General features: G+C 43.0%; 2 protein-coding genes across 3 annotated transcripts; both read left to right on the forward strand.

The window, feature by feature from the left end:
• Window positions 1-667: 667 nt before the first annotated feature.
• PRDM15 (PR/SET domain 15) lies at window positions 668-48963 on the forward strand. Its single transcript, XM_038760603.1, has 24 exons — window positions 668-709; window positions 1812-1905; window positions 3112-3265; window positions 8146-8398; window positions 14821-14943; window positions 15249-15347; window positions 17270-17494; window positions 18106-18235; window positions 19271-19452; window positions 19754-19848; window positions 20972-21059; window positions 23973-24140; window positions 27078-27172; window positions 29700-29831; window positions 31151-31285; window positions 33768-33931; window positions 34679-34758; window positions 35223-35342; window positions 38388-38519; window positions 39390-39473; window positions 39951-40126; window positions 42551-42631; window positions 44825-45034; window positions 46616-48963. Exons 1-24 carry the CDS (start codon window positions 673-675, stop codon window positions 47117-47119), a joined length of 3561 nt encoding a protein of 1186 aa, XP_038616531.1. The 5' UTR covers window positions 668-672; the 3' UTR covers window positions 47120-48963.
• Window positions 48964-54694: 5731 nt separating this feature from the next.
• Window positions 54695-71418, forward strand: LOC119940348 (histone H4 transcription factor-like). 2 transcript variants are annotated; one of them, XM_038760574.1, is made up of 9 exons: window positions 54695-54708; window positions 62567-62790; window positions 63615-63726; window positions 65688-65840; window positions 66820-66897; window positions 67215-67335; window positions 68409-68547; window positions 69291-69406; window positions 70023-71418. In XM_038760574.1, the coding sequence occupies exons 2-9, from the start codon at window positions 62626-62628 to the stop codon at window positions 70426-70428; spliced, it is 1290 nt and encodes a 429-aa protein (XP_038616502.1). In that variant the 5' UTR covers window positions 54695-54708; window positions 62567-62625; the 3' UTR covers window positions 70429-71418. The 2 variants fall into 2 exon arrangements, with proteins under 2 accessions (XP_038616502.1, XP_038616501.1); XM_038760573.1 differs by lacking the exon at window positions 54695-54708 and adding an exon at window positions 56592-56793.
• The last annotated feature ends 122 nt before the right edge of the window (window positions 71419-71540 follow it).

Consider the following 71540-nt stretch of genomic DNA (forward strand, 5'->3'; position numbering starts at 1 on the left):
TAGATACAAGGTAATCAGGTTTGACACAGTCCATGATCATACATAGGGCTCACAGTCTAAATTCCCATTTTATGTATGAGGGAACTGAGGCACAGAGAAGCTGAGTGACTTACCCATGGTTGAGGTAAACTTAGTACCATATAGTCCCTTTTCATGGATCTCATTTAATCCTCCATTGAAGATTCACAGCTAAAGGATAAATGATCCCTTCCCCACATCGTGGATTTTTAAATTTCTCTGTTCTTTTCTAATTTCAGTTGGAACCTGTGCCCTATTTATTTGTGATCGTATGGGCCTTCTTGGTTGTTCTTCTGAGCTGCCTGTATTTTGAAAGATGACTGTAAAATTTAGAACTGTCAGTTGATATGCAGAGATGAAGCATAATAAAGACTTTAGTCATTCTTTGGACTATTTTGGACAGCGATATATACAGTGTTGATACGTTAAAATGGATGGTAAGAGTCACATGAATCATAAGGCTACCCAGGCACCCCCTCCCGCCCCCTTTGAAACTCACAATCAGGAAATTTCATGCACATTGCTTTGAATTACTGCCTTTGTTCAAAGGGTCCAAGAATCCTTTAGGATCAGAGGTCGATCTTGCTTTAGTGTCTCCTCTGGCAGTACCGCTTACTCATCCTTCCCCTCTCATGTTTTTGATAGGCTCCGGAGATGGCTGAAGATGGGAATGACGAGACTATGTTTATTTGTAAGTATGTCTCTCGTGGGTTAGGTTAAGATGCAACTTTCCTTCCCAGTGTGCAAAATGGGCTCTGTGTGCTTCCTAAAGATACTTAAAGTAATTTTTAAAAACAAGTCACATCTAAAAACCTAGGTGGTTGAGGTTTTTTTTGGTTTGTTTTTTAAAAAACAAGGAAATTTCACAAGCTCTAATATCCTCATTTACTGGATGAGAAACACTTTGGCTCTTGTCTGGATTAGAATGAATAACACAGCCTTCTCTCAGCTATCTACCCTGAGAGGCTGGGATACTAGATGTATTGACTTTTACAACCTATTTATGATTCAGGAAAGTGACAGTGGCTAGAAGTGAGGAAAACGTTTTTGTAAGATTTATGAGTGATGTGTTGATGGGGCTACATTTCCATGTGCTTTCATTCCTTGTGGAGGGTTTTTTCCTCTCCCAAAGAAGAAATTGCAAATGATTCTTGAATGTCTCCAATGAATCTGTTACTGGAGATTTAAAAAAGAAATCTTTTTATTATTATTATTTTTAATGGAATGCTGTACTTACATACACATTTTTGTGCATAGGCATAGGTGTAGGGAAACATCTTGAGGGTGGTTTATGGAAAACAATGTCCATTTAAATGATATACAGCATGGCCTAGTGGAAGGAGCCTGAGCTTGGGAGTCAGAGGTCATGGGTTTGAATCCCAACTCCGCCACTTGTCAGCTGTGTGACTTTGGGCAAGTCACTTCACTTCTCTGTGCCTCAGTTCCCCTATCTGTAAAATGGGGATTAAGACTGTGAACCCCCTGTGGGACAACCTGATCACGTTGTGACCTCCCCAGCGCTTAGAACAGTGCTTTGCACATAGTAAGCACTTAATAAATGCCATCATTATCATTATTAATAGAGAGCATCTGTGTTTATTCTGATTTGTTTATAGAGTGGTGGGATCCCTTAGTTTGGCTGGTGCCTTATGAGAGGTCTTTTCTTTTCCATTTTGTTTCAACATAGTGCTGTAATTTTCTGGAAATTTAGCTTAATAACTGCTAGTCCAAGAACTGTGCATTATGTGCCTTTGAAGCTTTGCTTATTGTCTCTGTGTGTCTTCTGCTTGAAGGGTGTGAAGATTGTGGTCAGTACCACGATTCAGAATGTCCTGAGCTGGGCCCCGTGGTTATGGTTAAAGATTCCTTCGTGTTGAGCAGGGCTCGGTAAGTGACTTTTACCAAGCTGCATCTGTCTGTTTCTCCTTCCCCCACTTCTCTCATTCCCTCCTTCCCTCCCTCTCTCTCTCTTGCTCTCTCCCCCGCCCCAGAAACAACTGACTGAATGATCACTGTCTGAAATATTAAAAAGTCAGAACTAGTTAAATCAGTCTTTATTGAGCAATTACTCTGTGCAGAGCACTGTACTAAGCCCCTGAGAGAGTATAATACAATAAAGTTAGTAGACACAATCCCTGCCCTTAAGGAGCTTACAGTCTAGCAGGAGAGGTGGCATTAAATTAATTCCAGCTTTAAAAAAAGAGTTAGAATGGAGGTGTGGCTCATGTTTTCTGGAAAATATCTTTCCTCCTCATTCCTGGAAGGGGTTATCTGTGTTAACATAATTTTGTGCCCCTCTGGGTCTGGTCCATGGGTCCCGGGATGAGTTTCTTCTACTATGAATGGGTTTCTCAGAAAAGAGGGAGGTCCCCGCCCACCTCCAAGGCAGGAAGTGACTTGACTTTAGGTATAACTGTATATTGAAATACTCGGTTCTTCCCTACTTTGGGTTTTCACTATGCGTTCTGGCTGGTGGGCGGTCAGGGAATTAAGAAGCATCCGTCCAACAACTTGAAACTGCCTGGCCTCTTCACGGCACATTATCCAAGAAATTGTTGGCAAACAGGCACAAAACGGTCTGGAAACTCCAGGTCTTAGCCATCCCTTCCTTGCCCAAGCATCTGTATGTGGCCAGCTCCCTCTCCCCAAAGAGAGCCTCCTGAGGTGAGGCTCCGGCAGAAGCACTGAGTTTTTAGCCCTTGCAGGGCTAAATTCTGTAAACCATTTGTTGATTCACATTGTCCAGTGGGCTCCAGGAGCATGCTCTATGACCTTGGATAAGTCACTTAACTTCTCTGTACATCAGGTGCCTCATATCTAAAAGTGGGGATTCGAGACCTGTTCTCCCTCCTCTGAGACTGTACACCTCATATGACTATCTTGTATGTACCCCGGCACTTAGGACAGTGCCTGACAAATAGTATGCACTTAACAAATGCCACAATTATTGTTATATTTTTATTGTCATCAAGTAGCCATGCATATAATGAATTGGATGCCCGCTCTCAACCAAGAGGTGCTGACTTCTTCAGTGTAATGGGGCAATGGTCGGGTGTCCTACTCTTTGAATCACAGCTTTGTTTCGATTCCCAGGTCATCCCTTCCTTCCAATTTAGAGATTAAACAGCTGGAAGATGGCACCGAAGGTGTATTTGCAGTCACTCAGCTGGTCAAACGAACCCAGTTTGGCCCTTTCGAATCCAAGAGAGTTGCCAAGTGGGAGAAGGAGGCTGCTTTCCCACTGAAGGTACGGTGTGGCAGTAGCCCCTGGGGCAATGAGATTTGGCTGAGTCTGTAGGCGACACCCGGGGCCAGGGGGGTGAAGTTTGTACCCTGTAATGAGACCAGGCATGTGGGCTGGAGAGCCGATTGGGAATGCCTCGTCGAGGAGGGGCTTCCATGGTTCTTCTCGGGAACGGGGGGAGGTAGTCTATACTCTCTTCCTCACAATCTATAGTCTCTCCCTCTTGCTGAAGGCAGCAGGCCCCAGCACCAGTGTTAATGGTGCCTGTCAGCGCTTGGGAATGAAATGCTGGCAATATCCGGCAGCAACTGCCCTTTGGGAGGTGAATGGAAGCTGCATTTTTTCCGGTGGTAAGCCTGGTTCAGGAGGAGAAGGTGGAGAGAAAATACCACCTTCTTCCCTCTCTTCCTGAGCATAGGTTCCAAGGCCAAGTCATTTTACCCAGTGGAGTTTGGTGGGGAAGACTAAGAACCCGTCGTTGGTGAGGCCCAGGGCCTCGAAATGTTCCTGGAACAATAGTAATAATAATAATAATGGTTGAATTTGTGAAGCATTTACCTGGTGCCAAGCATTGGGGGTAGATAAAATATAAGCAGAATCAGACACAGTCCCTGTCCTACATGGGGCTCTCAGTCAAAGGGGGAAAGAAACCGGGTATCTTATCCCCATTTTTACAGATGAGGAAACTGAGGCAAAGAGAAGTTAAATGACTTGCCCAAGGTCACGCAGCAGACAACTGGCGGAGCCGAGATTAGAACCCAGGTCTCGACTCTCAGGCCCGTGCTCTTTCCACTAGGTCGTGCTGCGTCTCAAAAGCCTGATGGTCGTACTCTGCGGTAGCAATATGTAAGCTAACATCCTTTACATTATCGAGACTCGTACCCACCCAGGTCAAAGAAACGATTCGTGCAAAGCAAGTGGAAAATGCTAGTGGTGTTGCTCATTTTGCAACCTGGGTGTCCATTTTAAACAAAGGAGAGGTGACTGGTAAATATTTTTTGCAGGTGTTCACGATGTGAAGAGCAGTTATTATTATTAATAATAATAACTGTGGTATTCGTTAAGCACTTACTATGTGCCAGGAGCACTGGGTATTCATTAAGCACTGGGGTAGATACAAGATAATCGGGCTGGACACAGTCCCTGTCCCATAGCGGGCTCACGGTCTTAATCCCCTTTTTACGGATGAGGGAACTGAAGCACAGAGAAGTGAACTGACTTCCTCAAAGTCTTTGTCCAAGTTACACACTGTCGGACAGCCAGTTAAGGGGGGAGAATCTGATTCTTGGCCCATGGGGCATATTTTGCAGTCCCTCCCCTGTGTGGGAACATTTGCTAGCTCCAGAGATACAGCCTGCCTTGAGATCTAGCTGTGGAGTATATATGTACAAGAGAGGTGTGGCTTATGCGATCCAGCATCACAGCCATTTTAAATAAGGCTAGCATTATTTTGCACCCAGCTAAATAATAATAGTAATAATTGCAGGTATTTGTTGAATGCTTACTATTTGCCAAGCACTGTACTAGACATTGAAGGAGATACAATATAATCAGGTCAAGCACAGTCCCTGTCCTACGTGGGGTTGACAGTCTAATTGGGAAGGAGATCAAGTATTAAATCCCCGTGGTACAGATGAGGAAACTGAGGCACAGAGAAGCTAAGTGACTTATTTGAGGTCACACAGCAGGCAAGTGACAGAGCCAGGATTAGAACCCAAGTCTTCTGATTCCCAAACCCATATTCTTCCCACTAGGCCAAGTTAATTCTCAAACAGACAATCCTTGCTGCTTTCCCTGGGTCAGACCAAATCCTGCTCCCACTGCTGCCAGGTGCTGGGGTAGTAGGTATGGGACTTGTTTCCTTGCCCAAGATTCCCTCTCTTCCTCTAGACTATAGAAGATTAAAGTAGACTAGACCAGGACTAGAGGATTCCCTCTCTTCCTCTAGCTCATTGTGGGCAGGGAACGTGTCTGCTAACTCTGTTGTATTATAATAATAATGGTATTTGTTAAGCGCTTACTATGTGCCAAGCACTGTTCTAAGCACTGGGGTAGATACAAGGTAATCAAGTTGTCCCAGATGGGGCTCACAGTCTTAATCCCCATTTTACAGATGAGGTAACTGAGGACAGTTAAGTGGTTTGCCCAAGGTTACACAGCAGACAAGTGGCAGAGCCGGGTTTAGAACCCACGTCCTCTGACTCCCAAGCCCGGGCTCTTTCCACTAAGCCACACTGCTTCTCAACTGTACTCTCCCAAGCACTTAGTACAGACCTCTGGACATAGTAAGCGCTCAATAAATACCACTGATTGAGTCCTCTCTTCCTCCTTTCCCCTCCTTTTCTTCCCATCTGACCTACCACATCCAGGGGCACTATTTTCCCAGGTTGGCACAAACCTGATCTTTCCTGCTCAGATTCACCAGAGCGGGGCATCTCAGTGTGGTGTTGATTTCATCATCATCAATCGTATTTATTGAGCGCTCACTATGTGCAGAGCACTGTACTAAGCACTTGGGAAGTACAAATTGGCAACATATAGAGACAGTCCCTACCCAACATTGGGCTCACAGTCTAAAAATTTCAGAGGCTCAAAGCTCCATTTTGTCCCTTGCCATAAGCCAGGGCAGCTGTGGCCCTTGCGCATGTTATGGGGATTCGTAATGCAGTGAATCACAGGCTGGAGAGCCATCTAGTAGTCTGTCAGTCAATCTGAAATCTCCGAAGTGGCTACACTTTCAATTTTCTCCATATGTATATTTATCACACCATACTAAACATTTGTTGTCTTGCAAAGCTAATTGAAAAATGACCATATTTTCTTCCAGGCCTCTGTGAAACACCACACAGTAGCTCCAACACATGAAGGTTTGGAGACTCTGAAAAGGAAACTAGTGGAAGAAAAATAGCTTTCCTCCATCTTTACTAAACACAGAACAAGCTAAACTGGATTTTCAGTAGGAAGAATTTTGGTTAGATTATTATTTCTATCTCCATCCCTGGAGATTGAGGGCAAGTGAGATGTGTACATTTTCTGGACTGGTCACAGGGGGATGAATTAGATAGCTTCTTCCTATCCCTTCCAACCTTGTACTTCTTTCTGTTTTAAGAAATGGACTTGAATGTCTAGCAAAGTGGGGAGAGGAAAGGACAGATACAAAGAGGAAGGGAGCGAGTGATATGGAGAAGGCACAAGACCAGAATTTCAGAAAGGGGGTCGACTGCTTGGCTCTCTTTGAGGACACACTTGGCCAATGGTGTCCACAGTGACTGTAGGCACAGCTTAACGAGCAGGTAGCCAGCCAGCTTTTAGCTGAGGCCCTTTCAAGCTTTGTCCGCCTATTCATTTTTATGTTTCCTCATAATTCATTTACTCGAGACTTTAATGGTCTTAAAAATAGACCTTATAAGTGACCTTAGACCTTAAGACCTTAAAAATGGTCTTAAAAATGGACCTTAAAAAAAAAGGTCCAGCGCTTAGAACAGTGCTTTGCACATAGTCAGCATTTAATAAATGCTATCATTGTTATTAAAAATACACAATCCAGGATACTGGATTCCTTTCTTCTCTGGGTCAGCTGGGAACCCCTCCCGCATCATGGGAGAGAACTGACTCTGAAATACTGGGTGCTCCAGCCCAACTTAATAACATTTATGGAGTGCTTACTTTGGGCAGGGCACTGCATTAAGCATTTGGGAGAGTACGGACAGCAGAGTTGGTAGGCATGTTTTTTGCCCACAACCCAGGTTCCTCTAGGCTAGTGTTCTCCAAACCATGATTTGATTATTGGTCATTTTCTTAGTCTTGGTTCCTGTCACTATGTCTATCTCTCCACTCTGTCCCTTTTCCTGGCTCTGTCAAGTCTTCCCTCCCAACAGCTCACTTCTGATGTGGAGATTTTTTTTCTTGAGTTCTCTGCACTTGGACCTGTGACCGCTGGGCTTTGGAATCCTCCCCCCCCCCCACCCCCCAGCCTCACAGCACTTATGTACAAATTGTATATTACAGATTATTTTTATGGTATTTTTAAGTGCTTACTATGTGTCAAACACTGTTCTAAGCTCTGGGGTAGATCCAAGTTAATTAGGCTGGACACAGTCCCGATCTTGCATGGGGCTCACAATCTAAGTAATAATAATAATGATAGCATGTATTAAGCGCTTACTATGTGCAAAGCACTGTTCTAAGCGCTGGGGAGGTTACAGGGTGATCAGGTTGTCCCACGGGGGGCTCACAGTCTTCATCTCCGTTTTACAGATGAGGTAACTGCGGCACAGAGAAGTGAAGTGACTTGCCCAAAGTCACACAGCTGGCAATTGGCGGAGCCGGGATTTGAACCCATGACCTCTGGCTCCAAAGCTCATGCTCTTTCCACTGAGCCATACTGCTTCTCTGTTTGGGAGAAGAGGAAGACTGAGGTACAGAGAAGTTAAGTGATTTGCCCAAGGTCACCCAGCAAGCATTTGACAGAGCCAGGATTAGAAGCCAGGTCCTCTGACTCCTAGATCTGTGCTCTTTCCACTAGGCCATGCTGCTTCCCAAATATTTTATGTATATCATGTTTACAGTTTAACCCCAGCTCCAGCAAATGCCTGCTGTGTTACCTTGGGAAAGCCACTTAACTTCTTTATGCCTCAGTTTGCTCATCTTTAAAATGGGGATTCAGTACCCATTCTCCCTTCTTCTTAGACTCTGAGCCCCATGTGAGATAGGGATTGGGCTTGATCCGACTGTACTCTGTCTAGTGCCAGCGGTTGGCACTTAGGAAGGGCTTAAGCCATATTGTGACTATTGCCACTATTGCTTTTTGTACCCATGGCGACCAGTCGGTGTCTTTGGCATTCTGTATGGCTGATGGGTGGTGGGTGTGGTTTAACCCACAGGTTTTCCAGAAAAATGGGCCTCCGGTTTGCTTGGACACCGCCAACGAGGACGACTGCAACTGGATGATGATGGTGAGGCCGGCGGCGGCATACGAGCACCAGAACCTGACGGCCTTTCAGCACAACAGTGACATTTACTTCACCACTTCCCGTGATATCCCTCCGGGCACCGAGCTGCGAGTGTGGTATGCGGCCTTCTATGCCAAGAAGATGGAGAAGCCAGTGCTGAAACAGGCCTCCGCCGTGGGCAGCGGTAGGTTGGGGAAGCAGTCTTCGATCTTTCTTTGGCCATATGACGTATGCCAGGTGTCTTGTTACTCAGGAGCAACCTGGTGGCTGGAAGAAGTGATGAGCTAATTTTTTTTTAAGTGCTTTTTTTTAAGCACTTACTATGTGCCAGGCACTTTACTAAGTGCTGGAGTTAGATACAAGCTAATCAGGTTGGACACAGTCCATAGCCCACATGGGGCTCACGGTCTTAATCCCCATTTTACAGACGGGGTAACTGAGGCACAAAGAAGTGACGTGACTTGCCCAGGGTCTCACAGCAGACAACAGAGAAGCAGCATGGCCTTGCAGATAGAGCAGAGGATTGGGAGTCAGAAGGATATGGGTTTTAAGCCTGGCTTCACCACCTGTCTGCTATGTGACTATGGGCAGGTTTACTTATCTTCTCTGGGCCTGTTTCCTCATCCGTAAAATGGGGATCAAAACTGTGCATCTCATATGGGACATGGACTGTGTCCAGCCTGGTTAGCTTGCATCTATCCCAGTGTTTAGCACAGTGCCTGGCACATAGTAAGCACTTAACAAATGCCATTTAAAAAACTGGTGATGCTTTGATTAGACTCCCGGGCCCCTTGCTCTTTCCAGGAAGCCAAGATAGCTTTGGGTGCAACGGTGGACGGAGCCAACCGTTCTGTGTGCAGTTTTGTGGGGAGGAGGCTGATGTGCTTTTTGGACCTATCTGCCCGACTTGTTTCAATTATTGACTTTAAAGTTAGAGTCTTTCCTCTTATATTTGAAGCCGGGTCAGTTTGGGGTATTGTCCAGCTGACATCTCCTCTGGTAAAATAGATCTCTAGACTGTAAGCTCCCTGTGGGCAGGGAACGTGTCTATCAAGTCTGTTATATTGTACTCTCCCAGGCCCTTGGTCTGGTGCCGAGCATGCAGTAAGTGCTCAGTAAATACCATTGATTGCTTAAAATGGGCCACCCATCAGTAGGCAAAACAAGACACCAGCCTCTGCCTCTCAGATTGCTAAAACTCCTCAAGCTTTTGCTTAAGTCCCACTGGTTTCCTTTTCATTATTAGCCCCCTGGCATACATGCAGAAGAGCAATCTTACAATTCCTATCTACTCCATTTGATGGACGCATAATTGCCATTGATGATATGCAGTACATCTTGGATTTCAATATGTTGTGTCTGGGTGTCTGGCAATCTGGGTTGGGTGAAGGCGCCCAATGCATTAAGGGGGGAAATGAAACGATGCCAGCCCAGGGCTATTGGCTAAGTCCTTTGAGTTAGATGCGGTCTCATTGCTGTGATGGCGTTTTGTTCTCCCACAAGTTGTTATTCCAGAAGCAGTGGTTATTGCTGCCAGGGAACACGGGCAGTAGATGGATGAGCAGGCCTGTATGTATTCGGGGCTTCCTCAGCAGGCCAAGAGTTTTTATCCCTCTCCGGAATGAAAACTCTTTCCCTCTCCTGCTGTCATCTGTGGACTGAATGGGAAACAAACTCAGTATTGATATGTCTGGTGCCCTGCTCACCTCTTATACCAAAGCCAATGACCTTCTGGCCCAAACACAGACAGGGGAGGACCCAGAGTTTAGGGAGTGGCAGCAGGGTTGCCCTGTTCTGTCCTTAAGCTACTCTCTATCCAAAGAACTGGATGGAAACTGGATCAATTCCTTGTTGACTGGTGATAGGAAGGTGGGGAGGGAGCAGTTCTACGGTTTTAGGGAGCAATTTTACAGTTCTGAAACCCTAGTCTTCCTAAAGCCAACTGGAAGCCCCAGATAAGCCCTGGCAACCAGCCCGCTGTCTCCAAATCTTTCATCTTCCCAGGACCTCCACAGTCATCCAATCAATCGGTCAGTCATATTTTCGAGTGCTTTGTGCAGAGCACTGTACTAAGCCCTTGGGAGAGTATAATACAACAGAATTAGCAGACTCGTTCCCTGCCCATAATGAGCCTAGAGGGAGAGGTAGACATTAGTATGAATAAAGTGACTGAACTCTGTTGTGGGACTGTGCAACAGTCAAGAAGCCACTCACCTACTTCTCTTTCCTGTTTGCTACCACACTGGTCTGACCAGTGTAATGACCTTGTGGTTCTTTGTTCCACTTTTCAAGGTTTAGGCCAAAGAAAAGGAGCTTGAGCTTGTGCTTGATTTGTTGTTCATTTTACCAGAGAACATTTCACTGTTCAGTCTGGGGGCCAGGTTTGGAATAATTAACAAAGTCTGGATAAATTTAACCTTGGTTTCTTGGTGAGGTGCCAGCCCCGCCAGCAGAGTCTGTGACTTTGTAGAAGCAGTGCTGAAATCACTGTTCAGAAACACACCAAGGTTGAATTAGTTCTCGACAGACAGCCAGTCAATCCATCAGTGGTATTTATTGAGTGTCCCTGTGTGCAGAGCACTGTACTAAGCGCTTAGGAGAGTACAGTGCAAGAGACTGTTAGGCACATTCCCTGCCCACAGGAGCTTACAGTCTAAAGGACTGACCACTTAAGTATTTTCTAGGTGTTTTTTCCCTTCCTTTCTGGACATATGAGTAAATTACTTCTTGGAAATGGTGTGGAAGGTTCAGCTGCCAATTTGCGTCCCGGGTTTACTCATTTAGTTCCTCATTTATCTCATATTTTAGAATGTGTGTATAAGTTGTTATTTGTATAATTTATGCATTTGTTATATCATAAATTATTTATATTCTTATCTATCCCTTTAGACTATAAGACTGTGGTGGGCAAAGAACATGTCTGCCAATTCAGTTGTATTCTCCTAAGCGCTTAGTACGGTGCTCTGCACATCGTAAGCACTCAATAAGTACCATTGATGATGATGAAATTATGTAGTTATGCTAGCAATATCTTATGTGTATTGGCCACCTCTAGTTGGAAGTTTTAGGAGAAATATTTTAATTTGGAGGGTACTCACTTGCGTAACTGTTTGGAACTAAATAGTAATAGAAGACAAGGAAATATTAGCAGTTCCTTTTTTTTTCTCTTTTTTTGTAGGAAGCAGCATGGCCTAGTGGGTAGAGCTGTGTCCTAGGAGTCAGAAGGATCTGGGTTCTAATCCCAGCTCTACCACTTGTCTGCTTTGTGACCTTGGGCAAATTACTTTGCTTCTCTGTGCCTCAGTTACCTCATCTGTAAAATGGGGATTAAGACCGTGATGTGGGATATGGCTTTGGCCGACTGGATTAGCTTGAATCTACTCCAACACTTAGTACAGTGCCTGGTACATAGTAAGCACTTAGCAAAATGCCATACTACTAATTACTAGCCTGCCAAGCAAAATGCATTCAGTGCAGTTAGAGCATTGCATCCTCATCAGCCTCGCCATTTATTGGGATAGCTGGTTAGGATGCTGTCTGTTCCAGCAGAATGCAGTCCAGCAAACCAAGGCCTGGTGAAAAGGTGGTGCAGGACAGCTTTAGTGGGAATTGGCGCTCTCAGGGAGATCGAGGGTCAGAACTGGCTTCGGGACATCTATGGTGATCCAGCTGAGCAGTCTGGGGGAACATTCAATCAATCAATCAATCAATCATATTTATTGAGCGCTTACTGTGTGCAGAGCACTGTACTAAGCGCTTGGGAAGTACAAGTTGGCAACATATAGAGACAGTCCCTACCCAACAGTGGGCTCACAGTCTAAAAGGGGGAGACAGAGAACAAAACCAAACATACTAACAAAATAAAATAAATAGAATAGATATGTACAAGTAAAATAAATAAATAGAGTAATAAATATGTACAAACATATATACATATATACAGGTGCTGTGGGGAAGGGAAGGAGGTAAGATGGGGGGGACGGAGAGGGGGACGAAGGTGAGAGGAAGGAAGGGGCTCAGTCTGGGAAGGCCTGTGAGATGAAAAAAATTGAAGGAAAAATGTACTCGCTGGCTCTAGCTGCCCAAGTGCCTCCAATGGTTGCCCGTCCATCTCTGTATCAAGCAGAATTCCTCACCGTGTGATTCAAAGGTCTCTCCCCCTTATCCTTGCTCTCTCCTATTGCAATCCAGCCTACCCACTTTGCTCCTCCAATACCAGCCTATTTACTGTACCTCACCTTTGCCATTGACCCCAGGCTCACATCCAGCACTTAGAACGGTGCTTTGCATATAGTAAGCACTTAATAAATGCCATCATTATTATTATCCTCCCTTCTGCCTGAAACTCACTCCGACTCATATCCGACAGACCCAGCACTCTCCCCAACTTCAAAGCCCTACTGAAATCATAGTTGTTCCAGGAAACTTCCCAGGACTAAGCTTTCATTCCCCAACCTATCTTTCTTCCCTACTGCCTCTCCCGTGCATTTAGCCCCACCCGCCTCCATCCCACCCCCACAGCGTTTATGTACATATCCGTATACTCGATTGCTTCCCTTATCTGTAATTTATTTTACTATCTGACTGTAAGCTCCTTGAGAAGAGGGATCATACTTCACAATACTATTGAATTAATCTCTCCCGAGGGCTTTGTACGGATTCTGCACAAACCAAGTGCTAATAAATACCATTGATTTCAGGCCCTAGAAGATGTTTTGGTTGGGGGACGTAATCCTTAAAATGTGTTTTCGGTATCAGTTGTAAAATGGAACTTGATTATCCTGCCCTAGGCTAAATGACATCTTTCATTTGGGGATTCAGTTCTGTGGCTTAACACCAGTTTTTGGAAGCCAGGTTCTAATTGGATGTGTATGGTCTTAAACGAGGCTCTAGTCTTTTTATGCTTCTCTAGCACTTTTCAAATGGAAAGCAGAAAGATGGGACCAGGGCAATGAATGCATACAGCTGCCCTCTAGGTACTGCAACCTAAGAAAACAATTCTGACAAAAAAAATTTTCTTTAATGGTATTGTTGAGACTCCCAGAAAATACATGTGAATTCATTGTAGAATCAATCTAGGCCTCACCAAGTAATATGTATCTTTCCCCCGACACAACTCCAGCATGCCCCAGATGGTGAATATGATTGAAGAATCCAGTTAATGTCACCCAGCCTGGGGTCTGTTTCTGACAAAGGATGCTTGGAGGAGCAGCGTGATGGTGTCATCCTCATGGTTAGGGAACATGCCTTCTAACATTTCTAAATTTACCCGCTAAATAACCTATTATGGACTCATCAGACATGGACATAGCATGCAAACAGTAGCATACAAAATAATAGCCACCAGTTCTATCCAATCAGCAAGTATCAACAGAGTTTAGAAGTTTTTATATTATCTGGAGCTGTCCTGAGCCTATTGATAATCAATAAATTGTATTTATTGAGCGCTGACTGTGTAGAGCACTGTACTAAGTGCTTGAGTAAGTACAGTATGACAGAGTAGGTAGACACATTTCCTGCCCACAATGAACTTACAGTCTAGAGGGGGAGATAGTCCTGCCAGAAGATGTTTTTGCTTTTGTTGGGTTTTTTTTTCACTATGCATTTTTACCAGAGTACCAGTAGAATTAGGGAACGTTCTTCTACAGCCTGAGCCTGTCTAGATAGAGCCAAAAGCACGGTCGGAAGAAAAGGTCATGTGCTTGTACATGAAGCCAGACATGGTGAGCACTGCAATGGGAATTTTTCTTAACCCAGGGTTCTGCAAGAGCACCCGTCTACACATTAGAGGAGAACTAGGTGTATGTTGTATTGTGAGAATTATTGTTGTTTTTATTAAGCATTTCCTATGTGCCAGAGCATTGCACTGAACACTGGGTACAGACAATCAGATCGGACCCAGTTCCTGCACACTATGTGACACTCACAATCTTAGAGGAGGGACGAGCCAGTATCATCATCATCATCATCGTCAATCGTATTTATTGAGTGCTTACTGTGTGCAGAGCACTGTACTAAGCGCTTGGGAAGTACAAGTTGGCAACATATAGAGACAATCCCTACCCAACAGTGGGCTCACAGTCTAAAAGGGGGAGACAGAGAACAAAACCAAACATACTAACAAAATAAAATAAATAGAATAGATATGTACAAGTAAAATAAATAAATAGAGTAACAAATATGTACAAACATATATACATATATACAGGTGCTGTGGGGAAGGGAAGGAGGTAAGATGGGGGGGATGGAGAGGGGAACGAGGGGGAGAGGAAGGAAGGGGCTCAGTCTGGGAAGGCCTCCTGGAGTAGGTGAGCTCTCAGTAGGGCCTTGAAGGGAGGAAGTATCTTATCTCCATTTTACAGGTGAGGTCAGAGAGGCTCAGAGAGGTTAAGTGACTTGCCCAAAGTCACAGAGCAGGCAGATAGAGGAGCCAGGATTGGAATCTGGGCCTCTTGGTTCCCAGTCCTGTGCTCTTGCCACTAGACTGTTTTGCTTCTCTCAAGGTAAACCAAGGCAAGGACCCTAAAAGTCAGGGTCAGGCCAAAGCTGGTGATGGGTCATTTCTAACTTCTTTAGAAAGATTGAAAACCTTTTGCTTTTCTTCAGATGCCTGTCTGGCGGGGATGGAGTGTGACAAGGAAGGAAACAAAATCACATCTAAGCCACCACATGCAGCCTCCTCCAATAAGAAGAGCAAAAAGTGCATTGTGCCCACTGCTGAATATGAAGGTGAGTCAGTGCTGGGCTCTCTGATGCGCTTGGGAAAGTCCATCAAAAGGGAAACATCCATTCCCTACCTGCAAGGAGCTTTGCTTGCCTTGGGATTTGTGGTTTGTCTGAGACATTGCCCAGTGTAACTCCTGCGTAGAGGAGAGACAGGGACTTTTATTCATCGATTCCCAGAATTTTGCCAGGTTTAAAGCCCTGTATCCTTCACTTGTGTTAGCTTGTGATCTGCTCTGCATGGGGTTTTGTGTTGTGAAGGTGTTTGCTTGCTCTTCTCACCTTGCTTCTTCCTATGTCTTCCCAATTAGCAAGCACTCCCGAAAACACTGTGCCTACTGAAGCAGAGCCCAGCCAGTGGACATGTAAAGTGTGTTCAGCCACATTTCAAGAACCTCAACTACTGACAGGTAAAAAAAAAAAAGAGGAATGGCTCTAAAGGAGATTTTAAACTGTGCATGGGGAAGCTCTGCTTTGTGCAATCCATCAATCATATTTATTGAGTGCTTACTGTGTGCAGAGCACTGTACTAAGCGCTGTACTAAGCGCTTGTGCAGTCTGTCACTACTCCAATCCATCAGTTCCTCTCCCTCTTTTCCCAATGCCTCTACCTCTTGTCTTGGTAGTGATCTTTTGTGAACAGATCGTTTTTGCTGTGTTTTTTTTTAAGTTCAGTAAGGAATGCGGTTTTTAAAAGTTGCTACATTTAAGCCTGGCCTTATAGATTTTTGACCAGTGTACAATATGTAATGCCAAAATTGAGCTTTGGCTAGAGTTTCAGGCAGTGATTAAGTGAATGTATTTAAGGGGCTCTGTTTGACTTGGGATCATTAGTAATAAGATGCTCGAGTTTTTCATCTTCAGATCACTGATTAGACTCTTCCTGGGAGCTGAGAGGGATTTTTCTTTCAGACAAGTTTTAGTGGAAGAAATAATAAGGTCGAGTTTTTGGACATAGATTGTTTTGAGATGCCCTAGCAGATTTCCTGATATGTGATTGCTAATCAGGGATAATTCGGAGGGGATTTGGAGTCACTCTTGTGTGTTTCTTGTTGTTTATCTTTGTAGATGTGTTCTTTTATGTTGCTGGAAGCATTTTCACCTATCACTTCAGTATAAATAACAAAGCAGCTGCTAGAATTTTTTTAAGGCTGCAAGTTTTCTGCAGGAAAGGATAAGGCTCAGTAATTTTACTGCACTGAGATGGAACTATTTCCATGTTGTTTAGGGATGCAGTGGTGATTATTCTAAGGAGCTCCAAAAAATGCAGCCGTATTAGGACAGTTGTTCAAAAGGTGATTCTCTTGATGCAAAATCAAGGAGACTTTTAAGAGCTAAGGAGTCAGAAAGACCTGATTCTTGGATCAGCCCCAGTTGCACATTTTCAACCCTTTTCAGTCCCACTCAGAAACCCTCAGGTTTCATGGGAGACCTGGGTTTGAGGCTAGGAAAGGTGGCCGAAAAAGCTGAGGGAACAAAATGGGGGCACTAACCCCCAGTGCCCCAGAGGATTGGCATCTATGGTTGAATAACTAGCAAACAGGAGTTTTATTGCCTTTTCTGATAAAGGTATTGGTTAGCCGGTTCCTTAAGTAACTCACACTGTACCATCTTCGGCCTCCTGAAAAATGCACTGTTGGTGTATTTCCTGAACTCTGCACCATATTGTCCTCATTCTCTCTTGAAGTATAATTCCCTCTTTTTCCAGGGATTGACTCTTTTAATCTAATAGGCCCAAGATGAGAGTTCTCTGGGTAGGCCTCTGTTCTATAACCTTTTTCCTTTTTACTTAGAGGTGGTTTACAGAAGTTGCACCCACAGACTTGTTTAATATGAAGTGGAATGTGCTGGGATATCAATCAATCAATAGTATATATTGGGTGCCTACTGTGTGCAAAGCACTGTATTAAGTACAGAGCACTGTACTAAGTGCTTGAAAGACTACAACAGAGTCGGTGGACACATTCCCTGACCACAAGGAGTTAACAGTCTACAGTCTTACATTTCTTTGCTGTGAGCCTCACATGGGACAGGTACTGTGTCCAACCGAATTTGTGTGTATCCACCCTAGCACTTAGTACACTGTCTGGCACATAGTAAGTGCTTAACAAACACCACAATTATTATGATGATGGAACTGCAGTAGTGGGGTTTGAGAGGTGAACGTATCTTCATTCCCTCTTTTCTGCAGTGACGTTTTCTGTTCTGAAATGGAAGTTGCCTAATCCCAGTGCACAGGACATTCGAGAGCAGCAAAACAAAGAAACGTGGAGCTAGGTCCCATAAGCCTCAAATCTTCCCCACTCATTTCATGACTCTTCTTCCTCTACAGAGCACCTGTTGAGCCACCTGGAGCAAGCCAAAGGCACCCCCACAAACAACCAGAATGATGTGAGTCCCGAGAAGGAGCCAGAACTGCCTCCTGAAGATACACCTGTTGTCCCCGAAGGCATCAGTACCAACAGAGAACCAAAGAAAAAGCCTCGTAGGGGCAGAAAGCCCAAAGCGTCCAAACCAGAACCTCCCCTCATCATCATTGATGACAAAGAGCCAACAGGTGAGGTGGGAAACCTACCAAGCCCCACTTTCTGGACGGGAGATTGCTTTTAAATTAACAGTTCCTGAGCATCTGTCTATCTACAAAGTACCCAAATCAGGGCAGAAAGCTTGCATCCTCCCGCACAGGAATTTGCAGACACTTGTAGATTGGCAGCCCGCAAAAATGAGGCTTCACAAACAGTCACCCCCACATCTGCACACTGGTGCTTCTCTCATGCCAGGCAGAGCCCATGAAGCTCACATTCGAAGCGTCAATATTTAGATTAAATTCTATTTATTATTTTTTAACTGATTTATTACTTTGACTTTACTGGGGCAGAAAGAGGTTTTAAGTGTCCTGCTCAAGATCATCTAATGGATAGTGGCTGACTTGTGATGAGGACTAGGATTCCAGGTGTGATTCTGACAGCTAGCCAGTATTCCCTGCTGACCTCTCTTCCAGCCATGCTCCAAATTTGGGACATATTTTTTATTTTGGCTTCCTGAATGATTGGAAGACTGTCCAGATCCAGGTCCAAATCCATTATTTTAATGCTTATTTATTTTCCTCTCTTCACACCTAACCTAACCCAAGCATTAAACAGTGTTTTGGTAATATGGTCTCAGCAGATCGAGTAGCAGAAATTATCACGGCGATCCCACCTGATGAAGCCCTGACCTCAACTACAGAGGAGCGTATTATGGAGCTGGTTTTGGGAAAACTGCCCAGCACCACCAACAGCATAAGTTCTGTTCCACCGTAAGTCGCAGATTAACCGTTTTATTCCCTGATTACTACCTGGAGGAGGCCACTAAGTAGCCTCTTGAGTCCGGGAAGACTAACTTCCTCCAGGAGGCCTTCCCAGACTGAGCCCCCTCCTTCCTCTCCCCCCATCCCCTGCCTTACCTCCTTCCCCTCCCCACAGCACCTGTATATGTTTGTACATATTTATTACTCTATTTTATTTGTACATATTTATTCTATTTATTTTATTTTGTTAATATGTTTTGTTGTCTGTCTCCCCCTTCTAGACTGTGAGCCCGCTGTTGAGTAGGGACCGTCTCTATATGTTGCCAACTTGTACTTCCCAAACGCTTAGTACAGTGCTCTGCGCACAGTAAGCGCTCAATAAATACGATTGAATGAATGAATGAATGTAGGCTGAGGGGAAGTTCCTGGAGGCCTTCCACCATGTTTGGAACATGGTGGGTGGGGTGGTAAATATCAAAAGGCTAACATTGGCTTCCCCATTCATTGTGGGTCAAACGGTGTTCCATGGGAAAATCGCCAAGTTACAACTTTTCATTATACCAAAATAGTCCTGCAGAAAGTAGCACCCCACCACCCCTCCTGGGGTTCACTACCAGAGAATAATACACAGATCTCTGAGTATCACATTGTCGGGGACCTCTGAGAGGAGGGAATTAGTGGCCATCATTTGTTCCAGGTGTCCTCTTGCCTTCAACTCCTGCTCGCCTTTCGACCCAGTACTTGAGAGGGAGGGGAGTGGAATCATCTATGTGGACCCCCACTGCCATTTTAGCCCTCTTTCTGCCCCTGGCCCCCCCCCTATTTAAGCTCAGCTCTGATTCCTACTTCTGTAAGAAGAGCTGCCATGATGGCTGTTTTGCTGCTGCCTGCCTGGCTGGTTGGTTAAGAGTTTTGGGGAGGGGGTGTTCTAAGGCTGCTCAAACCCGGAATTGATTTCCAATTTTTGCCCGTTTACCAAATCATTTAACCTTTCAACTCTAGCTTCCTAACCCCAGTGTGAGTTTGGGTTTTTTCGCTCTCCAGAAGGTTCACTCATCACCAGAGCTCCATGTCCCTGAAGAGGAGTTTAATTCTTTCGAGCAGACATGGAATGCGGCGGAAACTGATCAAGCAATTTGGCGAACACAAACGGGTCTATCAGTGCAACATCTGCAGTAAAAACTTTCAGAACAGCAGCAACCTCAGCAGGCACATCCGCTCTCATGGTGAGTTGTTTAACATTTGATATCACCAAGTTATTCATCTTCCCCTCAGGCAGCATTTGAGAGAGGACTGGAAGAGTTATCAAGGAGTGGCTGTTTTCATTTTTTCTCTTTCCCTCTGGCTAGTAAGCTGGGGTGCGCATGGGGACATTTTGAAGAATTCTGCTTCCTTTTTCTAATCGAAGGGCAGGCACACTGGCTTGTTTGGAGCTACCTTTGTGTGTTTGGTGGTGTGAGGTAAAAGCCCCGATATTTAACCTCAATTGCTGCTGCCTTTTTGTGAAATTCTCAATTGATCTTTCAGGTGACAAGCTGTTTAAGTGTGAGGAGTGTTCAAAATTATTCAGCCGCAAAGAGAGTTTAAAGCAACACGTTTCGTACAAGCACAGCAGAAATGAGGTGGGTGGAAACAGCCAGATGGTCCTTTTTCTATCATGCTCCCAGTTCTCCTTTAAAGCGAGGATCACATTCTTGCAGAACTCTGCATCCGAGAAAAACTCACGCTTCAGTGCTCACCTGTTCTGATGCTGCACCTTTACTCACAAGCCGTTTCTTCCGTTGACATGGGCTGCCATATCCCAAGAGCCTGGGGTTTTCTTAGAACAACATTCGCTAATTCCCTAAGGACATTTCAGCCAAAGGGTGTTGTGAAAGCACAAGGTCTGGCAGAACTGAGTATATGCCAATGAAACAGGCAATTTGTGCAATTTTTATTGATGATGATGATGATAATAATAATGGCTTTTATGAAGCCTGTACAGTGTGCTAAATACTAGGATAGGTTCAAGGAATCATCAGATGAGACACAGCCCCTGTCCCACCTGGGGCTCACAGTCTAAGGAGGAGGGAGAACAGATATTTTATCGCCGTTCTAAAGATGAGGGAACTGAGGCACAGAAAGGTTAAGTGACATGCCTAAGATCACTCATCAGGCAAGTGGCAGAGCCATGACTAATCCGTTTTCCTGACTCCCATTTCAGTGCTCTTTCCATTAGGACACGCTGTGTACCTGTGGAAGAAATGGAAGTTGCATTTGAGGACTAGGAGAAGGCTACTGGGGCATTTGATATAAATTGTGCCGGGGGAAGGTATTGGAGGATAAAAGAGTTGACAGTGGGTAGAGTCTGGGGAGTACAGTATTATCACTTATTATTATTATTATATTATTACTACTACTACCATTTTAAAGCTGCTTGTACTTTTGACTGTAATTTGATGCCAGGTTGTTTTGATGGCAAAAATTACAAAGCCTTTCTCATCAAATCAGTTGCTCCTTCGAAAGAAAGTAGCCGAAAAAAAATATGTAAAATACAGAATGCTTGAAAAATTTTTTTAAAAACCCTTAAAACACCCACACATCCTAGAATCAAAATTAGCTACAAAAATGGATTGACTGAAAGAAACTGATGTAACAAAAAAAATTTTCAGAAACCTGGTCAGGCCCTCATTCTTTTCCTTCATTTTTTGTTTCTAACTCTGTTTCCTCTTCTTCCTAATTATATTTCCTCTTTGCATCAACCAGGTGGACAATGAATATCGCTATAGATGTGCAACTTGTGAAAAAGCCTTTCGGATAGAAAGTGCTCTGGAGTTCCATAACTGCAGAACAGGTGATGAGAACCCACTCCTTATGCTCATTCTATTGCCCTAATGTAATTTAACCCATGTTTGCTCTTCGACAATATGTATATATTTTCCATCTGTTCCTGTTTGTTTTGTATAGAGACATGACTCGGAAAAGAGACTGTAGAGTCGTTGTCAGCTGTGCTTTCCAGTTATTATTCGGACGTGTAGTGGTGCCAAAAACAAGGCACTTGATGTTTGCCTCCTTCAAGAACTTCTATACTCAGGCCACCCTCAGCCGCACAGCACTATGTACATATACTCAATTTATTTTAATGTCTGACTCCCCTCTGGACTGTAAGCTCCTTGTCGGCAGGGAACGTGTCAGCCAACTCTGTTATATTGTACACTCCCAAGCCCTGAATATAGTGCTCAGCACATAGTAAGCACTCGGTAAATATGATTGATTTGATTGGCTCTACACAGTAGACATACAATAAATACTGTTGATATCAGTCGATCAGTAATACTATTGCAAAGTACTGAACTAAACCCTCACGAGGCTAGAGTTAGTAAGTGTGCTAGATATTCACCCCGTCCTAACAAGCTTACTACCTAGTGGGGAGGACAGACATTATATTACATAGTGGAGGAAGCCACAGAGTTTATTCATTCATTCATTCAATCAATCATTTATTGAGCGCTTACTGTATGCAGAACACTATACTAAGCACTTGGGAAGTACAAATCGGCAACCTATAGAAATGGTCCCTACCCAACAATGGGCTCACAGTCTAGAAGGGGGAGACAGACAACAAAACAGGTAGACAGTTTAGAGGTATTTACATAAGTGCTACAGAAGGTGATAGGGGTGGGGACCCAAGTTGCTCCGGTGACAGTGATGGGGAGAAGGCGATCATAAAAAAAAAAAAAAACCAACAAAGAACCCTAATAAATTAGTGGGCGTGGGCAGGAAGGGCAGAAAAGAGCAAACAGAAGGCACCATTCTGCACCTAGGTAAAACCATGATGTTAGCGGCCCTTGGAGTTCTGATTGTTGTGTCTCAGGAAAGACAAAATGGGAACTGGAGAAGGAACAGCAAAGGACAAAGAAATCAGAGGGTGAAACAGTTTCAGAATGAGGGCAGAAAAGGAAAGGACTCTTTGGTCTGGAAAGAAGTAGGTGGGGACTGGGCAACTGACAAAATCATGAAGGGAGTCGGACAAGATGAGCGTAGAATTGTTTTCTAATTCCCCAGCACCAGGACCACGTGTCCACTGAAGGTTGGAGGTAGTAGGTTTCAAACACTTTTTTCCAACGAAGGGCGATGAGCACAACAGAAGTTGTGTGGCTTGAAAATATCCGTGGATTCCAAAAATTGGCTAATTTTGTAGACAAATGGCTTAGAGCACATTACTGGGTAAATCATTAGGAAGGAAAGGTTTGATGTCTATCAGACAAAATACAGGGCCAAATGGACAAGCATAGGTTGGCACTGTTCTTCTTACTACGTCCATATAAGCTTAGAACAATTTTCCAAGGCTCTGTACTCTGTAGTGTATTGTATAAAAAGTAATCTTTAGAAGCCATTTAGAAGTATATTTATCTAACAGCTAGCATTTTCCACTTAGAGATCTAATGCTAATATGAAGATTTCAGGTCCATAGTTTTAGAATCTAAGTGTCCAAACTCTGGCCTTGAGAGCTCATTTACTGAGCAGTAGTTGTAGGTAAATCGAGGAGGTCCTGATTCCAAGGGAAGTCTGGCAAATTGGCTCAATCACCAGGGGCCGATGAACATTTCTTCTAAGTGCAGGCCCACCTGGAAGCCTGAGAGTGAGCAGGGCCCAGCCTGCAGGGGGTACTGCCTGCTTTCTAGCCAACTCTGTTTCGAGAAGATGCTTCACAAGATCTTTTCAAGAATATCTTCCTTTCTGTTGGTGAGAGCAGCCCCGTTCCTGGCTCTGTGTTGAGCCCCCAGGGGTATCTCAGCCTGTGCTGCCTGGACCCTCTTTTCCCTGAAGCTTTTCCCCACCAGCCCTGTAGCCCAAGTCAATCCTTTCAGCATACCAGATACTGAGTTCCTATCCTTGGCAGGAATACTGGGAGACCAGCGACATTAAGTGACACGACAGTTTATGCTCCCCACCTTCGAAGCCTTATTGAAGGCACACCTCCTCCAAGAAACCTTCCCTGACTCCCTCCTTTCCTCTTCTCCCACTCCCTTCTGCACCACCTTGACTTGCTCCCTTTATTCATGCCCCCTCCCAGCCCCACAGAATGTGTACATATCTGTAATTTTATTTATTTATATTAATGAGTGTCTCCCCCTCTAGGTTTTAAGCTGGTTGTGAACAGGGAATGTGTCTGTTATATTGTTATATGGTACTCTCCCTAGCGCTTAGTACAGTGCTCTGCACACAGTAAGTGCCCAATAAATACGATTGACTGACTGACTGTTGGATTAGGCTCCCAAACCTGTCCCAACTCCTGGGGTGTATTGCAGATTTTAAGTTAAAATGTTTTAGGACTTAAACCTCAGGAAAAGAAGGTTGTCCTGCCCTAGCTTAAAGGTATTAAAATGGATGATTCTGAGAGATTTTTCCACAAAGGGAAGAACGTGCCCTTGTTACTGTATAGTCAGGATTGAAATGTACTGCAAATTGACATTTTTGGAGTTTTTCATTTTTTGCTCTTTAAAAATTGATTTCTGTGATGCTTTTTGCTCTGAAGGGTATGGGGGTAGATGAAAATTTAAACTATATATTTTCCTCATGGGTGTGCCAGCTACCTAAATGATTCTTGTTTTTTTATGAACTTTCTTACCTCTTGTACTTTCCTCAGCTCTAAAACTTGTTATATTCCCTAAAGTATAGAAGCTTCCACAGCTCATCTCATGGAGGGAAGCAGGTAGTTTTAAAATAGCAATTTAATCTTAAAATGCCTTTTTCTCTCGGACAGATGACAAGACGTTCCAATGTGAGATGTGTTTCAGGTTCTTTTCTACAAACAGTAATCTCTCAAAACACAAAAAGAAGCACGGGGACAAGAAATTTGCCTGTGAAATATGCAATAAAATGTTCTATCGGAAGGATGTCATGTTGGATCACCAGAGGCGGCACTTGGAAGGTGAGAGCCCATTTGGAGGGTGCTTGATTTGGATCCTTAGAAGCCAGTGTCCTAGAGGCTTAAATCGTTCTTCCATTATTTCCTATTGGAAATATTTTTTCCTGCAACAGAACCTTGGGCAAGTCACTCTAACCTCCCTGTGTCTGTTTCCTCATCTGTAAAATGGAGATTCAATCCCTGTTCTCCCTACCCCTTAGACTGAGTCCCAAGTGAGACAGGGACTGTGTCTGACCTGATTACTTTGTATCTACCCAAGTGCTTTCTATAGTGCTTGGCACATAGGAAGTCCTTATCAAATACGATTATTATTATTATTATTATTATTAACAATTCAAATTTAGCTGGTTTCCTGAACCGAGACACTTGTGCTCTTGGCAAATCTGACTGATCGATTCATTCATTCATAAGAAGCTTGTGGCAGGGAGGCTAGCCTGTCTGTTTGGGGGAGTGTTTAAGGCACTAAATGAAGGAAACAACTATTCAGTGGATTGAAAAATATTCATCCATCCTCCAAGTGTAGTAATCTATTACGTATTGTTCTAATGGATCTTGTTTCATAGTAAGTGTCATTTGGCGATTAGAGCAAAATTCACAGCCCAGTTCTGGCTTTCCCACTGCCTTGTGTGCTTCGGTAATCCAATGTCTCATCTTCTTTGCCCACTGTTTAAAAGCAAGGGAGGAGAAGATCTCAGCCCTTTTTCAATTCACCTGGAGAATTGTGAGCATTCATGAGTGTAACAACTGTTCAATCAATGTCGTATTTATTGAATGCTTACTGTGTGCTAGGGCACTGTACTAAGCACTTGGGAGAGTACAAACAACAATATAACAGACACATTTCCTGCCCACATTTCCCCCTTGAGAGAGTTCCTTCGTAAAGCAGTGGGCTGTTATGAGCACCGGCAGCATCCTATTGATAGCCCAAAGAGAATGAAGTGAATTCATTAAGTCAAATTACACTATATAGCTCCATCAGGATTTTGTAGAAGTGTGGGTGGAACCTTGCACCTTTTATAGGAAATTATTGAAGAGAAGATTGTTGGGTAAGAGTAGGGAGTTAAAAGAAAGAGCTCATAAGGCACCCATTCTCCACAAACTCTGCATTTCAAACTGTGGAGGCTGAGGGTTGCCACCCTTGGCACACATCCCATAGGGCACCCCCGTACCTCCCATCCTCTTGCTTGTAGTTGGAGATTGATCCCCCCAAGCAAGGGGCTACCACGCTGCTTCCACTACTGATTGAAGCCCACCGCCAGGTTTAGGTTGCCCCTCCTGAGTTCCTGTGTGGAACCTCTGGATCTCCTCAGCACTGCCCCTGACTGAGTGGCAGGGTCTCCGTGTTGAGGGAGGACCCGCCAGTAGGACTTTGGGGAAGGGACCCAAATCCAAGGGCATCAGTGGTAGGTGTTTCGTGGCACGACTCCCAACTTCAAACCCACACACCCTAACTTTTCTGCAGGAATCCTGAGGATTGACACAGCAATCATCTTGGCCTGATGTAGCCATCATAATTCCTGGCTGAGGCAGCAATTGCAAGCCTGAGGTACCTGGAATAATTTTAAACCATGAAGAGGAATTATGTAAGGGAAGATACCATTCTTATCAGTGAAAGTGAATCAATCAGTGGTATTTATTGAGCATTTGCCCTGTGCAGGGGACCGCACTAAGCACTTGGGAAAGAACAGTACAATAGAGTTGGTAGACACAATTCCTGCCCACAAGGAGTATACAATCTACAGAGTGAGACAGACCTTAAAATAAATTACAGATAAGGGAAATAGTAGAGTATAAGGATACATACATAAGTACCGTGGGGCTGGGGTGAGGATCAAAGTCTTTACTATATTGTTTCCTTTGATTTTTTTTGTATTGAATTTTACTAAAATGAAATGGGTATATGTGGAAAATGTTGAATTATGTGTACAACCACTGGAAAACTGGGGAGGAGAAGAGCAAAATTTTGTCAGTTTCCTTTCGGTCAAGAAACAGCAAAACACCAGTATTTCTTCCCTAAAATCTCTGTGAAGTGGGTAAGTCTCCTTAATCCTCTAGACTGTAAACTCATTTTGGGCAGAGAACACATCTGCTAATTCTGTTGAACAGTACTTACTCAAGTGCTTAGTATAGTGTTGTGCACACAGTAAGCACTCAGTAAATATGATTGATTAATATTGAATGATATTCACTGATTTGGGTCTGTGGAAGAGAATCCAGAGATCACGTTTCTTGGCTCTAACCTCTAGAAGGGACACGTAATTGATTTTTCCTTTACTTTGATAGTTTTTGTAAAGACACTTTGAAGTCCCAGGAGTTGATGTTATTTTTTCCCCTCTCTGCTTACATTCATCATGGGTAATATTTTAGTGGTAAGGAAGCACCTGCTCTGAATAATAATAGTAATGGCATATATTAAGCACTCACTATGCATGAAACACTGGTCTAAGCATTGGGGTAGATATAAGTTAATCAGGTTGGACTCAGTCCCTGTCTTACATAGGGTTCAGAGTCTAAGTAAGAGGGAGAGCAGGTATCCCCATTTTATGGATGAGGAAACCGAGGACAGAGAAGTTAAGTGACTTGTCGAGGTCGGTCACACAGCAAGCAATTGGCAGAACTGGGATTAGAACCCAGGTCCTCTGACTCCCAGGGCCTGTGCTCTTTCCACTAGACCACACTCCTTCTCCCGCTCACTGTTAACTTCCACAGACACAGAATAATGCTGTAAAGAAGAACTATGTTGTCCTAGACATTCTGCTCCCAAACTATCTTGTCCTGAAAGTTAATGACTGAAATGGAAGCCAATTCCTATGCATGTGACTCTTTTACCTGCCTTACACCTGAGGGGGGGAAAAGCTAAATTGGAAATAGATAGTGTTCAATGAAAGTAAAACTGACCTTTTTTTTCCTTTGGGGATTGTGGGGGGCTGGTAATTTCAGGAGTGCGGAGGGTGAAAAGAGAAGACTTTGAATCCAGCGGAGAGAGCCTGGTCCGCTACAAGAAGGAGCCCTCTGGATGTCCTGTCTGTGGAAAGGTAATACTAGCAGTTCGTTATCAGCTCAGGCAGATTTAGAGCTGTGTATCCCAGGTTCAGCAGGCCTCAGAAGCTCAGGCTTTAACACTCAGAAATTCTGACCTGGAGGTAATAAGGAACTCCTTTTATGTTAAGGGGAGAAAGTGCTTTGGAAAGAAACAAGTTAACGGTATTAGTTGAAAGGATATTAATGAATTGTGGAACAAATGGGCTTATTGGTGGTGAAGGAATTTACCGATTGGCATTGCAGATGCAAGTTCTGGATGACTTCTAATGTGCTTGCCCAGTTTTTTTCTGATATTTTTGGTTGAGGATGCTTTAAAATGAGCTTTTAAAATTTTTTCCCACCCCCAACCTTGACCACACACTTATTTTATTTGTAGCCTCTACCACCTCTTCCATCCCTTACCCTATGTCCTTTCTCAAATCGATGTGTGGTACAAGACACAGATGTCAGGTGGGAAAGACAATTGGAATGTCTTTCAGTGGGCCTTTAGATTTGGATCTCTCCAGAGTTATTGCCTGGGCCGATGCCAGCTCTTTAGGAGCAATGGTGACTTGATCTTTCCTCTTTTTCAGTTGGACTCCCATCCTCACTCATTCCAGGTGACAGACAAGGTGAATAGGAAGGACTGAAAAGATCCAGAATGGTGGCTTTCTGGCTCTCTAAATCCTGTGTATTCTTAGTTCTCATGCCCCCCACCCATTAAAATCCCCACCACCATTTCATCCCTACACTCAAAAAGTTGGCACCTCTGACTACCGGATCAGCTTTTCTTCTATTACAACAGTACAACAACAGACTCTTCTAGGTTATTAGAGTTGTTAATTTGGGATTGTTCAGAGTCAAAAACCTTGAGTGGTCCTAACAGTGAAATACGGGTGATCAATATTTCCATACACTGTCCCCATTCACATGCAACTGTTTAATTCCTTTTTTTCAAAATATTTTTCCTTGAGGAGTGTTTAATTGGGGTTGCATTCTTCTGATTATTTTCAGAAAATATACATTGCACTGAAAATTTTTCAGAAAAGTCAATCCCGTTAAAATTAGAACGATAATCTACATGTATCCTATTTTTCTCTTTCATGTGTTTCCTTCTGGGGCTTTGATGCCAAACAGGGAATTGTGATTTCTTCTGTTGCTTCTTGGAGTTGTCTGAATGAAACAGTAGGCAGTATTCACAGTCATTTATGTAACAGTGTCTCAGTTGATTCTCACAGTGATGGAGAAGGCTGGTACTTTCCTCAATCAGGATGATCAGGGCACTGAGTGAAGTCTTTGTATTCATGACTAACAAATCACCCCTTTATTTATTTCAAGAGTTGTAGTCTGGAAAGCATCCATGTCTCTAGCCGAGGCCCTGACATTGTAATGGAATCTTTAAGTCTACCAGTCTGTAGATTCAAATTCTCATATTCTATCTGCAAAAATTTTTGCTGAAGTAACATTGTAAGCTAGTTTTAGGTTCAAGTTAGATTTTATGTTGTTATTTTAAGGAATAGAACTTTTTAAAACCTAGTGTCAAAACATTTTCATTTTTGTAAGTGTTAGCAGTTTTCCCATGTATCTGCCGAATAATGAACTTGAAAAGAAAATTATTAGTTTTGCTTTTCTACTAGTTTGTTGTACTGGAGGCCTCATGATCTTGCAATAAGGGCATGGGGGTTTGTTATCAGGAGACTTGAGTTTTTGTCCCTGTTCTGCTATGGCCTGCTTTGTGATTTTGGGCAAGTCACTTCTTTGGGCCACAGTTTCCTCATCTGTAAATTAGGGAAAATAATACCTTCTTCCCCCATCCCTTCACGGGTATTTGGAAGATAAAATGAGGTAACTGATGTGAAAGCACCAAACAAAAGTGTTATACAAAGAACATGATATTATCATAGGAGCTCAATTTTAATTGGTAAGTTAAAGAAACAAATGACTGGCCAGTGAATTACAAGTTTTAAGAGTCTCGTCACTTCAATATTTGGGGGATTTTCTTAAGCAACAATGTTTCCAAGTGGTTTTTTTTGATAGCGTTCTTTAAGCTGAAAGCACAAACAAAATTTTTGTATACTAAAAATCCACTACTAGTAAATTCAAAGCGTATTGTTTATCTTACATTTTGCCAAGCTTGTCTTATCAAAAAACTTTAATCTTTCCTGATATCAGTCAGTTGTATTCATTAAGCACTTACTGTGTTCAGAGCACTGAGACTAAGCACTTGGGAGAGTACCATACAACAGAATTGGTAGACACATTCCCTGCCCATGAGGAGCTTACAGAGGGTGGCCTATGTAGTCAACTACGGAAAATTGCCAGGAAATAATACAAAAAGTGGACACTGGGAGAAAGATTAGATTCTGGTATATAAGAATTTGTTTTTCCCACACCCAACCAAGTGCAGTACTACAGTGACATCATAGGAAAAACCCAACAAATATTGATTTTTTTTTGGTGCCTATTTACATGCCTGATTACAGTTTATGGAAAAATGAAAACAAACTATTATTCACTATGTCACTGTTCTTTTCTCTGTAGGTGTTTTCGTGTAGGAGCAATATGAATAAGCACCTACTGACCCACGGAGACAAGAAGTATACCTGTGAGATATGTGGTCGTAAATTTTTCCGAGTGGATGTGCTTAGGGATCATATTCATGTTCATTTTAAGGTATTGTTTCATGATCTATTTGAGTGCTCTTTTAATCCTGCCATTTTATTAGCTGGACAGAAAGAAACTAGAATTGTAACTAACTTCAGTATTAGTATCTCAGAAGCAGGAGCAGTTCTGGTTGGTTCTTTATTGACTTCACATTCACCGTGTGTAGCCCAACTCCACAAGATGAATCGAGAATTTCCCCACAACGTCTCATGTCAAAAGGGATTAGTCTAGTGGTTAGAGCTAGGAGCTATGGAAATGGCACCGACCCCCACAGCAAAGGAAGATTGGCTAAAATAACCAGATTAAGTCCATGTAACACTTTTGCTCTGCATTGCAAAGGGTAACCTAGGCTAAATCAGTACTGTTAATGTCTGGAAGTGCTGAACTCTTGATTTCTTAGCATCCATGTTCCCCTGGGTCAGTGGTTCTGTGACTTTTTCATTCCAAGTTCCCTCAGAAGGCTCCTACGATCTCCTTCCATCCCCCATTCCCTGCAATACTCTTTCACTAAAGAAAAGTCCCTTTCTTTTTCTTGAGCAGATCTTAGAATCTGAGAGGAAGGGAGTGTGATGCAGGTTTCCCTTTGGTGAAGGCAATGGGCTCTCCCTGTTCACATAGCCCAGAATTTACTGCCCATCACCACCTCCCAAACAGTTGTTCAGATCTCTGCAGTTCCAGACTCCAAAGCTGCTTCAGAATTGTTCTATGAACCCACGGGGGTTTCTGACCTCTAGTCTAAAAAACAGTGCACTAAGGGCAGTAAGATAATGGTGGCCAGATATTTTTGTTTGTGAACAGTCTCTTTGTACATGTTCGATTGTTCGATCACCCCTTTCCTTGTACATGATTAGTTTTCAATAGTTTTCCCGAAGCTCCCCTGTGGACACCACCCTCTTCCTCCCCCTGAAATAAGAATGAACAGGTGGAGCAGCCATAATGAAAAAGGGCTCAGTGCCCGGCAGTCCTAAAGAGACGTGAGCAAGCAAACCTAATCTCCCTGCCTGGTTTAACTGGATTCAAACACGTTTTCCATGGAATTTCCTGGACTGAAGCTAAACTGTAAGAAATCTACCCTTTGCTCTGGGCATTTAAAGGATCCAGTAGTCATCACTTGGAATTGAGGAAAAGGGGCATTCAGTATTTTACATAGGTGTTTCCTTTTGAGGGGAATCCTAAGTTTGGCTGAAAAATGAAGACTTGCTGTTCACATTTCTTAAATTAGCAAAATGATGTCCTTGTCCTTTGAATTGAATTAGTAGCAGTGGTAAATGTGTAGGGATGAAACTCCTACCCCTGTTAGAGTAAACCGGCACACTTTCCTTCTATAGGACATTGCACTAATGGATGACCATCAGAGGGAAGAGTTCATTGGTAAAATTGGAATCTCGTCAGAAGAAAATGATGATAACTCTGATGAAAGCGCAGATTCAGAACCACACAAGTATAGCTGCAAAAGGTGCCAGGTAGCTTTACTCTACTTTTAAATTCCTAGGCTTGTCTTCAATGGAAACTGGCAGTTTTTTTTAAAAAAAATAGTATTTGTTAAAGTGCTTACTATGTGCCGGGCACTATACTAAGCTCTGGGATAGATACAAGCTAATCAGGGTGGATATGGCCCATGTCCTATGTGGGACTTATTCCCCATTTTACAGATGAGGGGCAACTGAAGCACAGAGAAGTAAAGTGATTTGCACAGCATACAAGTGTCAGAGTCAGGATTAGAACCTGGGCCCTCTGACTCCCAGCCCTGCTATCTTTCCACTAGATCATGCTTCTTCTCACCTGGAAAATCTAAAGCTCATTGAAGAAGCCAAGCCTGATGACCCTTCCATTTTGAAAGAATCAAGTTCTGAACTATATTTTTTTTTTTGGATTGAGAGCCAAGGCTACTGATTTAAAACAGTACCAATACCCCCTTTAAGGGATAAGTATAATGTCTTTTGAAATCCATGAATTTAGGACACTGTAGAACAGTTAAGTGTTTCTGTAGTGTTTTTCCTTTTACCTCTTCCATTGAAAGCCACAGAGAAGTACCATTAAGACTGTGGTTTATGAGAACTACCCAGGCCTCAGTTTTAGTGCCATAGTGTAACTGCATACATTGATCGACGGTTTAGCTTCCGATGCCCTCAATATGCCCTTGTAGTAGAGGAGATATCCTTTTGCTGCCTAGTGCTCAACAAATAGTGTGGATCAAGCAGACTGCTTCCATTGTTGGGAAGGAATGGGATCTGATTTGAATTGAAGTAGCAAGAGCAGAGCAATGAAATTGACCCAAATGTATGAAGAAATCCTCTCTTTCCTTCTATCTCACAAATTTAGAAGAGCCGCATGGCCTTGTGGAAAGAGCATGGGGATGGGAGTCAGAGGACCTGGTTCTAATCCCAGCTTCATCGTGTGCCTGCTGTGTGACCTTGGGCAAGACACTTAACTTCTCTGTGTGTCAGTTACCTCATCAGTAAACTAGGGATTCAATACCGGTGCCCTTCTTGCTTAGATTGTGAGCCCTATGTGAGACAGGGACTCTGTCTGACCTTTTATCTTCCCCAGCAATTAGAACAGTCCTTTACACATAATAAGTGCTTACCTAATTCCACAACTATTATTATCATCATCATTACAACTTTCCTCACTGAGGGCACTCAAATATCCTCCCCATTTGCTGCCTCTCCGCCAGCAAGTGTTTGTGGGTGAAAGAGCAAATAATCTCCCTTTGGTACCTATCATAGCTTTTGAAATTCAGTTAGAGTCTTAGGAAAGTACCGTGGCCTAATGGAAAGGGCCCAGGGCTGGGAGTCAGAGGAGCCAGATTCTAATCCTGGCTCCACCACTTGTCTGTTGTGTGACCTTGTGCAAGTCACTTAACTTCTTCGTGTCTCAGTTTATCTGTATAAGGAGGATTAAGTCCTCCTCCCTCCAATTTAGACTGTGAGCCCCCATGTGGGACAGGGACTATTGTCCATTCTTATTCTTGTATTTACCCCAGTGCTTAGTATGGTGCCTGGCACATAGTAAGTGCCTAACAAATCATTAAAATGAAAAAAAAAAGAGAATGTAAATTGACAGGATTCCTCTCTCCCAAATGTTTTAAGGTGGGAAGGTAACCTTTGCTCCTGTAGAATTCTCATTCCCTGCTGACCTAAGAGTAAGGAGAGGCCAATCCCAAAGCTAGGGCTTTGGATTTCTCTAATGGTAGAAGGCTGAAGCAATCACATTGTCCAAGGAGAATTCAGTTTTCTTGCCTGACTGGCAGACCACGACAGTTCTTCACCTAGGGAGGGGCAAGCTTGACCCCACCATCCCCAGATATTGGCAATCTCGGAGTGGGAGGAAGGCCACCAATTTCTGTGATCTTTTCATAAAATGTAAGTTACTCCTGCCACTGGCCTGCTGGGTAAGCCTGGGCAAGTCACGTAACTTCTCTGTACCAGTATCCTCATCTGTAAAATGGGGATTCAGTACTTGCCCTTCTCTTTCCCTTTAGAGTGTGAGCCCCATGTGGCACAGGCGTCGTAGCCAATCTGATTATCTTGCATCTACCCCAGAGCTTAGCACAGTCCTTGACGTATCTTAAATGCTATTATTATTGTTATTATGAGAAATCTTCCCTTGAATTTGACTCAGGATGGCAGTTCTTTGGGAAAATCTCCAAGAAGCAGCTTGTACTTTACTCAAGTCCTGTAGTGAGCTCTGGGCTGACCCAAACTTCACCCCCACCAGGAATGTCAGAGCCTCATTATGGTTATGCTTTTAGATTCCTCTAAGAAAGAGACATGGATTCTTGTACTCCAGGTACAAGACAGAGAAATGTGATCCCTTTCCCTAGAGGGCGGCTAAAGGGGCTTATCCAGAATAACACTCCTGGTTCATGGTCTCTCTTATTATTATTACTATTACTATTATTTTATTTAAGCACTGTGTGTTCACTATTGATTCATCCTGCAGCTGACATTCGGCAGGGGAAAGGAGTATCTCAAGCATATCATGGATGTTCACAAGGAGAAAGGTTACGGCTGTAGCATCTGCAATCGACGCTTTGCCCTGAAAGCAACTTACCATGCGCACATGGTCATTCATCGGGAGAACCTACCTGATCCCAATGTGCAGAAGTAAGACTTTGTGCAGAATAATGAGGTAGTGGGAGTTGTTTTATTAGCCCCTGGCTTGTGGAACACTGGTGGCAGTAGGGTTGATGGAGCCTAGGGCAAGAAGAGGCTTTAGAAATGTCATTTTGCTTACCTATCAGTATCCAGATCTGACATTTCTATTTTAATTCCACCACATCCGCACAGAAATAGATGTTCCTTCTATTAATGTTCAGCCACCTTGAGAAATCACCTTTTCTCTTCCTTAAAGCTCCAAGCTGACGAAAGCAGCTATTTTTAGATGCATGTACAAGCAGTCATCATTGTACTCCTTTTGCAGTAATAAATGAGTAAAGTATGGGAGACAATAAAGCTTGTCATCTTTTTAAAATTCTTCCCCATTCCTGCTTCCTCATTTTGAACTCCTGTTTCTGACACGAGACAGTCTGTAACCCACATCAGTCTTAATCCCCATTGTACAGAAGAGATGTGAAGTGACTTGCCCAAGGTCACAGAGCAGACAAGTGGCAGAGCTGGGATTAGAACCCAGGGCCTCTGACTTCAGGCCCGGGCTCCTTACATGAAGCCACGTTGCTGCTCAATGTTGACAATGTTAAGGAAAGCATATTATGGGTCCTCTCCCCCTCTCCTCCACCCCCACCTTCCCGAGCTCTTTCTCTGGATTTCCTGGAGACTGTTTCAGTTGAAATTACGGATGCCCTTGCATATTTGTGAGAACGCACTGCCCACAGGCTTCTACTCTTGTTTTAGGTACATTCATCCTTGTGAAATATGTGGAAGGATATTTAACAGCATCGGAAATCTGGAGCGGCATAAACTCATACATACAGGTAGTCCAGGCTTTCCTCTGGTTGTGGACTCTCTCTTCTAATTGACTGTGACCAGGGGTTCCATAGCTTTTTGTCGCAATTCATTTGGGAGGCAAATGATTAAAGTAGTCAACTGTTTTAAAGAACATTCCCTGAAATGACTTCTTTTCCCCAGGGTAATTGTCATTTAAAGCTCACTGTATCTGTAATGGGTGATAATTCCTGCTTCCCTTTGGTGAGCCCCCTGCCACCCTCCTCCTGAGCACCCCCCACCCACCCAAGGACCTCAAATAGCCGAATGGTCCCTCACATCATTCCTCACATCCTCATCAAATCCTCACAGAAGGATTTGCATCGTGCAGGTAATGAGAAATGCGCCAAAAAGACTTCCCTTTAGAGCAGCTTTAAGTAGGAGGGGAAGGGTCAACTCCTCTGGCTATCTCCACTTGGTGCACTCATCGATTTGTTTGTGGTATTTTTTTAAGGTGTCAAAAGTCATGCATGCGAGCAGTGTGGTAAATCCTTTGCCAGAAAGGACATGCTTAAAGAGCACATGAGGGTGCATGATAACATCAGGGAATACCTGTGTGCAGAATGTGGGAAAGGTAAGGTGGTATCCAGTATGTCTTGAAGCGTTTTAGATGCATGTTATCAATTAATCAGTCAAGTAGAATGGGAGTACTGGTTCCTTTTGATCAAGAGAGGCTACTACTACAAATCATGGGGGAAGCTTTTAAAGTGGTAGGGTTTTCCTATTTAAACTCAATATTATGTTATTAAGGCTACGTGTAAGAAATGACACCACCACCTCCACCTCCCTGGGCCTCTGATTCTGACAGGAAAGACCAGAGAAAGGATCACTGAGCCTCATTACCCTTGATTGGCTTGGACACTGAATGTGGCTGATCACTATGATTTAGGCTTGAGGACTAAGCCCCTCCCGATAACCTTTACAGAGAATGAGATCTTGTGTTAAAACTAGGATTGCTTTGTAACCTGATCTGTGCATGATTGATTTTTCCTAGCCAGTCATTGATCTCTTGAGCTGGTGTTTCCCATTTGCTCCTCCAAAAAACAAAAAAAAACATTTGCAGGCTTCCTTTCATTGTTATTTTTAATCAGGCAATCAATGATACTTAAGTGCTTACTCTGTGCAGAGCACTGTACTAAGGGTTTGAAAGACTTCAGGAGTCAGTCGACAGGACCCCTGCCCCTGAAGAGTTTACAGTTGATCAGGGTGCTGCAACCTAATGGACTGCTGCATTATTGTTTTCTTTGGGTTCATTGTTTTCACTACAGAATCTAATATGCTGTCTTAGGTGGCCTGCCAACTCTTACAGACCCTTTTTGACCCTTCCCTTATATTTGGTTCTTCTATTTGGATAAGTCCCCTCAGGCTCCTAGAGCCTTACCCAGGCCAATCCTAGCCCCATGGTCCTGATCCGGGCCTCCCCCAACATCCAGACAGGCTGCCATTTGTGACTGGACACTGCTGCACACAAAAAGGGAATTTGGGCTGGTGCAGTGGTTGACAAATGCTACCTAGAACCCCCCTATCTTGCCCAAAGTCACCACACATGTGCGGCAGGTTCACTGCAGAGCAGGGCCCAGCCACCTTTCAATCCTAACTAGACCATGATCAGACTTTTAGGCTTTAGCGTCCTAAAGTTTGACTCAGACGGGGACCACGGCCCCATAAGATTAGCAGTGTGACCTAGTGGAAAGGGCACAGGACTAGGCTTCTGATCCAGACTCCTCTACTTTCCCTACTGTGTGATCTTGGACAAGTCACTTAACTTCTCTGTGCCTCCATCTCCTCATTTGTAAAATGGAAATTAAATACCTGTTCTTCCTTCCCTGTAGAGTTTGAGCTCCATGCACAACAGTGACTCAATCAATCAATCAATCAATCAATCGTATTTATTGAGCGCTTACTATGTGCAGAGCACTGTACTAAGTGCTTGGGAAGTACAAATTGGCAACACATAGAGACAGTCCCTGCCCAACAGTGGGCTCACAGTCTAAAAGGGGGAGACAGAGAACAGAACCAAACATACCAACAAAATAAAATAAATAGGATAGAAATGTACAAGTAAGATAAATAAATAAATAAATAGAGTAATAAATATGTACAACCATATATACATATATACAGGTGCTGTGGGGAAGGGAAGGAGGTAAGATGGGGGGATGGAGAGGGGGACGAGGGGGAGAGGAAGGAAGGGGCTCAGTCTGGGAAGGCCTCCTGGAGGAGGTGAGCTCTCAGCAGGGCCTTGAAGGGAGGAAGAGAGCTAGCTTGGTGGAGGGGCAGAGGGAGGGCATTCCAGGCCCGGGGGATGACGTGGGCCGGGGGTCGACGGCAGGACAGGCGAGAGCGAGGTACAGTGAGGAGATTAGCGGCAGAGGAGCGGAGGGTGCGGGCTGGGCAGTAGAAGGAGAGAAGGGAGGTGAGGTAGGAGGGGGCGAGGTGATGGACAGCCTTGAAGCCCAGGGTGAGGAGTTTCTGCCTGACTCTGTCCAGACAGATGATCTTGTGCCCACCTTGGTGTTTAGGCACAGTGCTTGGCACATAGTAAGCACATCATAAATAGATGCTTTTAGACTGTGAGCCCACTGTTGGGAAGGATTGTCTCTATATGTTGCCAACTTGTACTTCCCAAGCGCTTAGTACAGTGCTCTGCACACAGTAAGCGCTCAATAAATGTGATTGATTGATTGAAATACCATTATTCTGGGCCAGGAAAATCTGGCTCAGCCCAGAAGGATTTTTTTAGTGGTATTTGTTAAGTGCTTATTATGTGCCAGGTACTATACGTAGCACTGTGGGTTGGAACCAGTCCCTGTCCCACATGGGGCTCATAGTCTTAATCCCCATTTTACAGATGAGGGAACTGAGTCATGGAGAAGTTAAGTGACTTGTCCAAGGTCACACAGCAGACAAGTGGGATTAGAGCTGGGATTAGAACCCTAGTACAAGCTCCTACTCTTTCCCCTTCCCACTCTCCACCCAAGCTCTGTATGTTCAGACAAATACAGGAATTGTTCCCCGATCCTGATGATCTTGGCCCTTCTGCCCCTCCTTTGGGGAAGACTGCCTTGAGCGATACATTCTTTCCATTTTCTAATTATTTTCTTCTAGCGACCCTGAACGTGCCAATGCCTCCCTCTGTTGGCTCCGGAGCAACCCAGCTCACCCGTTGTACTGTTGGATTAGCAGCAACTGCAGAGTGTTGGCAGGCTTTCACATCTGCTTCTATAGAAAGGCAGTTACACATCCATGGTCCAGTGGTTGCCCTGCCAGATTGGAACAGTTTTAAAGCAGCTCGAAGATTAACATTAAATTATTTCATTGGGCTATCTTTAGTTTGATTGCTCTTTTTGGTGCCTTCCATGAGGCCCCGTGTGTTTTGTTTAAAAAATTAGCTCTAGGTGTTTTAAAAATCCAAATAAAACTCATTGAAAACCACCGTGAGAGTACATTATGCCTGAGCTAATTACTGTTATTTGGTTCTGGCATATCTTGTCCCAGCGGTGAATATGGGAGTTTGCTTGAAATTAATTTGCAACAATTAACTGATTACTCTGTTCCTGCCTAGTCAGTTGAGATGATTTGGGTTCCATTTCCTCACCTACTCTTTCCTTCGTCACAGGCATGAAGACCAAGCACGCTCTGCGACACCACATGAAGCTCCATAAAGGTATCAAAGAGTATGAGTGCAAAGAATGTCATCGGAAATTTGCACAGAAAGTCAACATGCTGAAACACTACAAAAGGCACACTGGTGAGCAGATTCATCAATTGCTGGTACTTACTGGGTGCTGACTGGGTGAAGAGCAATCTACCAAGCGTTTGAGAGGGTGCAGTTCAGTAGAGTTGACAGATGTGACCCCTGCCCATAAGGGCCATACATTCTGATTCATGGGAAGATAACGTATCTCTGCCACCTTATGGAATGGTCTCATCTATCAAGATGGCTGGGAGACAGTAGCACATAAAGGCACATGAGTAGACTAGATGGCCATTTAAAGGTCTCTTCCCACCCTAGGTTTCTGAGATGAACATTACATTCTGTTCTGCTGAAACACAATAGTTTGTGTTCCTGAAGGATGTCATGCTCTGGGAAAATCATGTAGTAACCATTTGCGTCACTGGGTCAAAGATACCACCACGGCTGACATTTTCTCTATGATTTCCTGTACTATTGACACACCCATCACTAGCAGGACACTTTATTCCTACCACTCATTGTTATTTTACTCTATTTTTAAGTACTGTAAAGTTCAGAAACACAAAATATTGTTTGGTACAATGCCAGAGGCCAGGATGTGTGGCAGCTGGAAGCCTTAGCTAAGATGACACCCGTCCATGCAACCATTCTATCCCACACTGAATCTCCATTTGTACCAACTTGTGGACCACACTATATCCAAGATGGAAGGTCACTGGGGGAAGGATGTCCCTAATTCATCAGTAGCATTCTAGACAAATAGCTAGTAATGAAACTATGCCTTAGAGCAGACTTGAAAGTTCAGTATTTGGGGGTTGCTAGTTTGTTTTTCAATGCTATGTGCTTGCATTTTCCCATTTTTGTTGTGGAAGAGGTTTCCTTGCCTCTTGCCACTGTCTTGTTAAATGTGCTTTTCTCTTTAAGGGATCAAAGATTTCATGTGCGAACTATGTGGAAAGACCTTCAGTGAGAGAAACACAATGGAGACCCACAAGCTTATTCACACAGGTAAATAACATTATAAGGCAGTAAGTGAATTGTTGAATCAAAGTTTGACTTTAAATTGGCAAGATGATAATGTAAGCTGCCTGAATCGGTACATTGTCTTCATCAAGTGTTGGTTTTCTTGGACACTTAAAAAATGGCTTAACTACATCACTTTAAAATAGTTTTGCCAGCGCTCAAAATGTTAGCAATCTGCAGAATTTTCACCTGTGGATCCCATATTTACCACTGGCAACCAGCATCAGTAGTTTGAAGTGCACATGAGGAAGAAAGTTCTTGTTTATTATCTATTTTTCATTTGAAGTGTTAGGATGTTGCTAATTTGCAAGGCTGATTTAGTAGTCTTTCTGCAGAACTGAAAATAATAACGCCTGCATTCTATTTAATAACAACACAGTGGTTTCCGTTGGGAGACAGTTCTTCACAAAGACCGGTTCTTCACCACCACCCCCTTTTTTTTCTTTCACTTTCCCCGAAAAGTGGGAAAACAGTGGACCTGCTCTGTGTGTGACAAGAAATACGTCACAGAATATATGCTTCAGAAACACATTCAGTTAACTCACGACAAGATAGAAGCGCAGAGTTGTCAACTGTGTGGGACGAAAGTTTCAACCAGAGCATCGATGAGTCGGCATATGAGGCGAAAACACCCAGAGGTGAGATGATTTTAGCCTATGGTGTCTTGGGGAATGGCATGTCTGTCTATGTGTGTCTGTCTCTCCATCCTACTATACAGAGAGTAAATGGCAGAAACATTTCCCTAGCTTAAGCTTACGTCTGATTTTACACCCTGAGCTAAGCGTTAAAATCCAGTGAATTTGCTCGTTAGGAAACAAATTGACACCCCCGGAGCCCAGTGAGCCTGCGACTCATTTAGTGTGAGCTCTGGTTTCATGCTGATCCCTCCCAGGATAAAACTTTTTTCCTTCGGTTCTTAATGGTCTCAAAATAAAGCTTACCCAGATGCTATAGCATATGGCTCCTCTACCATGTTCCCGTTTGACCTCTTTTACCTCTTGGTTGTTTTTCCTCGTTCCCTGTTTTGTTTATTTGAAGAGAGCCATCATATTTTCTAGGTTGAACCTGCCCTTTTTTATTCACTTGCTCATAAGTCTTCTCAAATCCTTGGTTGCTTTATTGCTCCTTTCCTCCTCTCTCTTATTCACCCCCTCCCACTGTTCCTATTTCTTCCCTCCCCTTTCCTCTTTCCTCCCTTCCCCTCTTTAGAACATTCTACAGCATGCTTGAATATCAGGTAATGTTACATAAGAAACCAAGCTGTAAGATCAAGTCCTTGTTATCCATGTCACTCCCGCGATTGTAAATATCCATTAAGCTCTTCTCTCATTCCCGTCCTGGGTGGCTCAGCTTCCCGGCATTCTAAAGTTGAGAAGATTTGCACTGCTAAACTTCAGGACCAGTCAGTCAATCAATCAATGGTAATTATTGAGATCTTACTATGTGCAGGACACTGTACTAAACGCTTGGGAGAGTACAAGACAACAGAATTAGCAAACCCGTTTCCTGCCTGTAACGAGTTTACAGTCTAGAGATGAGCTTTTAGGTCCGGCCATGCATAGTTCAGCACTCTGTGGGCACTCAATAAATACCATTGATTGGGTGGATGGGTTGGTGAAAGGTGAGATTCCCTGGAAGGCAGCCAGCGATAGCGCAGTGACGGATTCAAAACTCTTTATTAGATTGTTGACTTCTTCCTCTCTATCCTCACTAGCCTCAGTGTTAGAGTAAACGTCTGCCATCAAACCTCCTGCCTCCAGGAGCATGGATATTCCTGGAACTGTGCACTGGTCAATGATATGCTCGAGCATAATAATCTAAGCCACAGGAAGGTGGAATGGCAGTGAACTACTATCTGTAAAGTTTTCAGAAGCTTTTTTGAGTATCAGTTTTCAGTACTGATTTCTGTGCCTTAAGACGTTCGCAGGAACACAGGCATCATTAGAGCTACTGATAATGCTGCCATTCAGAGAAAGACATAGTCCAGACAAGTTTTACAGGCTAAACTTTAACACAGCCACAGAAATCACTACAGTCCTCCACTGATTGTCAGTGTTGTGGATTTACTCAGAGCTTCTGTTCTGGCTGGCCTTTTGGCCATCTTATTTTTATTATTTTATTCTAATTATTTATATCACCCTTCTTGTCTTCTTTACACACACACACACACACACACACACACACATACACACACCTGCGAAGAGGGAGGAAAGTAGGTGAAAGAAGGCAGAGGAAAAGAAAAAGGACGAAATTCAAATTGATTTTGCCACATAGCTCTGATGGGAAAAGATTTGGTGAGAGCCGAACCTATTCATTGAAGTGCAGTTTTCAGGCTTATCTGTCCATTTCAGTTATCCACGTTGCCTCTGTGCCCTCATTCAGTAGATAATGGGGAGCTGAATAGATTATCCTGCAATAGAAGGTCTGTGAGGGCATGAGCTTTACTGTCCAAAGTTAATATTTTGATTGGCTTTAACCGTGAACAGCTTTTCATTCTGAAGGCTCTAGGATTTACAGTATTTTATATTTTATAGCTTCTTAGTGATGGACTTTCATGCTGCTTTCAGTAAATGTTCATTTAAGTCAAACCGATTAAACCCTAATCCAAGTTCCTATTATAGCTCTGTCAGCCAATTGTGAGGCTTTGCAGTTAGCTTGGCAGATATTCCCTTTGTAAGCTTTCTGTTTAAAAGGCTTTTCTGCTGAGAAGCCAGAATAAAAAGGTATTCTGGCATTCTAGCTAGTTTTACTCAGGGTCCTTTGATAACCCTGCAGAGTTACTCTTTGAAGCCATGTAGAAAATGTGTTGGCAGGGTGACACTAAGCAATTCAATCTTGAATCCTTGGTGCCAGTGGCCACACTTATGGGAATTAAAATGGGGATTCAGTAGCTCAAAGTGATCGCAGTCCCTCTTGAGAAAGGACCATTTCATGGAAGCTCATCGTGACTTTTGCATTACAGTAGGCTATATAATTCTGTCCTGCAGTTCGCCAGGACTTTAGAATCAACCATTCTCAAATTCTGTGACATGCAGGCCCACAGCTTCTGTTTTTATATGTAGGTTCTTTCCGTTAGAATTGGGGACTTAGAGCACCTCCCAGAAACAACAACTATCGACGCTTCCTCCATTGGCATTGTACAGGTAAGACCAGAACCTCAGAGCCCCTTCCAACTGTCTGGGTGGACAGTGAATTCAAGCCATCCTCAAAGAATCCTAGAAAACCAACATAAGAGTCAATTGACTTCAAGGCCAAGGACAAATGGGTCGATACAATCCACGTATCAGCCTCTGGAGCCATTCTCTTGCTTTTGCTCTGTGGTTCACATTCCATTGCCCTTTATTCTGCTAAACTTTCCTTCAGGAGTCTCTTTCATTATTTCCTTGTGGATGCGCTGTGGGTAAAAAATCTACTAAAGTAAAAGGTTTGCTGTGGTATTTTATAATCAGTATGCAGCTCTTCAATTGTGGTGTCCCAAAATAGTACACTGTGAACTCCCCCTGAGGATTCGACCCAGAAATGTTTCCCAGAATGTTTTTATGCACTTTCTGCCTGAATACTTAGTCATTGGCCCAAGAATCTTTTCTTAAGAAGGCAGATCCCTGCGCATTTGTTTCCTGTTTGTTGGAGGAATCCATACATGTGTTTTTTTCAAAGTGGAATTCGAGGAAAATGTTTTTGAGTGCAAAAAAAAAATGATTTTTTTCTTCTCAATGATTGTCATAATATGTCCTGCTCTTTTTCAATGACATGGAAGAATTGGCCTATTGCTTTCTTTCATTCACTCATTCATTCATTCAATCGTATTTATTGAGCGCTTACTGGTTGCAGAGCACTGTACTAAGAGCTTGGGAAGTACAAGTTGGCAACATATAGAGACGGTCCCTACTCAACAGTGGGCTCACAGTCTAGAAGGGGGAGACAGACAACAAAACAAAACATATTAACAAAATAAAATAAATAGAATAGTAAATAAATACAAGTAAAATAAATAGAGTAATAAATCTGTACAAACATATACAGGTGCTGTGGGGAGGGGAAGGAGGTAGGGCGGCGGGGATGGGGGTGGGGGGGAAGAGGAAGGAGAGAGCTCAGTGTGGGAAGGCCTCCTGGAGGAGGTGAGCTCTCAGTAGGGCTTTGAAGGGAGGAAGAGAGCTAGCTTGGCGGATGTGCGGAGGGAGGGCATTCCAGGCCAGGGGGAGGACGTGGGCCGGGGTTCGACAGCGGGACAGGCAAGAATGAGGCACAGTGAGGAGGTTAGTGGCAGAGGAGCGGAGGCTGCGGGCTGGGCTGTAGAAGGAAAGAAGGGAGGTGAGGTAGGAGGGGGCGAGGTGATGGAGAGCCTTGAAGCCGAGAGTGACGAGTTTTTGCCTGATGCGTAGTTTGATTGGTAGCCACTGGAGATTTTTGAGGAGGGGAGTAATATGCCCAGAGCGTTTCTGGACAAAGATAATCCGGGCAGCAGCATGAAGTATGGATTGAAGTGGAGAGAGACACGAGGATGGGAGATCAGAGAGGAGGCTGATGCAGTAATCCAGTCGGGATAGGATGAGAGATTGAACCAGCAGGGTAGCGGTTTGGATGGAGAGGAAAGGGCGGATCTTGGCGATGTTGCAGAGGTGAGACCGGCAGGTTTTGGGGACGGATTGGATGTGAGGGGTGAACGAGAGAGTGGAGTCGAGGATGACACCAAGGTTGTGGGCTTGTGAGATGGGAAGGATGGTAGTGCCTTCAAGTGATGGGAAAGTCAGGAAGAGGGCAGGGTTTGGGAGGGAAGATAAGGAGTTCAGTCTTGGACATATTGAGTTTTAGATGGCGGGCAAACATCCAGATGGAGATGTCTTGAAGGCAGGAGGAGACATGAGCCTGAAGGGAGGGAGAGAGAGCAGGGGCAGAGATGTAGATTTGGGTGTCATCAGCGTAGTTGAAGATAGATAGTTGAAGCTGTGGGAGCGAATGAGTTCACCAAGGGAGTGAGTGTAGATAGAGAACAGAAGGGGACCAAGAACTGACCCTTGAGGAACCCCTACAGTAAAGGGATGGGAGGGGGAGGAGGAGCCTGCAAAAGAGACTGAGAATGAATGGCCGGAGAGATAAGAGGAGAACCAGGAGAGGACAGAGTCTGTGAAGCCAAGGTTGGATAGCGTGTTGAGGAGAAGGGGGTGTCGAAGCCAGCTTTGAAATTCTAAGAAGGCATTAATCATACAGTCACTCTATTTTTTTTATGCAAGCGCTGGTGTTTGATAATGTTAGTTTGTTCTGAGTTCACAGGTGCTTTAAAACTCTTGAGAGGAGAGCCTTTCCTATCAGTTATTGGAACTCTTCTGTTTCTGCAGCCTGAACTCGCTCTAGAACAGGGAGAATTACCTGAAGGGAAACTTATGAAAGCTGCTAAACGAGCTCATAAACGAAAGCAAAAACCGGATGATGAGGAGGAAGCGTCGGTGCCAGAGGACCCGGCGTTCACTGAATTCAGCGAAAAAGAAGCCGAATTCACAGGGAACGTGGGAGACGAGACCAATTCGGCTGTCCAGAGCATTCAGCAGGTCAGTGTGCTCCATTATGAAAGGCTGGGGAGAGTCAAGCACATCTACTGACAGGGTCAGAGGCTAGGGATTTAGCCAACAAAGGCATTGCCACAAAGATGTAAGGGATAAAGGGAATGATAGGCCCAGTTAATCCATCCCCTTTTCCCTGGAGCTCACAGCCATGAATCAAACTGAGCTTAGAGGCCCAAGGATCCTCTTCAGACTCTTTCTCAATTTACTTCTGTCTGTCTTAGGGATTGCAAGCACGATTTAAGCCATTCCACTGTTGTTGGCACAGTTTGTCTCCATTATGAACAGGCAGATGCTGACTGACAGATGGGATAGTTTGGGCTGGATGTAGGGTAAAGTTGTCACCAGGACCGGAAACTCCACCTTCTAATGATGAGTCTGTTTGGAGGGCTGATGAGAAGATAAAGCTGTGCTACTTTGTCATTTCCATTTTTGATTCCTGGACTACAAAAGTTTGGTGTGTTTTCCCAGATTCCTCCCTTCTTTTCTCTTCCCCTTTCCTTCCCAGTCACCAGTGCTAGTAGCCTTGAGTAAGAGATTTTTGAGTTCAGTATTTTTGTTTTCTGCTTTTCTTTTGGGTCTGAGGTTTAGCTTTTTCCAATGTTATATTATCCAAAACCTCAGACAGGACTGACTCCCAGCTGAAAACTGGGAGTCAGTTGCTGAGGACAGACCTGCCTGCTGCACTGCCATCAAGAAGGGAGCAGTTCTTTTTGAGCGAAACCTTTGCGTGGATCACGAAACAAGGAGGCAAAAGAGAAAATAGGACCAAGCACAACAAATGTTAAATTCAACAAGGGACAACCTTTTTGTGTGCCCAGTGTAACTGGCATGGAGCCCACATTGATGTTTGCAGACACTCACTTCTTATTTTTATGGCATTTTTTAAATGGTATTTGTTAAGCACTTGCTATGCGCCAGGCACTGTCCTAAGCCCTGGGGTAGATACAAGCTAATCAGGTTGGACACAGTTTATGCCCCATGTGGGGTTCACAGTCTTAATCCCCCTTTTACAGATGAGGGAACTGAAGCACAGAGAAGTTAAGTGACTTGCCCAGGGTCAAATGGCAGAGCCGGAATTAGAACCCAGGTCCTTCTGACTCTCTGGCCTGGGCATTCTCCACTAGGCCAGGCTGCTTCTCGTGCCGCCTGTGTGTCAAACACTGTTCTAAGGGTTGGGGTAGGTATAAATTAATCAGGTCAGACATCATCCCTGTCCCACATTAGGCTCCCAGTCTGAGTACTTATAGGCGAACTTCATCATCAGTGGTGTCTTCTTCAAAGACAGAGGGCAAATCTAGATACACCCCCGCCTCCACCCCAACACACACAGATATATCTATATATATCTATATGTATCTATATATCTATATACATAGATACATATAGATATATATAGATATATATATAAATAAAATTCCTCTGGTGTGACCTTTTGTGTATATATGTACACGATATATATAAATATACAATATAGAAATGGACAGCAGAGAAATTTTTTAAATGGTTATTAGAGTTGCTAGAGAAAGGGTGAAACTAAACAAAGCGACTGTGTGTGTTCGTCTCTAGGTGGTGGTGACCCTGGGCGATCCAAATGTCACAACTCCATCGAGTTCGGTCGGGTTGACCAACATCACCGTTACCCCCATCACCACCGGAGCCGGGACCCAGTTTACAAACCTCCAGCCGGTGGCCGTGGGCCATCTCACCACCCCCGAACGCCAGTTGCAACTGGACAACTCGATCCTGACGGTGACGTTTGATACGGTCAGCGGCTCCGCCATGCTGCACAACCGCCAGAACGACATCCAGATCCAACCCCAGCCGGAAGCCTCGAACCCGCAGTCGGTCGCCCATTTTATCAACCTCACGACCTTGGTGAACTCCATTACTCCCTTAGGAAACCCCATAAGTGAACAGCACCCCCTCACGTGGAGGGCAGTGCCTCAGACTGACGTCCTGCCGCCCCAGCAACAGCCGCAACTGCAACAGCCGCAAGCACAGCAACAGTCAGGACAGCCACAAGTTCAGACTGAGCCGCAGCAGCAGCAGCAGCAGATGTATAGCTATTAGTTCTAAAAATCTTTCAGTGGACTAGATGATCTAAATACAGAAAAAAAAAAAAGTCTTGGAAAACTCAAGATTGTTGCTGAATACCAAACAGAAAAAAAAAAACTCTTTTCATTCATTATATTGAAATTGAAAGTTGGCCTTGCTATTGCAAAACTATTTCCAAATCCCTGCATCATCTATTTTTTTTTCCAAAAACCATCCACTTCACTCAGCACCGCGAAGGCTGTATCCTGGCAATTAAAAGTTGTAAGTTTGAGCAGAGGGACCACCTCGTACCTTACATAAAGTAGAAAAACTGCAGAGAGTAAATAGCACTGGAAACCTTGTGGGGGAAAAAAAAAATCCCATTTGATTTTTGGGGGAATGGGGATGGGAAGGTTATGGGTAAAGAGAGGTAGATTGGCATCAGACCCAAGCAGTTTTACACGGCACATCTTGACCAAAAAAGGAGGCTAAGTGACAGAATAGAGGTTCTGGATATGGCAAAAAAAAAAAATCAGTACTTTCATCAATCAGTGGTATTTATTGAGCGCTTTCTGGATGCACTGTATAAACGCTTCATGAAACCATTACTTTGCAGTGATGAAAAAACCTTTAATCACCAATCTGTACTTTTTCAAACCAGTAGGAAAGTGAAGGTTTTAAAATATGTATTTTTAATGGTATTTGATTCTGTATTAAATTGTCTAAAGCTCTGAATTAAATCAGAACATGAGAAGGAGGTGTGTGAACTATCAAAGTTTAAGCAATGTGGACAAAGGAAGTCACATTGAATAAGTTATGAATAAAATTTTGCCATATGGTCTTTTAAATCTCCTGGATATTCCAGGGAGACATTTTGTATTCAGTGCCCTAGTCTCTCTATTCTCGATTTCAAAGAAAAAAAAGTGAGTCCTACTACTTAGCCACTGTACCCCCAAACCAATGTACCAGATGTTATTTCTCACCCACTAGAGCATGCTGTTGGCCTGTGGGGGACCTGAGGTGATAGTGCAGGCATTATTAAAACTGATGCTGCCACTTCCAGAATCTACTTTGGAACTACCTCATCAACTTCTTCTGATGGTAAATACAACATGTGCCTCCCGTGCCTGCTAGTAGGAGCTGAGAATTGGGGTTATCTTTCGCTGAGAGGAGATTCTCTTGGAAGGCAGATGTTTTCGGAGGATTAGAAAGACGCACTAATGGATGCTTATCCTAAGGCAGCAGAACCCTGAAAGATAAGTCTCCCATGTAGATGTGAGTCGAGAGCAAAACCCATCTTTCACCCACATGACACTTCTGGGCTCTGTCTGAATTAAAAATTCAGACTTGCCTGAGGAGCGCTTGCCACGGGCAGTAGAAGGAGTCTTTATTCTGATGTTGATAGAAACCAAGAACTTCTGGGGTACTTTGTGGTGTGGGAATTTCTGTATTTTACCCATGATGTGTATCTACTGAGACACACGTTATGTGGAGGCCTAGTGTTTTTGCTGTAGGCTGCCCGAGGGCTGCTTCAGGGTGGCTGTCGGTTCAGGGCTGAGGGAACCAAAGCAACATAACACCAAAAATATGAAGCCTCTACATTACCAGCCACAAGGCACGTTCCCTTGACAATAATGTTAAGAATAGATCATCAGTGAAAATGGGGTCCCTTGTAATGTTGGTGACTTCAGTGAGACACACAGTATGATTTGTTGAGCAACTGTATGCCCCTCAGCATCAAACCCAGGTTCCAGCCCAAGGTCAGAGCTTTGTAGGTAATGCATGTACCTTGTTTTTTTTCTGTTTTGTTTTTTTCCAAAGGGAAAGAGGGAAAAGGGAAAAGAGGTTCTTGAAAACAAGTCTTCTAGGCCAATGGTTTCTAGGTGGTTTCCAGGTTGTTAACTGTGGCAGATGTGTGGCTTTGGTACTCTTGGATTGGGCCAAGATAGTCTGGGGGCACCTGTGAGGTAAAATCAAAGATGGTGACAGTCTGAACCAAGGACTTGCAGCTACGGGGGCAGGCAATCTGACAACATCTTCCTGCTCTGGGGTTTCAGACAGAAGAAGGGGGTGATGGAACGCTTACCCTGATCATCCAGGCTTTAATATGCTCCCAACCAAAAAAATCTTGGGGAGATTTGAGAAATGATCACCAATTTCCTCCAGGTAGAACTGTACCTAAACCACCCCTGACAAGTTAGTACCTATCCTTAACTTAAAAGTGCTGCGAAGTACCAATGTTATAAAACCTGGACCTAACTTGATCCTCATCCTCTATGTCAGAGATTGACCAAATAGGAAGAACACCATTCAGTGGTATTTCCATGCTGTGTTTTTGGAATGCGTTTGATCCTGGGGAAGCTATTCAGGGATCCTTTTAAGAACTTCTGGGGTACTTTGTGGTGTGGGAATTTCTGTATTTTACCCGTGATGTGTATCTACTGAGACACACGTTATGTGGAGGCCTAGTGTTTTTGCTGTAGGCTGCCCGAGGGCTGCTTCAGGGTGGCTCTTGGTTCAGGGCTGAGGGAACCAAAGCAACATAACACCAAAAATATGAAGCCTCTACGTTACCAGCCACAAAAAGCTAAGCAACATTTGTATTTATATTTGCAGAGATGCTGAAAGATGGCTCGACTGACTCATTAAATTAGATTGTTCAATGGAATGTTAATTTTCTTAAATGCCCTACGATCATCATTTGTAGGCTGGGGTTCCATAGCGTCATAAGGACTTTGAAAAGGTTCCAGGGTTCTTTAACAATTTAAATTCATTGACTTAATGAGTTGTTCCCATTAGCTGAATCTGAAGTGCAAATGTCCCGATTAAGAAGAAAGATAAGCCATGCTGAGGTGAAAAACACACACTTCTTCACCCTCCTTTGTCAAATAAAGGCCTTTTTCAGTACAGCTTGATCGCATAAGGAAGGTTTTTGATGTCTAGTGGAAAAATGTTTGAGAGCCTAATTTAAATAATGTGACTAGATTGTGCCACTGTGTGTGTGTGTGTGTGCGTGTGTGCATGAGAGTGTGTATTTAAAGAATATACACCTTTCTGAGAGGTGTCAGAATATTTCAGAAAAGTCACCCAGATTCATCCAGATGCACTTTGTCTGAATGAGGTCACTGTTTTGGGCAAGGTGCCTTTAAGTTGGACTTCACATATCTTACGATATCTGGTCCTTTTATTTAATAACTGACTGCATATCAGAAACTGGACAGCAAAAATTACCCAGCCAAAATAGAGATAAGTGTATATTGTTGTGTATATATCATTATACATTGATAAGAGTATTCTATTTAGTTAAAAAAAAAGGAACAAAACAAAACTTTTCCATGGTGCAAAAGCATAGCTGCGGAGGAGAAATGAAATAGTGATGTGTCTACTAGGTCTGAACCCATTTTTGGTTGTGAATGAATAAATCATGAGGATTTCTTTTTTGCCTGTGAATTCCATTAAATTACATGCTACATAACTCTATTGCCATGAGAGTGTAAATCTTAAGGGAAACCTAACACAGGGTACAGTTGTTTAACATTGATTATGTGCTACATGTTAAGTGGAGGAAAAAACGTGAATTAATGTATCCCAAAAGGTTGTAGTGTGTGATGAGTTCTCTCAGGAAAACGTACTGTATCAAGTGCCATTACACTGTGTCTAATATTAAACTGTTTTAGAGAATTCCAAGTATGGAAAGTGTTATTTCATATACAGAAGACTTACAGAGCAGTTGTTTCTCTTCCTCTCCAAAGTTGTGGGCCTAGTGTTGGAAAGCAGTAGTCCAAGGCAGTCAGCTATTTTCTCACTGAATAAAAATGGGAGATTTAAGTTTATTTTGAGAGGTTAGGTGTATGTGACTTCTCATCGGCTTGTATTATCGCAATTAAATGAAAAGGTGCTGTGCTGTTTGCTTTTTAAATCGGTATGCCTACTGATCACCTCTTGTAAGGGCCCAAGATTAGAGAAGTTGGTGATGGAAATTCTGTTTGGTATTCTGTTGTGCTCCCTTTAAAGTCAACAGTAGCTCAGCAAGCCGAAGAGATGTAAAGCAAAACGGATGAGCAAGAGGCCGTGATTTTGACTGCTAAAGAGATTTAGTTGTACTTTTTCTTTAAATCATTAGTGTCTATTGAGTGCTTGTGGACAGAGCCTTGTATGAAATGCCTGGGAGAGTTCTGTAGAGGAAAAGGACCAGTCCATGATGAGCTTACAAATTTTACGTTAAAAACGGTGGTTAGCCAGAAATATGCATTTAGTCAAAGACTAACCACTGCAAAAGCAGCTGAACACATCTTGCAACACGTATGGGCAGTACTGCATGAACCAACCTGAACATTCAGTTGTATTTATTGAGCGCTTACTGGGTGCAGAGCACTGTACTAAGCGCTGAGCACTGAACAGATAAAAGACGTGGGGCCACCTAAGCATGAAGTTTGCTGCCCAATGTTGGGAATAATCCTGAAAGGATTGGTTAAACTTTTATGTTTTGGGAGCCACTCTACATGACGTGGGAATGGAGACAATTCACCTCTGGGCAAATCCCAAAAGTCTGATCAGACTGTGGTAAACTCCTTGAGGGCAGAGATCATGTCTACTAGTTCATTATACTCTCCGAAGCACTCAGTACAGTAATATGCTCGTAGTAGGCACTCAATAAATACTATCGAATGTTTTCTACCTTGCAGAGCTCTGTCACTACAGCAGAACTTAACAAATAAACTAGGGAATGTTCTTCCAACAAGGGAAGCCAATCTGAGCCTGGTGTTTTCAATTAATCAATTAATAGTATTTATTGAACACTACTCTGTAGAGCACTCTACTTAGCATTTGAGAGTTCAGTACAGTTGGTGGGTATGATCCCTGCCATCAAAGGCACTTACAATCTAGTTGGAGACAGACACTAAAATAAATTACAGATAAGAAGTAAGCGTATAAAGAGATGTACACAAGTGCTCTGTAGGTGTTTTGTAATACTGAAGAAACCGTGTGCACAATATCAGATTGGGTGAGTACTAATAATGGCATTTATTAAGTGCTTACTATGTGCAATGCACTGTTCTAAGCACTGGGGAGGTACTACAATGTGAGCTTTTCCAAGAACCAAGCCATATACTATTTAAGAGGATTGGTTGTAGATTCTAGCAATGAGGTTGAAAAACCTCTCATATTATTGAAAACTCTTATAAGAGCTGGAACCCCTGTATTTCCATCTATGTTCCTGAAATGCCTAGCAAAGTGCTCTGCACAGTAGTAGGTGCTCAACAAATACGATCATGATAGTGGAGGGCAGCATCACACTGTTCCATCTTAGAGACAGTACTGGGTATTCTTCCCAGAATAGGTAATAATAATAATATTTGTGGTATTTGCTAAGCACTTGCTATTCATTCATTCATTCAATTGTATTTATTGAACGCTTGCTGTGTGCAGAGTACTGTACTAAGCACTTGGAAAGTACAATTTGGCAACAGATAGAGACAATCCCTACCCCAAAATGGGCTCACAGTCTAGAAGGAAGGGGCGGGGGGTCTATGTGCCAAGCACTGTACTAAGTGCTGGGGTAGATATAGTACAATCAAACCAAAGTCCTTGTCAATTGTGGGGTTCACAGTCCCCTGTGACATACCTTATGTTAAAAGCCCTACATTGAACAGTGCTCCAGCGCTTAGAACAGTGCTTTGCACATAGTGAGTGCTTAATAAATGCCATAAAAAAAAGAAGGATGCGAACAAGGAACCCAGAAGCGTGTGAAGGTCATTGTTATATTATCTTTAGTGGATTGATTGGGACTACTAACTCTACTTGACTTTTGCCTGCAAGAAGTACGGTGTTCCGCACAGAGTAAGTGCTCAAGAAATACTATTGATTGGCTCCTCAACCTTCTTTGTAAAATTCCCCAAATGATAGCCAAAAATCCTCAGAAAGAAAGCAGCAAAAATGCAGTGCTCTGCACACAGTAAGCGTTCAATAAAGAGGATTGATTAACTGCTTACATCTTATCGGCTTCAAATATCCACTGAGCCTCTCCAGACACCCTTTTTTGCCCCCCTCTTCCTCAGTCCTTAAGCTTCCTAACATCTCCCCCCTTTTTTTAATGGTATTTATTTTGTATTTACTATGTGCTAGGCACTGTACTAAGTGCTGGGGTAAATTCATTCATTAATTTAATTGTATTAAGCACTTGCTGTGTACAGAGCACTGTACTAAGTGCTTGGGAAAGTATAATAATAATGGCATTTATTAAGCACTTACTATGTGCAAAGCATTGTCTAAGCGCTGAGCACTGTTCACAGCAATAAAAACAGACAATCCCTACCCACAAGCTCAGTCTATATCGAAGACAATCAGGTTGGGCACAGTCTGTGTCCCACTTGGACCTCACAGCCTCAATCCCCATTTTGGAGATGAGGTAACTGAGATACAGAGAAGTGAAATGACTCACCCAAGGTCACACAGCAGGCAAGTGGCAGAAAAGGGATTAGAACCTAGGCCCTCTGGCTCCCAGGTGTGTGCTCTTTCCACGAGGCCAACGTTGCTTCTCTGTTTAGACTTGTCGGGCCCTGTTGGGTCCTTCCCCATTTTTTCTGGGTTTTTTTTTTCCTTCTTATTTATGGCCTTTATGTCTCCTTGTCCTCTCGTGTCCCTTTCCCCTCACTGCCCTAGTTTTAACGGTGGGAGTTTAGGCCCACGTGGACGTCGGTTACTCGGGAGGCCTGAGATCATCATCATCAATCGTATTTATTGAGCGCTGTGAGAAGCAGCGTGGCTCAGTGGAAAAGAGCCCGGGCTTTGGAGCCAGAGGTCATGGGTTCAAATCCCGGCTCCGCCAATTGTCAGCTGTGTGACTTTGGGCAAGTCACTTAGCTCCTCTATGCCTCAGTTCCCTCATCTGTAAAATGGGGATTAAGACTGTGAGCCCCCCGTGGGATAACCTGATCACCCTGTAACCTCCCCAGCGCTTAGAACAGTGCTTTGCACGTAGTAAGCGCTTAATAAATGCCATTATTATTATTATTATTATGCGGTTGGGGGCTTAGTGCGTGTGTGGGCTAGTGAGTGGGGGTGGTCTGATGTGTGGGCTGGTCCTGTGGGGGCGGTACTTGGGGATGTGTGAGTGACCAAGTGTGTGGGTGGGGCCTGGGGTTCAATCAATCAGTCAATCGTATTTATTGAGCGCTTACGGTGTGCAGAGCACTGTACTAAGCGCTTGGGAAGTACAAGTTGGCAACATACAGAGACGGCCCCTGTGGGAGGGGCCTGGGGATGTGGGCAGGGCCTAGTGCGTGGGTGATGCCTGGGGGTGTGGGCAGGGTCTAGTGATGTGGGAGTGGCCTAGTGCATGGGTGGGGAATTCATTCATTCAGTCAGTCAGTCGTATTTATTGAGCGCTTACTGTGAGCAGAGCACTGTACTAAGCGCTTGGGAATCAATCAATCATATTTATTGAGCGCTTACTGTGCGCAGAGCACAGTATGATGAGCCGATGAGAAGTCACATACACCTAACCTCTCAAAATAAACTTAAATCTCCCATTTTTATTCAGTGAGAAAATAGCTGACTGCCTCGGACTACTGCTTTCCAACACTAGGCCCACAACTTTGGAGAGGAAGAGAAACAACTGCTCTGTAAGTCTTCTACTAAGCGCTTGGGAAGTACAAGTTGGCAACATATAGAGACAGTCCCGACCCAACTGTGAACGGGCTCACGGTCTAGAAAGGGGAGACAGACGACAAAACACAACATATTAACAAAATAAAATTCATTCAATCGTATTTATTGAGCAATTACTGTGCGCAGAGCACTGTACTAAGCGCTTGGGAAGTACAAGTTGGCAACAGAGACGGTCCCGACCCAACTGTGAGCGGGCTCACGGTCTAGAAGGGGGAGACAGAGAACAAAACCAAACATATTAACAGAATAAAATAAATATGTACAAGTAAAATAGAGTAATAAATATGTACCGTATTCCATGACCCTCTAGATTTGGTAGATTTAGATTCAGGGCCCTACTATCCAGTCATTTGCCATACGGGCTGGCTTCTGAGGTTTGGAGATATGCCAAGTGACTCATTCCTTTGTATGGCAGTGAAACTTTGAATTTGCAAGTTTCCCTCACACAGCCCACTCTGGTATACTCTTTGGTTTTTGGCAGATAGCCAGCATTTATTATCAAGCTCCAGTCCTAGGGAAATTAAGGATTTTGATGATAGCAGTATCCTGCTGACAATCCTCAGCAGCCACTTAATAATAATAATGATGGCATTTGTTAAGCCACTTTGATAGCAGCATCCTGCTGACAATCCTCAGCAGCCACTTAATAATAATAATAATGATGATGACATTTAAGCGCTTACTATCAATCAATCAATCGTATTTATTGAGCGCTTACTGTGTGCACAGCACTGTACTAAGCGCTTGGGAAGTCCAAGTTGGCAACATATAGAGACAGTCCCTACCCAACAGTGGGTTCACAGTCTAAAAGGGGGAGACAGAGAACAAAACCAAACATACTAACAAAATAAAATAAATAGAATAGATATGTACAAGTAAAATAAATAGAGTAATAAATATGTACAAACATATATACTATGTGCAAAGCAATCAATCAATTGTATTTATTGAGCGCTTACTGTGTGCAGAGCACTGTACTAAGCGCTTGGGAAGTATAAGCTGGCAACATATAGAGACAGTCCCTACCCAACAGTGGGCTCACAGTCTAGAAGGGGGAGACAGAGAACAAAAGCAAACATATTAACAAAATAAAATAGAATAGATAGGTACAAGTAAAATAAATAAATAAAAATATTTATAAAAATAAAATAAAAATAAAATAAAATAATATAAAATATTTATAAAATAAAAATATTTATAAAATAAAAATAAATAAAAATATAAAAAGCACTGTTCTAAGCGCTGGGGGGGATACAAGGTGATCAAGTTGTCCCACGTGGGGCTCACAGCCTTAATCCCCATTTTGACAGATGAGGTAACTGAGGCTCAGAGAAGTGAAGTGACTCGCCCAAGGTCACACAGCAGACTTGTGGTGGAGGCGGGATTCGAACCCACGACCTCTGACTCCAAAGCCCGTGCTCTTTCCAGCCGCTTCTCTGCTTCTCCTCACACTTCTCTGCTGTGTGATCTTGGGCAGGTCTTTTAACTTCTCTGTGCTTCAGTTACCTCATAAATTGGGTCGGGGCTGCCAACTTGGACTTCCCAAGCGCCTAGTACAGTGCTCTGCACGCAGTAAGCGCTCAATAAGTACGACTGAATGAATAAATGGCCTCTGACCCCAAAGTCCGTGCTCTTCCTGTGTAACTGACGAATTTACCTCAGCGCCAGCCATTATGGTGGTGTGGGCGGGGAGAAGGGCGGTTGCGTCAACGGTCTCACGTCTCCCTCGTCTTTTCCCGCCTCAACGTGCCGTCAATCAATCCATTAATCGTATTTATTGAGCGCTTATTAGGTGCAGAGCACTGTACTATCCCCCTCAGGAGGCGCGTGCTGAGGGGAGGCCAACGGAGAAGGAGCCCAAGCGGCCTCGACGCCACAGGCCCAGAATATGGCCTCCAGGGCCAAGACCAAAGTCGCCCATCTCCTGCTGCCCTGCGAGTGGGGAACCTGCAATTTTGTGGGAAACTGCATGGAGCAGTTTTGTAATCACGTTTCCAGTCACTCGAAAGAGCACTTAAGTGACCCGCCGGAAAAACGAGGTAAAGGCGACGAGGTGTCAACTGGACCACTGCACGCCGGGCCTATTTGCTTTTGCGTCCGTTAAAATGAGGCCTAAAAACATCAATCGATCAATCAATCGTATTTATTGAGCTATTACTGTGTGCAGAGCAATCAATCAATCAATTGTATTTATTGAGCGCTTACTGTGTGCAGAGCACCGCACTTAAGCGCTTGGGAAGTCCAAGTTGGCATCATCATCATCATCATCATCATAATCAATCGTATTTATTGAGCGCTTACTATGTGCAGAGCACTGTACTAAGCGCTTGGGAAGTACAAATTGGCAACATATAGAGACAGTCCCTACCCAGCAGTGGGCTCACAGTCTAAAAGGGGGAGAACAAAACCAAACATACTAACAAAATAAAATAAATAGAATAGATATGTACAAGTAAAATAAATAAATAAATAGGCCAACAGTGGGTTCACAGTCTAGAAGGGGGAGACAGAGGACAAAACCAAACCTATTAACAAAATAAAATAAATAGAATAGAGATGCACAAGTAAAATAAATAAATGAGACAGAGGACAAAACCAAACATATTAACAAAATAAAATAAATAGATATGTACAGGTAAAATAAATAAATAAATATATAGCCCAACAGTGGGCTCAGTCTAGAAGGGGGAGACGGAGAACAAAACCAAACCTATTAACAAAATAAAATAAATAGAATAGATATGTACAAGTAAAATAAATAAATAAATAGCCCAACAGTGGGCTCACAGTCTAGAAGGGGGAGACGGAGGACAAAACCAAACCTATTAACAAAATAGAATAAATAGAATAGATATGTACAAGTAAAATAAATAAATAAATAGCCCAACAGTGGGCTCACAGTCTAGAAGGGGGAGACGGAGAACAAAACCAAAACCTATTAACAAAATAAAATAAATAGAATAGATATGTACAAGTAAATAAATGAGACAGAGAACAAAACCAAACCTGTTAACAAAATGAAATAAATAGAATAGATGTGTACAGGTAAAATAAATAAATAAATAGCCCAACAGTGGGCATACAGTCTAGAAGGGGGAGACGGAGAACAAAACCAAACCTGTTAACAAAATAGAATAAATAGAATAGATATGTACAAGTAAAATAAATAAATAAATAGCCCAACAGTGGGCTCACAGTCTGGAAGGGGGAGACAGAGAACAAAACCAAACCTATTAACAAAATAAAGTAAATAGAATAGATATGTACAAGTAAAATAAATAAATAAATAGCCCAACAGTGGGCTCACAGTCTAGAAGGGGGAGACAGAGAACAAAACCAAACATATTAACAAAATAAAATAAATAGAACAGATATGTACAATAAATATGTACAAACATATGTACGAGTAAAATAAATAAATAAATAGAGTAGACTTCTAGACTGTGAGCCTGCTGTTGGGTAGGGACTGTCTCTGTTGCCGACTTGTACTTCCCAAGCGCTTAGTACAGTGCTCTGCACACAGTAAGCGCTCAATAAATACGATTGATTGATTAATAAATATGTACAAACATATATACAGGTGCTGCGGGGAAGGGAAGGAGGTAAGACGGGGGGTGGAGAGGGGGACGAGGGGGAGAGGAAGGAGGGAGCTCAGTCTGGGAAGGCCTCCTGGAGAAGGTGAGCTCTCAGTAGGGCCTTGAATCCCTTTTGGGGGCGGTGGTCTTGCGCTGAGGCAAGTGCCGGAGTTACAAAGCGTGGCTCAGTGGAAAGAGCACGGGCTTTGGAGTCAGAGGTCATGGGTTCGAATCCCGGCTCTGCCACATATCTGCTGTGTGACCTTGGGCAAGTCACTTAATAATAATAAAATAATGATGGCGTTTATTAAGCGCTTCCTATGTGCAAAGCACTGTTCTAAGCGCTGGGGAGGTTACAGGGTGATCAGGTTGTCCCACAGTATTCATCCCCATTTTACAGTTGAGGTAACAGGCTCAGAGAAGTGAAGTGACTTGCCCAAGGTCACACAGCTGACAATTGGAGGAGGCGGGATTTGAACCCATGACCTGACTCCAAAGCCCGGGCTCTTTCCACTGAGCCACGCTGCTTCTCTGTAACAACTTCTCGGAGCCTCAGAGACCTCATCTGTAAAATGGGGATTAAGACTGTGAGCCCCACGTGGGACAACCTGATCACCTTGTATCCCCGCAGCGCTTAGAACAGTGCCTTGCACATAGTAAGCACTTAACAAATGCCATTATTATTATTATTCATTATATGTATATAATAATCATGGTGGTATAGAGTGGCTCCGCGGATAGAGCACGGGCTTGGGAGTCATTCATTCAGTCGTATTTATTGAGCGCCTACTATGTGCCTGGGAAGTACAAGTTGGCATAGAGACGAGTCGGAAGTCATGGGTTCAAATCCTGACTCTGCCGCTTGTCAGCTGTGTGACCTTGGGTAAGTCACTTCTCTGGGCCTCAGTTCCCTCATCTGTAAAATGGGGATGAAGATTGTGAGCCCCACATGGGACAACCTGATGACCTTGTATCCTCCCCAGCGCTTAGAACAGTGCTTGGCACATAGTAAGCGCTTAGTAAATGCCATTATTGTTATTATTATTATTAAGCGCTTACTATGTGCCAAACACTATTCTAAGCGCTGGGGTGGATATAAAAGTGATCAGGTTGTCCCATGTGGGGCACACAGCCTTAATCCCCATTTTACAGAAGAGGTGACTGAGGCCCAGTGAAGTGACTTGACCAAAATCACATAGCAGACAAGTGGCAGAGGCAGAATTAGAACCCACTACCTCCGACTCCCAAGCCCGGGTTCTTACCGCTAAGGCACGGAAATAAAAGGAGGGAGAAACGGAAGAGAAAATAAAAGGAGAGAAGGGAGGGAAATAATTTAAATGAGAAAGAGGGGGAGAGAGAAAAAATGAAAGGAGGGAGAAAAAGGACAGAGAAAAATGGAGAGGAAAATAAAAGGAGAGAAAAAGAGAAACGAAAAGGAGAGAAAAAAATCAAAGGAGAAAAACGGAAAGAAAGAAAATAAAAGCAGAGCGTAAAAGGGAGAAAAGAAAAAGGGAGGTAGAAGTGTACAAGACGGCCATAAGTATGTATATATATAATATATATATATATCTTTTTTTAATGGACCCCACGGTTTTTCTTTAAGAAACTACTTTGTAGTTACAGAGACTGTACCATCCTTAGATAAAGCCAAGTTTGAGCACGTTAATCCCTTAAACGGTTTTGCGAATCTCCTTTAATTGGCATATGCTGTGGCTAACAGATCCGAGACCATCGTTAGGGAAAACAAATCAATTACCCCCTTCATATGGCTTGACTTTGAAGGCAATTTACACAGTCGGTCTCTCAAATCACTTTGGTTTTGGTGGTTTCGATTGGGGGCTTTAGCACTTGCAAAACAGCCATTAGTGACCCCAATTTAAATGCAAAAGAAACTTGGAAAAGTCCTGAAGAAAACCGATTTGAGGGGCATTTACTGTACTGATGAAACCGAGCACAACAGGTAAACATTTCTACTTTTAAAATACTGTTAGCTTTTTGGAAAGTTTTTTAGAGACATTTAACATGAAAATGCCCTATAATTTTTTTTTCTGGTAGAAGCTATGTATAACCATTGCTATTGCTATTCCAGAACAAATGAAGTAACCATTTCTAGTTAAAATATCGGAGTATATATATATTAGAAAAACATGTCAGTGTGATCTTTGTTTAAAATGAGGCATCTAGATAGATAATTTTAGGGCACATGAGGTTTTTCTTTTTTTTTTAATTGAAGACAGTCAAAGCCTGTGATTTCAGTTTTGTAAAATTTCCCCTTAGGAAAAATGGAAGCACAGAAATGTTAGACAGGATATCTCCCTGGAGTATAGGTGGGGCCGTTATTTTGTCCAAAGGGCTACTTAGGGACCTTTGAGAAGGGGATGAGATGACAAAGGCCTCCTAAATGAAGTACATTACTTTCACCTTCAGTGGCTCCTATTGAGTCAGCCACAGTAATCAGTCAATCAATGGTATTTATTGAGTGCTTACTGTATGCAGAGTACTAAACTAAGTGCCTGGGAAAGTACAATGTAACAGAGTTGGTAGACACGTTCCATGTCCGGAGAAAGCTCAAAGTCTAGGAGGGTTACAGTAACTCAACATCTATACTGTGTCTACAGGTTGCCAGTGCCATCCACAGTCGGCATTGAGTTAGGTAAAAATGGCTGAGGGCAAAAACAGGGGACCCCAAAACAAGCTAGACCCAGCCTGGGAACCAGTTTAAATCAATTGGAAGGCCAAATCTGGCAGGTGGGCCGTATTCTAGCCACCTCTGCCCTCGTTAGCATCAGGGGATGCTATGAATCAAATCCAGTTACTGAGTCATAAGCAATTATTCTTCTAAATAGGTTGTAGGTCCTAATTCCTCTCTGCAGCTTGTCTGCTTTGTGACCCTGGGCAAGGCACTTCACTTCTTTGTGCCCCATCTGTGAGCCCCATGTGGATAAGGGACCCTGTTCAACCCGATTTGCTTGTATCCACCCCAGTACTTAGTACAGTGCCTGGCAAATAGTGAGCGCATAACAAATACCACTATTTATCATTCTAAACCAGAGGCTCACAAACCATAGGCCTGAGAGTCAGGAGACCTGGGTTCTAATATTGTCTCTGCCACTTGCCTGCTATGTGACTTTGGTCAAGTCACTTAACTGCTCTATGCCTCAGTTTCCTCATCTGAAAAATGGAGTTCCCTCCCTTTTCAATCAGTGAATAGTATTTGAGTGCTTACTATGTGCAGAGCTCTACTAAGTGCTTAGGAGAGTACAATACAACAGAATTAGCAGGCACATTCCCTCCCCACAATGAGTTTACAGCCTATATGAAGAGGCAGACATTGATGTGAATAATTTATAATATTTAATTTAAAGATGTGTACATAAGAGCTGTGGGGTTGAGGGTGGAGCGAATATCAAATGCCCAAAGTTCACAGATCCAAGTGCGTAGATGATGTAGGTGATAGAGGGAGCTGGGGAGTAGTCCTTCCCCTATATTCTGCATACACCTGGAGATAAGCTTACCAAATTCGTGATTTGAGAATTGTATCCAATTTTGGTCACTGTGCATTAAGAAGAATGTGGAGAAAAAGGATGCGAGAAGAGTGACCAAAATGCTGCTATGAAGAAAAGAATTGAGACTGTTGAACCAGGGCTTGAGAGGGCTAGGTGATGATGTACTAGTTTGATTCAAAGTCACAGAGGAGTTTCTTGTGGAAAATGCTGTTCCGGTTATTCCCCATGTCCAGAGGGCAGGTGAAGAGGAAGCGACCCTAAAAATAAAGCAGAAGAGATTTGGGTTGGCCAGGAGGAAGAAGATTCTGACCTGTCAGGGTAATAAAACATGACAGACGACTGTTGGGGGGGAGTGTATCAAATCTTTTAAAATCTTTAAGGAAGAATTGGAACTACTTACCTCAGGTGTCTTAGTTACCTGCCTGGAGTCAGGAAGCTTGGACTAGGTGATCTCTTGGGATTCTGTGACTTTCAAAACGATTGGCTACATCAATCTCTGCTTCTTAAAATGGGAACACTATGGATAATCAAGTGCAAGAATTATGGGAATAAGAGGACATCAGGACAGATGTCGGAACTCACTGGCAGTTAATGCCAATACAGAAACAATCCTGTTAATACTTTTGAAGAAAAGAATTTTGAAAGCATCCCCATATTCCCAATACTAACCCATGAAATCTGTAATTCCATAGGCGTTATAGTATATGTATCTGTGTTCTGTTTGTATTTAGAGCACTACCTGTGCCTTTGGAGAAGGTGTGAATTTTGGGCAGTTGGTTCCAATGAATTGATGATCCATGTGAATTTCCATAGCTACCATACCAAACTGAAATATCTAGGTGCTCAGATCAGAGCTTCCCACGAAGACTTTCCAGAATGTTCACAAAATACTCAATGCCAAAATGTGATTCCAGAGATTACAGAAGAATTTGTTTGCCACTGGGAGCACTGTGATGTAAGTCAAGCATTAAAATGTGATTCCTTCCCCCCTACCCTCCTACCCCGCTTCTGTACCCGCCCCCATCGTACTGGCTATACCTCTGCCCTTTAGGGAAGAAAGTCCATGTTTTGGTAGGTTTGTTTTATTCCTCCTTTACTAGAGATACTCCAGCATCGAAAAAGGGCTTTAAAAAGAAAGCATGACTAATGTAATATTTTGCTAAATTATCCACTGAATATACATCCAGTTAACTTAAGACACAGAGCAAATAGGTTAGCTTTATTGGGACATTTTCCTGTTTGACAATGGTTCTGACAGGTTTATGAGCCACAGCAATTTTCCTGTGTTGTTAGAACTTGTCATACTCAATTTTATGGTAAGCAGACAAGTTCTAATGTAGTGAATAAGCCCTTAACTACCAACAGAAATATGCAGAATCTACCTTTAGTTCAGGGAAATGTAAAAAGAAAAACACTGATTTTGTATGTGTGTGTTTAGGCATACCGTTTGTTTCGAACATGTTGTTGTGAGGAATATAGATGGTCTAGATGATTGAGAATGGAAGCTTCCACATTTGATCACTAATTCATATTAGCAACTACTTATTCTCTTACCTTCATTTTCTCTTAAATTTGAATTGGGATGAGAATGTTATGTGTAGACCATTTATTTTCTAAAACTAAATCCTTGACAACAGCTCTTGCTGTAGGAGGTATTGCATGTAGGATCATGCAAGGATAAATTATCTTCCCTTTAGCTAAAATTCCATTTACAGTGCCACAGTATTTGTTCTTCTGTCTCTTTGCTTGACTGAATTTGTACTACTGCATTGTTTTCAGATGACCATCAATAATCCAGAATGGTTCTATCAGCACGTTAACATGCATGCCTTCTGTGCTGAAAAACAAAGTGTTTCTGAAGGCAAAAAAGCCATTCTCTGTCGTTGGAAAGGTAGAATTCCAGTTTATTTTATTAAAATATAAAGTATATCCTTGCTATGTTGCTATAAAGTGTGTTGAATGGCTTCTGGTGGCAGAATTTTTCATGTGACGGTACAGTGCTCGGCACACAAGCTCTCAATACTATTGATTTTATGCTGCTAAAAAATGTCTTTGGGATGGGTCCTCTCATTCATCCTGATGTGTTTTTTAGCAACCACACTTCTAAAACCTTCCGTGGGAGATTGGGGGCTCAATATGACAAACCAGGACACTGCTCTTAGTTGCTCAGGTGGTGCAGGGAACACGTCTACCAACTCTGTTGTAATGTAATAATAATAATGATGATGGCATTTGTTAAGCGCTTACTATGTGCAAAGCACTGTTCTAGGCTCTGGGGAGGATACAAGGTGATCACGTCCCACGTGGGGCTCAATCTTAATCCCCATTTTACAGATGAGGTCACTGAGGCTCAGAGAAGTTAAGTGACTTGCCCAAGGTCACACAGCACACATGTGGGGTAGCTGGGATTAGAACCCATGACCTGACTCCCAAGACTGTGCTCTTTCCACTGAGCCACGCTGCTTCTCTGTACTCTCCCAAGTGCTTAGTACAGTGCTCTATACGCAGTAAGCACTCAGTAAGTACCATTGATTGATTGCCCCTCCCCCTGACACACACTTTGCCAGTAGGTGAGGTAGTGTGTGAGGAGATGCCTATGAGCTACTCATGGGTCCTGGCACAAGTGTATTGGATGCCAAATTGGGATTCTCTTGCATGCTGTTAGCTATTGGGCAATGCTCAGCCAGAACCAGATAACCAGAAAGAAACCACATAGTAAGCGCTTAACAAATACCATTATTATTATTATTATTATTATTATTATTAGAACCCAAACCTGGCACTGTTCCCTGGGACAAACTGTCTTTAGAGTCCCATTCGGCTAATGGGGCCCCTTTTTTGGCTCCAGAAAGATGGGCCTGGGATTGTGCTCCATATGCCCCAGCTCAACCTCTAAATTGAATCTGCATTCCACAGCAGTCACTTGGTATCATTTTGAGATCTGAAGAGGACCACGCATAATCATTTCAAGATTAGACTGTAAGCTCATTATGAACAGGAGATGTTTGCCAATTTTGTTGTATTCTACCCTTCAAAATGCTTAGTACAGTGCTCTGCACATAGTAAGCACTCAAAAAGTACGATTGATAACAAGCAGATGAGACCTTAAAGAAGATTCCACATTCTCTCCTAGTAATTCACTCGGGGTAACACTTTTTTAGTAGGAGTAATGGTATTTATTAAGTGCTTTCTCTGTGCAGAGCCCTACACTAAGCCCCCTTGTGAGGGTAGGGGGGTGGCTCTAACCTAAGCCCCCATTTTCTCTTAATCCCTCTTTAGAAGGGATGCTGATAAGCAGGCTCTCAGCCCTTCATTTACTCAAACTGTTTCACACACTCAAAGATGCCTTTGTACCACCTGGCAGGACATGAAATAAAAGTCTGTGTTCAACAGATGCGGAATCAGGAAGATTTTCCCAACGGGGGTTAGTGGAGTCCAGCCAACACAGTGTTGTCTAAACCCTCAAATTGACAGATGAATAATATGCTCTCAATGGGGGTAAATCCAGTGACAAAAATATGTGTGATGTCTGGTATACTCTTCTCTGGGGTTTCCAAGTCCTTGGAAAGACCTGTATAATGTGGACCTCAGTAACACAGCTGGGGGCCTGGTTGTTATAGAGATTTTGACCCAGCCCCACTCCCTCCCCACCCTGACTGCTTTGTTTTTTTCCTGTTGCCAAGATAGGCAATTCATTCATTCATTCAATCGTACTTATTGAGCGCTTACTGTGTGCAGAGCACTGTACTGAGCGCTTGGGAATGGATTCAGAGTGGTGAAAGGAAAGGAGCAGGTGTGCTCATGGGAGAGGTGACCCATACCGCAGATTGACTGATTGATTGCTATCTTTAGATTGTGAAGGCATATGTAAGAGTCGGCATAAACTCCGGGAACACTTAAGGACTCACACTCAGGAAAAAGTAGTGGCTTGTCCCTCTTGTGGAGGGATGTTTTCCAACAATACGAAGTTTTTTGATCATGCCAAACGACAGATTTCAGAAGATCGTAAGTACATTTTCTCAATCTACTGCTTTAGATAAAAATGATTTGGTCTGATTCCTAATAGGCATTTGGAAGGCTAATTCCATAATGCACATTTCTCCTCTGGATTAAAGCACAAGAACTGAATTAGAGAAAGTTCTTCCAATAATGTACCCTTGTCTGGCTATAGAGCTGTGGTGGGGTCATATGAGTACTATGTGCGAACCTAACTTAAACCTCATGTTATAGGAAAATTGACAACAAAGTGTTCTGAAGGGTGGTTGTTTTTATTAAACCCTTTATTTAAAAATCCACCTCCCAGTTCCCAAGATGTTCTTTGCGGGTCTGGTTCTGTGGCGTTGGGAGTGTGTTTTTCCAACACAGCTTGGAGTTGACAATGATACTCCCAGGAGTCTCTGGTGGGGAATGGGAGGGACGGAGATCCCCTCCATGAAAAAGGGTATGGGTAGCAGGTTGCTGGGGCTTCCCCAGTTTTCAAGTCTTATGCACCATGGACACCATGGTTTCCCTAGAAGGAAAAGTATCAGTAATGGGGGAAAAAAGAATGAAAAAGACGTTCTTTTTTGCCCCCACAATGTCACAATTATTAGTTTTCTAAAAAGTTCCAAGTTTCAGAGCGAAGTCCCCAAAGATTCATCTGAACTAATTTTTATCGTGCTGGAAATTAAATGCCTCTCTGTGACTAGTGGCATTTCAGCCAGAATTTGGTATTTTACCCAAAAAGAAATGTCTATGGAAATAATGATAGTTTCTGAACCCACCTATAATCATTAGCTGATTTACTGTCACTTATTTTCAGCAAGTAGATTATTTGTTTCAGCTATTGACTGTTACTTGTATGCATGTCTTTTCCGTATGTTTGGTATCATGGTTGTTCTTTGGTATTTCATTTAATTTTATGAGAAGAAAGAAAAAAAGCTAAATTAAAAAGCAAGTAACCTAGACCCACTTGTGTCACTGATTAATTTATATCTAATTTCAGAGCAAGTATTTGTTTGTCAATACTGCAACAAGCACTTTGCAAGTGAGAGACTTCTCCGAGACCATGTTAGAGTACATGGTGAGTCAAGATTTTATGAGTGCATGCTTTCCGTAAATTTATGTATTAAGTTATCTGTGCAGTTAATTGCATCATACTGTAAGTAACTTCAATTCTACCGGTTTGAGGCTACAAAATGGGAATTCTGACTTGAAAAATCTGGAAAAAACTTTGAAATTTAATGAATTTATCTTTGGAAGAGTTAATGTTATTGAGTCATTCTGGTATGTGACCTTAAAGGATGAGTCTTTAAAGCAAAGGTGACTTCACTTTGTAAAGAAATAAGGGGGCTTCAAGTTTGCCTGAATTTTGCTTATACGATCTTCTTCCTTCCCCAGTAAGCCATGTTAAATGTCCATTATGTGGCCTGACATGTTCCAACCTTTCATCACTGAAGACGCACATCAGATTCCGGCACTGTAATGAACGTCCTTTCCCTTGTGACTTTTGCGACAGTAGGTAAGAGTCGTTGTTGGGCTAGGCACGCAGACTTCTGAAAATAATTCAGGATTGATAGTAAATTGCAGCTGCATGTACAACACAGTGGTATTGCAAAAAAAAAAAAGATGTTCTAAGTGTCTTGAAGTTAAATGTGAAGCTCGGTGGCGTAGTCCAGAGGTTGTTGGGAATCCAAGGAAACCCTGGAACCATTTTCCAACCATAACGTGGACCTATGGACCTTTTACCTCCCCCATTCATTCATTCACTCATTCAGTCGTAGAGCACTGTACTAAGCGTTTGGGAAGTACAAGTTGGCAACATATAGAGACAGTCCCTACCCAACAGCGGGCTCACAGTCTAGAAGGGGGAGACAGACAACAAAACAAAACATATTAACAAAATAAAATAAATAGAATAAATATGTACAAGTAAGATAAATAAATAGAGTAATAAATATGTACAAACATATGTACATATATACAGGACTCAGGTATCTCCCCCCAGCACATGCACCTTTGGTTTCTGCCAAAGAAATGGTTTGGCAGGAAGGAACTTTCTGCCTCCTTCCCGGAACCTATGGCTGTAGGATGCCCAAAGCTCATTTTAGATCCCAGATTCAGATAAATCATATTTATTCAGTGCTTACTGGGTGCAGAGCAGTATACTAAGCACTTGGGAGAGTGCAGTGTAACAGTATAACAAAGTTGGTAGGCGTGTTCCCTGCTCATAATCTAGAGGGTTAGTCTACTGATTGTTGAAAGGACACTCCTTTAATTCCCAGGGTGTAAACCAGGACCCAGGCATCCCCTTGCTCCTCTGAAGCTCCAGTCTGAACAGAATCTGGGCTGTTTGTAGAAACTGGAGCAGCAGGAGAACCACTATATAGCTCAATCAAAGAATGGGTAATTCCCCTAGTCACTAAGAATTGTTTATTTTGCTGTGAAAGCATTGTAACTTATCATTGGAGTCATGCTGTATAGGCTTAAATAGGGAATCTAAAATTGAAGTGCTTTCCTAGTGCAGATGTGTACTTAAAAATTAATTGCAGCTTGGGTTGTGTAAGTAAAATTGTTTTCATCTCTTCTATTCAGTTTTAAGAATACTTATGATCTGCGTAAGCATACTGAGACACATAATGATTCATCTGCCTACTGCTGTGAAGTGAATAGGTGTGATTTTACCTCCCGCACCTTGCAGACTTTTAGACAGCATTACAGAAGAGTTCATGAGGTAGGTATCCAAAAAGTAGGGTAAAAGCTACTTTCCACAGAATTTATCTGTAACACACCAGTTATTACTTGGATCTACAACTTTTTTTTTGCCTTTACATTAAACAAGCCTATTAATTAAGAAAACAAAGAAGTAGTTTTCCAATGCTTCCTAACAACCTTTAAAATTAATCTTGTAGACTGTGAGCCCATCTTCTAGACTGTGGGCCCGTTGTTGGGTAGGGATTGTCTCTATCTGTTGCCAAATTGTACTTTCCAGGCGCTTAGTACAGTGCTCTGCACACAGTAAGCGCTCAATAAATACGATCGAAAATACCAAAAAAGAATATTACAAACCATAATGTTTCTTTTTTAGAATTAGATAATCCTGTGGTACCATACTTCTGCATGTTAAAATGTTAGTGTTAGAATAAACAGAAATGATCTTGGCGACAAAAAGGATTAGGATTTCTGTAGACTGTGGAACTTGCAGGCTTATTGTATGATTTTTTAATTTCCTGTGCAGTAATTTAAAAATACTATATATATTACAGTCTTCAATATGAAAATTCAACTGAAAAGGTTGTAGTTTTATGAAATAAGTGTGTAAGTAAGCAAACAGAAATCCGTGTTTATTAAAAGGAACTTTCCATAAGAGAGACTTCTTATTTTGTGTTGAATTGGGGTTTTAATAGAACCACAGGTTTTCTCAATATAAAATACTTTCATTTTTACCTCAGTAATGTTGTTTCCCTTTACTCATAGAGTAATGGCATTATAAAGTACAAATGCCATATCTGCCAGAAATGTTTTTCATGGTCCTACTCTTTGACCTTACATCTTCGCAAGATACATCAACTAAGTGGCCATTCTCGCTTCAGGTATGTATTTTGATCTTATCAGTTTATTCTTACCCAGTGGAACTGTGAAAATGGCCTGCCACAGTTCAAAAATCAGTTAGATACAATCTGTCAAGAGGTTTAGTTTTTCAAAGAAGGGCATATTTCTAGAAGAAAGGTATATTATTACGTGTTTAGTTCATTCTAGTCAAATTAGAGACTCTCCCCCACCCTTAAATTGCATGTTAGATGATGAATTATAAATTCTTGTTCTATCAAACCCCAGGGAACTCTAGATCTGTCTTTCTTAATCTGAAAATTTGTAGTTCTGAAATGGGCTGCTTATCTGATGAACACATGCACACTTTAAAAATATTTTCTAAAATAAAAAAACTCACAGTGGTGTTTATGAAGCAAGAATTGATAGTGATTGGGTGGGTAGAGTCACCTTTCAGTCCCTCTAGACCGTAATCTCATTGTGGGCAGGGAATGTGTCCACCAACTCTGTTCAAAGTCGTATTCTCCCAAGTACTTAGTACAGTGTTCTGCCCACAGTAAGTGCCCAATAAATATGATTGATCAGTCTGTAAAAGTGGACCCACTTTCATGGTTTCCCTTTTCTGTTTCATGGGTTTGATATAGTCTTTTATTTTTGAAGGTACAAAGAAGATGATGATGGATATTGGAGGTTGAATGTAACTAATTATCAACTCAACCTGGGCTTAAGTCAGGGTCTTGAAAACCATAAGTCAGCAAAGAAAGCCTCAGTAGGCCAAAGTAATACTAGCTCAGTACTGGAGAACTCTGCCCCTTGCCAAGAAAGAATTTCATCTACGGGGCTGCATTCCTCAAACTTTCCGCTTCTTTCAGAAGCCCCAGCAAAAAAAACAGCCCCAGAAGTGGAGACCTCTTTAAAGGAATCTGTCTATTGTGAGCTTCAGGATGTTCCACTGGTTCTTGAAAATTCTCCATGTTTCCCTGAGTGTAATGAAACCATGACACTTGGGGCAAAGGAAAAATTAGAGGAGATGATTCAGGTCTTTACATCTGAGATGGCTCCTTAGAAAGATTATTTTAAAAAGCACTCTCCTATCAAGAGAACTTAGTCTGTTTTAAGAGAAACTCCATATCTTGTTGAGGATAACATTCCCTAGGAGTGCAGTAACTTGTAATAAATTTCAATCAGTTCTTTCTCAATGTGTCTTTCCACTATGCACATTGGATAGTAGGTTGTTAGGGAATTACAAGGCTTTTTGTTCCAACAAGTACAGTGTCAGAAGAGCTGGCAGTGTGCCTGGGCCTGGCGAGGGTCAAGGGATTAAAGTGCTATAACCTGAATTTTCATTAATGGGGGCGAGGAGGGGTTATGTGGAAATGATAACTGAGGCATTCTTAAAGAACCCACTGAACTCCTCTTCTGCATCAGGGAGTCAGTGCTGAGTGAGAGTCCAGATTGGGATGTTAAGGACAGGGAGAGGAAGAAAAAAAGCCCACCTTTCTTCCATTCTCCAGTTATCCTCCGTACCTCTAAATTTCTCACCCAGCAGTTCAGTAACATAAATAAGGTTGGAGTGGGTAAGGGGCGGAAGGGTGTGTGCCTAGATCATTACACTAAATCCCCTTGAGAACTCAATGCGGCCATTCTCAGTTTGGGGAGGTAGTTTCTCCAGCATTCAGCTAGGCACACGGCCCAGTGGCATCAGTGCACTGTGCTGAATGCCTAAGTTCTTTCCTGGCAGAATCTGACCCATTATGTTATGCTGCATGTAGATTGTTATCCAGTGATGTAAATATAAGATCTGGGCCTCCAAACAAGCCAAGGAAAAGGGCCGCTACCAACTGTGGAGGAAGGTGCTGACACATCTAATTATTGCCATCCCGCAGGTGGCTCTTGGGCTGGGGGCACTGATACTGAGCCCAGTTGTGATCATGCCCAAAGCAGAGGATGAAAATGCTAGTGATGGGGAGGTGGGCTTTTTGGAGGTCCCCTTGCCTTGGGGGACTTTTTGGGTGGACGTTAGATCCCTGCTGTTGCAACTTTATTCTTTTAGTTGTATGTGATATTAAAGAAGTTCTTTTCAGTGTTTTTCTGCTAGCTTGTTTCCTGTTTTATTTAATATAACTATCTAGAAAAGGTTTGTGTGCGTATGCATGTGTAATTTCTGCCCGGTCGTGA

Source organism: Tachyglossus aculeatus, chromosome 18, assembly GCF_015852505.1.
Source record: "Tachyglossus aculeatus isolate mTacAcu1 chromosome 18, mTacAcu1.pri, whole genome shotgun sequence".
NCBI lineage: Eukaryota > Metazoa > Chordata > Mammalia > Monotremata > Tachyglossidae > Tachyglossus > Tachyglossus aculeatus.

Bases quoted from the DNA above. Each gene is read 5' to 3' on its own strand.
- PRDM15 (XM_038760603.1), top strand. From the start codon at position 673: ATGGCTGAAGATGGGAATGACGAGACTATGTTTATTT. The intron at 34,759-35,222 runs GTAGTCCAGGCT...TATTTTTTTAAG, and splicing joins GCATAAACTCATACATACAG to GTGTCAAAAGTCATGCATGC. The intron at 40,127-42,550 runs GTGAGATGATTT...TTTTATATGTAG, and splicing joins TGAGGCGAAAACACCCAGAG to GTTCTTTCCGTTAGAATTGG.
- LOC119940348 (XM_038760573.1), top strand. From the start codon at position 56,643: ATGGCCTCCAGGGCCAAGACCAAAGTCGCCCATCTCCTGCTGCCCTGC. The intron at 66,898-67,214 runs GTGAGTCAAGAT...TTCCTTCCCCAG, and splicing joins AGACCATGTTAGAGTACATG to TAAGCCATGTTAAATGTCCA. The intron at 68,548-69,290 runs GTAGGTATCCAA...CTTTACTCATAG, and splicing joins ATTACAGAAGAGTTCATGAG to AGTAATGGCATTATAAAGTA.